At 35.0% G+C, this 72,089-nt stretch overlaps 2 protein-coding genes across 3 annotated transcripts in view; one reads left to right on the top strand and one right to left on the bottom strand.

The window, feature by feature from the left end:
- LOC123535774 (uncharacterized) overlaps positions 1-777 on the top strand; it is a 5,401-nt gene extending 4,624 nt beyond the window's left edge. For both annotated transcript variants that reach the window (XM_053528014.1, XM_053528015.1), the window contains one exon: positions 1-777. This exon is cut by the window's left edge and continues 141 nt beyond it. In XM_053528014.1, the coding sequence (XP_053383989.1) occupies positions 1-167 (167 nt within the window). In that variant the 3' untranslated portion in view covers positions 168-777.
- Positions 778-12,832: 12,055 nt separating this feature from the next.
- On the bottom strand, positions 12,833-39,716 carry LOC123536610 (ethanolamine kinase 1-like). The gene is made up of 9 exons (XM_053528016.1): positions 39,541-39,716; positions 38,108-38,248; positions 32,884-33,005; positions 31,374-31,511; positions 30,461-30,603; positions 27,568-27,651; positions 25,172-25,335; positions 19,960-20,033; positions 12,833-15,224 (listed from the first exon to the last, which is right to left on the bottom strand). Exons 1-9 carry the CDS (start codon positions 39,694-39,696, stop codon positions 15,152-15,154), a joined length of 1,095 nt encoding a protein of 364 aa, XP_053383991.1. The 5' UTR covers positions 39,697-39,716; the 3' UTR covers positions 12,833-15,151.
- Between the last annotated feature and the right edge of the window lie 32,373 nt (positions 39,717-72,089).

Here is a 72,089-nt window from a genome sequence, read left to right as displayed (position 1 = left end):
GTCAGCGCTATGCAAACATTGAAACCAAGATTAGGGAGTTGTGGGACATGTACAAGGCAGACCAGATAAGCACAAGTAAGCTCTTGCAGGACTGTGCCAAGGTGTATGGCCCACAGTGTGAAGTCAGTGGAGAGGAGGAGGAGACAGTCTTAGTGACAAGATTGTGAACTGTATAAAAGTGTTGAAGAAGTGGGGTTGTAAAACTAAGTGTAAAAGTGATAGCATGTAAAAAGTTCTGTGTTTTTTGTCTGTGTTCTGTCTTTGTGAAATTGTATTTATTATGTATTGTCTATGTTTGTTTTATGTGTATTTATGTTAAATATGTTATATAATTTATAAAGATAATAGAATTATACCTTAAAGTGAAATGTCAAGTGCACCCTGTAAAAAATTTATTGAAAGATTGTGAACTGTAAAAAATGTTAAAGAAGTGGCATTGTAAAACTAAGTGATACCATGCAAAACTGTGTTTTTAGTATATGTTCTGTCTTTGTGAAATTGCATTTACCATGTAAATGTCTATGCTTGTTTTATGTGTGTGCATATATATATTTAAAATGTTATAGTGATTTAGTAAAAAGTATCAAGTGCTGAGACTCTGTATGAATATTAAACCAATGTGTTTTAAATTTTTATGTTCAGTTTTGTGAAATTGAATTATTTTTTTTGTGAAACTGAATTAGATTTTTTTAAGTATGTGTATGTATTCTTAATAAGACAGTTCTATGTGAATAATGATGTTATAATTAGTTATTGTAATAAAATTATAAAACAAGATGTTTATTTGTTGGATTATTTGCTGACTGTCACTCACTTTGTATGACTTACAAGGGTCACTTCAACTGTCTGCCATACTTTGACATAAATGCTCAAAACTTTATAAATTTAATGAAAAAAATGTTCTCCTCCCAAAAGTTTATGGCTATTAATATCATAAAGATTAAGAACAGAACAGAAAGAACAATTTATTTTCGACTTGAACCAAATGGTTCCTGGTCCATACATACAATTAATATACACAGTCAAAGTCTATAAGTAAACTATTTACATATACCTATATAATATCATCACAAAATAAAGGACATTGCTCAAAATTAAGTATGTGTGTGTCTATCCTTAGGTGATAATTTTAGGTGTTGATTAAATCACACATTTTTTTTCAATACTGTAAGTGCTAATTAAAGGAATTTATATCTTTATCTCACATTTAATACCAATATTTAAAAAAAAAAACTTATTTTTTTTATTATTATATTCTTATTCTACAATTTTTGAAAAATGCATAAACTCAAGTTGTATCTCAAAATAAATGATGGAAATTATGGACAAGTTTGACAAAAGCAATATTTTTCTTCAAATATCAATATTATATCTGGAAATACATGCTGCAGTTGATTAAAAATTGTTTCCATTCAATCCTAATTGAAAATTTGGTTGATATCCTTAAAGACACTGATTCTGGTATGCCTGGTATGTGGCCTATGGAGATCATAAGGTCTGCGTATTGGCGATAAGGGCCAATACACAAGTCAGGACCATTGGTAGCCTTGCTTCTGTTTTTCATAATAAGCTACTGTATAGCTACTGTGCAGTAAATAAATTGTAGGTGATATTTCTCACCTTTATAGCAAATCAGTTCTCACCTTTATAACGAGTTTAGAAAGCTTGATTGAATTAGGGCTAAATAAACAAAGTAATAAGATACAACAGTGTTTTATCATATTTTTAATAAAGTAAGTTTTTTAACAATTACATCTCATTATTGCTGTTTTTTATTATCAAAAATATAAAAAATGCATTCAGACACATAGCTTTTAGAAGTAATAAATTTTTGTGTATTTTGAACAATGATATAATTTATCTTTATTGCTGGATTTTATTATACATAAAAGAAAGTTAACATTATTTAGACAACACAAGAGGAATTAAGCATTTTTAATATATAACATCCTTCTGTCTATATACCTTCTTTATCTATTAAAAATGCAACTGAACGCTTCTTTAATTTGTAATAAAATCCAGCAATTATCTTTTTTTTTTTTCGTTTTTATTTTGTTACTTTTGTTAAAAAGATCATAATCATTGAATAAACAAACTTGTAATTTCTCTTATTAAGTTTTGAATAATTATTTTATGGTGAGAAATGCTTTGCTATAAGAGTTATAATTTAATTGGCCAGGACATTACTCAACATGACTGAGCAATCAAAATTAGTATCTTATCAATTAAAATAATTTTGTGTACATGCTGAAAAAAAACTAAAAAAACAACAGCATTTCAATTAATAAAATGCAAAACACAGGAAATAACCAATTTACCTGTAGGCAATAAAATTTATGATTCTCTGACAATAATTAGGCTACATGTCAAGTCTACAGGGGTTTTATGGACCCTTATCAGACTGGACCAGACAGGATCTTGTATATTGGGGATTAAAAAGTCTGGTATTTGGGGGGGGTCACTTATATAGGAGATTTTCTTTGCCTTTAAGAAACAAATTATGGGGGGAAACGTCTTAGGGGGGAACTGTCTTGGGGGGGGGGGGGGGGAATGGTCCGGTATTCGGAAGTAGCAGCGTGAAATTTTAAAAACTAACCAGTAAATCAGATAATTAAGTTTATAGCTATCTATTTTATAAGAACATGGTGCTATTTCAACTATTTATTATAAGTATTAATTAATAGTTACTTTTTTATTTATGCTTTGTGGGTATATATAATATTATTAAAATATGTCTTACAATTTTACAGCAGCTATTTAATAGATTACATTATGTTTAATTAACCGATTGCTCTTAATTTTAATGGTAGATGACAGATGCGGGTTTGGTACTGTGTATGACCCTTTCATGCCCTTTTTCTCCATTCTACACCTTTCTTTCGGCGGGACTAGTGTAAGTACTGTTACTCAGGGGACTAGGTTTTGTCATGCACTTGTCACAATAACCCGACTGTCAACTACTAATTTTTATCTGTTTTACTCCTATCTTTTTATGCATGTATCATATGTATGTTTATTCCCGGGGGAGAAAACATGTCAGTAATATATATTTCCTGTAACAGTGCTACTTAACTTACTTTACCACTTTTATGCTTGCTTTAACTGTGTGTTTTTCCCTTACAGCTGCTTTTAGTTTGTTATTACTTTATCATTGTTTGATGTTTAATTGTTATATGAAATACCGACGTAAATAAAGATTCTTGTATCTTGTATCTTGGTGTTAATTAACTCGTAAACTTGTTATATTAGTTCATTATCATGGTACGTTTTCTCGAAGTCACTTACTTATCTTGGATAAGTAGATAAGTGGTGGCAGTTTTGGGATGGAAGTTCACAATTCATGTTACGCTTATTTATCTTGCTTGGAAATGTTTCACGAAAATATAATCAGATAACCAGATAAATATCATACATATTAAGTGGTTATCTAGATAATTAGTACAAAATCTAAAGTAAGTTAGATAACGTGTGACAGTGATATGCCACCAAAATAATTAGTTGAACAGAAAATTAAGTGAACAACTATTTAAGATTTCGCGTTAATTCGACTCGTTATGTATCTGGATCTTATGTTAGCATATTACTGCCATACGTTATTTAACTTACTTTGAAGCGCAGACTATCCTGGCCATGTTATACCTAAAACGGCATATACGTGACTGGACAGATTTTCTGTTTTTGCAACAGGGTAATTACAACCCCGAGGTTCATTCACTGGGTATACCAAGTTTACTCTTTTGTTAGATAGTTAAAGATTCAGTTAAGTTTAAATTTGAAAGGCAAGCCGAATTATTGTTTTCTATTTTTATTTTTAAACTCAATCAATGTTTACACAACTTAAGTTAAAACACCAAACCGTTAAATTTTTGGCAAATGGCCAAAAAAAGCTGGGGTCCTCATGAGAACTCCCCTAAGGGCCATGTGAAAGAAGAGCCGCCTGAAAAACGGTTTGCTGATAAATGTAATAGAATTCTGCCTAAGCCAGTACTAGTGGGCATGAGGGATGTTGTATATTTCATATTATCTCTCATGAATACACCCAGTCAAACCGAGTCAGCTTTTATGTTGCTTGCTTGCATCTATGTTTCCAAAGGATGCTTTCACCGATTTTGTTTATAGAATCTTGGGCAAGCTCGAAAGTAGGTATTAAAGGTGTGGTAAAATTAGGTCACAAGGTAAAATCACAGAAAGTACTCTAGAGGCCACATTATTTTGACATCAACATAAAGCCTGGTCAGAATTTTTGCCTTCTTGTCAGTCTTTATTACAGAAACCCTCATCTAATAACCTGTAGGTGACAAAACACCCCCTCGTTATTGGTCAGCCAGATAAATGTCAAATTTAAAACAGAACTAGGTAAAATAATAGAACAATCTATTTGACATTCAAGAGATCTTCACGAAACCTTCTATGAATAATTGTCTTTATTAAATCTAGGTAAAGTTTGAAACAGGGTCATCTGGGATTAAACCTATTTCACTAGTTCATACAAGAAACGTCTATAATCTAGAGGTCACCCTTTTACTCGAATTACATGAAAACTGGCCAGAATGTTTATCAAATCGAAAGTAGATTATGTAGGGTCAAAATAAGATCACAAGTTCAAGTCATAGAACATTCTGAGCCCGCCCGCTTAGCTCAGTAGGGAGAGCGCAGATCTACGGTTTAATCCCCGGGCAAGCCGTATGTTCTCCGTGACGATTTGATAAAAGACATTGTGTCTGATATCATTCATCCTCCACCTCCACTGATTCACGTGGGGAAGTTGACTTGCGGTGAAAGGTTTGTACTGGTACGAAATCCAGGAACACTGGTTAGGTTAGCTGCCTGCCCTTACATAACTGAAATACTGTTGAAAAACTGCGGCGTTAAACACAAAGCAAAAAAAATGATCAAATTCGGAACTAGGTCATCTGGGGTCAAAAACTAGGTCAGGTGAGCGATACACTTTCTCTCCTTCTTCGAGGTAACTTATCTCGAATTACTTTTGTGTATATGTGGTATTGAGGACCAAGAGTGCTCACTTAAAGTAAAATATGTACAGGTTAACTACTGTATTCAATGATGCCTACTTCGTGGCATTCTGCAACATTGTCTCTAAGGATAGTAGACAGCAGAAAGAGTGTTCCAGAGTCTGCTGGTACATGGAAAGAAGTATTGTAGGTGACAATTTACATTAAACACAGCGTGCTGTTGTAAGCTGTGAGTGTGAATCAGCAAGGGCGACTATAAGCTGATGCATATCATCATTTTGAGCTTGACCGGCTGTGTATACGGGGTTATAGGTCGTCAAAACCTAATGCTTTTAGCATTGATATGACGGTGCTTGTTTGCAAGTACAAGTGACATATCTGGCTCTTCAACTTTGGACTTGTGGCCAGTGCAAGTGAGCTTGAGGGTGTTGTGCACTTATCATCACCTCTTATGAACAGACTCGGTCTACTATTAGTTTGCTTAGTTACATTCTATGCTTCCAAAGGATCTTATACATTTTACAGTTGTGGACAACTGCATGTGTTTCGGTGAATGAATGCTAGGTTGCCAAATTATCTTCAGATGGTGTCAGCATGTTCGTTTCATGAAAGGTTGGGAGTAGCTATAGTATAATAACGCTGATAGTTGGCATCTTCGACCGCCGATAGCCTGAAGCAGCATAACTTGTAAGAAGACTGAAGTGGTTTTCGTTTGTTGTCATATTAACTTGAATTTCTCAGGGGTTATTGACGTCTGCCAAGTGAATTGCCATGTTTTCATGTTAGTGAAAGCATATTGAAAAGCTTTGCTGGATTGTATGCGTCTGTACAGGAGAAAACCATCTGCAAGCAGTCTGTCACCGGAGGTACTATTCAGACTTCTAGTTGATTTAAGTCGGGTCCTTTTCTTCAGACGCACATCATTCTCAAATCAGGGACAAACTTGACGGGAATGTTCTTTAAGAAGCAAGAAATTGAACGCCTCCATGCCCTCAAGTTTAGTTTAAGCGACCTTGACAGTGACCCTACAAAAAGTATAGGTCAGGTTTAGAACAGGATCGTCTTGATTCAAAACTAGATCAATGACAAATCATAGAAAAAACTTGTTACTACTGTAAGGCCACGCACTCCACTTGATCCATACGAAGCCACGTCAGGATGGTTGTCTCAATGAAATGTTGATGAAGTTCGGAGCTAGGGCATCTGGACAAGGTCAGATGAGCGATAAAAGGTCTTCATTGCCCTTTTTAGTTTCAGCGGCCTAGATCACGACCCTATCAGCCCCAGTCTATCTTAAGCTAGGTATTCACATCAGCTTGCTATATACACTAGGTTTGTCAGAATATGTCATTCTAAACCTTAGTTTATATTGGCCAGGAAATGTTTTCTTTTCGTTAGCAATAGTTACCCAAAATACAGTCCAATGCTAGGTACTGATATAAGTTTGCTGTCTGTATTGCATGTGTAATAAGTATATACGTTTTGTCTGGTGTGCTATGAACATAACACAATCAACAGGCAGAATTACACATGTATGCACTTACATTTAGTTTGGTTACCAGTGGTGTGACATGAATTTACACAATCAACAAGCAATGTTACATGCACTTACCTTAAGACTGCTGTGATATAAGCTTTATGTTATATGTTTTATCTATAGTTCAGTATGATATAAGCTTTACACAATCAACCAACAATGTTAGATGTTTTATCTATAGTACAGTGTGATATAAGCTTAACATAATCAACAGATAATGTATAGGCTTTTACCTTTAGTTTGATACGAGCTTTACATTATCAATAGGCAATGTTATGTGCACTTAATCTTTTAGCCCGGTGTTATATGAGCTTTACATAATCAACAGGCTATGTTAAATGCCCTTCCTTTAGTCTTTTGTGATATGAACTTTGCACAATCAACAAGCAATGTTATATGTTTTTGCTTCGAGTCTGGTGTGATATGAGCTTCACACAATTAATCAGCGACATTTTATGCTTTTACCTTTATCCTGGTGTGATATGAGCTTTACACAATCAACAGGAATGTTAAATGTGGTGTGATATGAGCTTTAAACAATCAACGGGCAATGTAATATGCCCTTATTTTAGTCTGATGTGATATGAACTTTACAGAAGAGTTAATTTGGTTCAGTCTCATGTAGTGACCTTTCCCTTTGACACTATGAGAGTCATCTATAGACTAGATATAACGGTTTAAAGAGTGCGATGGTCATAGGCTCCAGAATTCTACAACTATATATCCTAAACTATCAAGATCACAGTAGTTTTAGCATTTGAAGTCCAAAACAACAGACTAACCATAGTCACCAAAATTTGCTATCTATGCACTTTTCAGCTATTGATCATTACCTTCACCTTAACTTTGACCTACTGACCGAAACTAGTATGGGTGATCATTTGACAAGTTTTGCCATCCAATGCATTCTCTAGTTACTGGTCAAAACCCATTTTCAGCTTCAACATCACTGTGGCATTGACCTTTGACCCCCATCCCCTCCCCCAGACTCCCAAAGCTACAAGGGTAGCATTGACACCAATGCTATGATTGCTCTAGGTAGAAGCAGTCTTCAACCACTGATCAGAAACTGTTTTAACTCTCAAAGTTACTGTGAGCTTAAACAATGATAAACTGACCCATAGAACAAGAAGTGCAATGTCTAACCACAAAAAATATCCTAAAAAGTAAAACAGTCCGAGGCCAATGCATTCTCTATATATTGTATGGAAAAAGTTTCCAGTCTAGTGCTCACTGTTACTTTGACCTTTGACATACTGACAAAAGTATTAGGGGTATTCTACTGACCAAATACAATCATTCTATGAAGACTGACCACTGTAGGCCCACGAGTTCTCCAGCTATTGACTGGAAACTTTTGTATCAGGGTGACTTTGACTGTGACTTACTGACCACAAATAATTTGGTGTCATCTTCTGACTACAGGCAATCATCCTATGAAATTTGACTACAGCTGTCCAAAATGGTCCCTAGTTAACATTGGAATCCATATTGTCTACAGACCTATCAACTCTTCTTCAGACAGACAATGAGCAAAACAATATACCCCCTCAACATAATAAACAGCCCTTACAGAAGCAAGCCTCTGTGGCGCACATGCTGCGTATTTGCTGTGTATATGCCGCGAACACAGTAGTACACCAGAGGAGTACATTTTACATACACCGCATGCCGCGTACATGCCGCGTACTATTTCGATGAGTACACAGCATGTACGCAGGAGGTCACTAGTACACTTCAAGTACGCAGCAGAGACTCTGAAAATTTAAGGAGTACACTGCATGTACGCAGGAGGGACTTGTACAAGAAAATAGTACACTGCATGTACACCGCAGATACTTTGAAATTTGTGCAGTACACTTCATATACGCGGGAAAGACTTGTACAATTTCTTTTGGCATTTATACTTAGTTTTTTTTTATAAGTTAAAGTCTGAAGTAAACTTTATATACGCGGGAGGGACTTGTTCATTTTCTTTTGGTGTATACTTTGAATTTTTTAGGTAAAAGTCTGAAGTACACTTCATGCAGGAAGGATTTGTACATTTTTTTTTTTTTTTTTTTGGAAGCAAGAACTTGATTTCCGAGTAACTTTTATCTTAATAGCATAGAATAGTTCAGATTACCGGTATTCTGAACAATGAAAATTTGCCAAACTATTTGCAATGTTCACTTGTGAAGCTTACATCTTAGTGATTTCTGAGCTGCACCTTGCATGCAGTGTAAAAATATATTCTTTTTCATTTTGAATTAATCCTGGAGCTTTCTAACTTGGATAATTGAAAAGCCTTATTTGAACTTCGTTGCATTACATTTTGTAATACTGTTGCATTACATTTTGTAATACATGGAATAATTACCAAGATAATGCCTTAACAGTGCCCGAATGAGAAGAATTAATAGCTCTCACTGTTATTTGAATACTCTTAAGCAAAACACCATTCTATCATGTTTTATAAAGGCTTTAATGCTCATTATGTTAACTCATTAAGGCCTCACCAAATTAAAAAGTTGTTCATCGGATTTGCCGCTCGTATATTTTCAGAACGTTTTTGGGTAATTGCGTCGCCCCATTGGAAAAAATCCAAAATTTTTTGGTGCGCTACTTTTTACAGACATAAAAGTGTATAAATGCTTATATAATTCCAGTCCTAGATTGTTCTCAGATGGATTTTAATCAAAATAAATACATACTACGCACACATCATCTATAATAAATCATAACACTTACATTTAGATGCATTAAAGTTGTTTCCCCTTGATGCAGTTACGCCATTTTCTTCAAATGTTTACCAAATTACATGCTACAAAAATTGATTTATTTCATTGAAAACTGGATGAAGAAAAGCATACTAATTTATTTGATAACATCAATCTACATTATTTTGGTAAGGGTAAATACTTATTGATGCATGTCACTTATCTTTTTTCTGTTTTTTTCTGTCCAAATGATCAGCATTTGCATACGAAAGTTGGTGGGGTAAGGAATTTACATTATCACAGCAGTTTCGCCACAAGAGTACACAGCATGTATGCAGCAGGAGTACACAGCATGTATGCCGCAGGACTTGGGCCAGGAGTACACAGCATGTACGCTGCAGGAGTACACAGCATGTACGCCGCAGGGGTAGTACACCGCAGGCTCATTTGCATGTGAAAAGTGTATGTGCCGCGTACATGCTGCGTACTATTTCCCGCATACTAATTTCCTCCAGCGTACATCCTGTGTACTATGTAGTCCACAGCATGTACGCAGCAAGTAGTACGCGGCAGAGCTCATTTGCATGTCAAAAGTGTACTACAAACGTACTATCGGTGTATGTGCGGTGTATATCCTGCATACTATTTAAAGCCCTTGATTTCAGTACACATCATGTACGCATCATATACGCTGTATGTACACAGCAAGAGTACGCAGCAGGCCTTTTTCTTCTGTAAGGGAGTGTACTTGTAATCAAACATCATAAAGAATTTCTATCACATTCTAAATGAAGTTAAATCAAAAACAAACATATTATATATTTTTCAACTTTAATAGGTTTTATATTAAAATATGTCATTTTATATTTAATATCATTACATTAATTAATAAAACTATCAAAACCCTGAATTTAGAAGATAACAATTAATTCAACAAGGTAATAATATATGTATATCAGGTACATGAGCAAACAAGAGCACCGCCTTGCGGGTGCTGACGCTCATCTGATTTTTTTTGTGTAATAGAAATATTGTCCTACCCATGATTTTCTAAGTCTAAAAAGGGCCATCATTCTTGCAAAAAGCAGGATAGAGTTATGTTTCTTGATGTTCAGTGTCCACTTATGATGGTGAAAAACTGTTGCAAGTTTTAAAGCAATAGCTTTGATAGTTTATGAGAAAAGTTGACTTAAACATAATATTCAACCAAGAAAATGATTTTCTAAGTCCAAAACGGGCAATAATTATTGCAAAAAACAGGATGGAGTTATGCTGCTTGCTGTACAGGGTCAGCTTATGATGGTGAACAAGTGTTGCAAGTTTTAAAGCAATAGCTTTGATAGTTTAAGAGAAAAAGTTGACCTAAACATAAAACTTAACCAAGAAATCTGATATTTTCTAAGTCCAAAAGGGGCCATAAATCTTGCAAAAAGCAGGATGGAGTTATGTTTCTTGCTGTACAGGGTCAACTTATGATGGTGAACAAGTGTTGCAAGTTTTAAAGCAATAGCTTTGATAGTTTAGGATAAAAGCTGACCTAAACATAAAATTTAACCAAGAAAACTGATCTTCTAAGTCCAAAAGGGGCAATAAATCTTGCAAAAAGCAAGATGGAGTTATGTTTCTTGATGTACAGGGTCTGCTTATGATGGTGAACAAGTATTCCAAGTTTCAAAGCAATAGCTTTGATAGTTTAGGAGAAAAGTTGACCTAAACATAAAACTTAACCAAGAAATCTGATATTTTCTAAGTACAAAAGGGGCCATAAATCTTGCAAAATGCAAGATGGAGTTATGTTTCTTGCTATACAGGGTCAGCTTATGATGGTGAACAAGTATTCCAAGTTTCAAAGCAATAGCTTTGATAGTTTAGGAGAAAAGCTGACCTCAACATAAAACTTAACCAGGCAAAGCCGACGCCGACGCCGACAACCGCTCAAGTGATGACAATAACTCATTTTTTTTTCAAAAAATCAGATGAGCTAAAAAATGAAATATGCATTAATATATTTTACTTGAAATGTTGGTAAAAACATCCACAACCATTATAACAGGTATTTCCCCTTTGTTTATGATGGAACATAATTTTGGCAACAAGATCATACCAATTCAGGACTAAAATGTACAGTACAAATATGAATATATAACAGGAATTTAAAGGGATCTGCCTCCAAATTAAAAATTTTCAAAACAGATGAAAAGTTCTGTGGAGTAATATCTATATTATCAAAGATAGTTCTGCAAGTTCAGGTAACATTTGCACTACAAAATAAAATTCAATTAAACTCATGAGTTTTCTAAACTTCAGAATACTAGTATTAAGCAAATAAAAAAAAAAGAGAGGGTCGTGCGCTTCACTTTGGTGGATCGACTTAAAAATGTGGACCTCATGCAAGTTTTCATTATTATAGTCTATGAGTAAATCAAAATGTTTACGAAAGTTTTATGAAAAGAAATTTCTCTATAATGTAAATTTTAATGAAAATATAACAAGTGTAAATCAATGTATCGCTTCTATATGGTCAAATAAAAGTTTAGTACTTTCATGTGTCAACAGTTTTGTTACATATTTATCTTTAGAAAGAAAGTAGTGCTGCCATATTTATAAAGTACACACAGGATGGCATTTATATATATAGGAGGATTTTCCTGTCTTATGCCACGTCCTGGCTTTATTCTACATTATCCAGATAACTGATTACACTACTACTGGTTACATCATGACATACTGTTCTTGAAAAGTGCAAAAGTACCCAAGTTGATATTTCGTAAGTATTATATAATGTACAACTAAGTTTCAGATTTATAACATTAAATTAATATTGCATGATTGACACCACAAAAATTCTCTATATTTATAGAACACACATGCTTTTACAAATACACACTGCATGGAACTGACTAAATCACGTTGGTTATACTTTTTATTCACAATTTAAAGTGCTTCTCTAAGTATCATAAACATCAGAATAAATCTTAAGGTGTGGAATTTTAAAGCATTTGTAATTACTTTCTTGGAAAATGATCACTTATAGCCGAACCAGACATGCATGTGGCTTCAATACAATGTAACTCATATGGCCTAAACCAACGTTTAACTAAGAAATACAAATTCTTTCGTAAAAAGGGCCATACTTTTAACAGAAAGAAAGAGAAAGCTATAGTTCTTGGCCTAACTGATCAACAATTATAATGAATAAAAGTTCTATAGGTTCTACAGTCTTTCAAGAAATGCAGACATTAACAAAAATTTCTACAAATTTAAAAAGAGTACCAAAGAGGACTTCTGACAAAATGTAAAGGACAGTTATATGGATGATTTTGCTTTTTCCTTTCTAATTTTCCCATTTTATCATATCAAATCTTGCTAAGCTTGCCACTATATAATTGTATGTGAAGTTGCCAAACCTTATAACTAATTCTCCAATCAAAAATCTCATTAAACTTTAATCAGTTCGCTTTATTCATGGTATAAGTGATCCACTTTAAGTGAATTACAATAGCATAGGGAAGTCGCATGTGACATTTTAATGCAATCGTCAGTGCCTCTAAATTGGGATAACGGGCCATTTTAGTAGCCCAGAGGTGACTAGGGAGCCATTTATAAGCAAGGGGCCATGGCCCTTTGTTTTTTTGCCAGAAATGAGTCACAGGGCCTCAGGGGAGGTAAAAATTGTGTTTTCAAGAAATGGCCCATTACACAATGTGTCCAAAACTAGGGGGCCATTTTGGTTGATCAGCAGATTATTGGGGGCCATTCTTGACCCTTGTTGGCCCCTTAAAAATGGCTCTTTGGCTGTTGGCCTACTAACGGAAAGTAGTGGACCGTCCTGGATAATCTTAACAAGGCATACATCAGTCTGGTTAGCAAAATTGTAAAAGTTAAACACCCAACATCAAAGTAAGAAAAAATATTCTTCTAACTAACACTTACCCGGCTTTTCTAAAATGACTGGTCCATCATTCAATTTGGGCAGTACCACTTATTATTCAAGGGGGTGTTCACTGAAAATTTACTGACTGAATAGCGAACAGTGCAGACCATGATCAGACTGCATGGATGTGCAGGCTGATCTTGGTCCACACTGGTCGCAAAGGCAGAATCACTTGCCACCAGCAGGCTAAAGGTTAAACAGGTCAATGTTGTTTCTGCAGCATCTAAAATGATTCAATTTTTTCCTCTACTTTTCCAGCTGTATAAACCTTGAAGGAGATGCTGAACACATAAAATAACAGATGAAATGATGGACTTATGCGCAGATAGAAAATAAATACCATTCTATTACAAAAATTAAACAAATCAAATTTATCAAAATCATTGCAAAAAGCATCACAGTTTCTGACTCGCATGGGTATATCAAGAACACACAATAACAAAAAATGAAGTGGTCCCACAATATGACAAAATACATTTCCTGTATACCAAACTAATTTTACCAGTATTTCAATCTTTCAAAATTTCAATCTCTGATTATCTACCACACTGAGTATGTAATAAACTGGTTTTACAGGCAAAGACTTTTTAATATCAGATCTATGATTCACCTTTTCACATTAATTTTCTTTTTAAACATATCTGTAATACAATACCGTGGTATGAAATATTTCATTGACAAACCTTATACAAGTTAAAAACAATTATGAAAAACAGCTTAAAACAACACTCAAAGTTTAAAGCAACAAAAACAAGAGGTTGTTAAGGTTCATATAGGATTTCATTCTTTATTTTGAGATGGTAGAACCCTGAAAATATTACACAATTCAACCATGTACATTCCAAATGTTTTTATACAACCTAAATCTAAAGTATAAAACATGTAGACTGGCACTAACCATTTTCAAAGAATTAAACCCATGAATTAGAGATCAGTTGATATAGGTTGCTGAATTCTGTACCAATAATGACTTGTTCCCATTAAAGTTGTACCAAATATCATTTCAGTGACTTTATCAATGCCCAACTGTATAAATGCAACATGAAAATAAAACAAGAGGGTCATGATGACCCTGGATCGCTCACCTGAGTAATATGAGCTACATGTTTCAAATGTCAAACTGATGCTAAAATATTAAGGAAGTAGGTCAGTAGGTCAAATTTATGGTCACTGAAAGTCAGTTTTAAGATCAGTATGCAAAACTGTACATGTCATTCAAATTTCAAGACTGTATCTTAAAAAACAAGAAAGTAGGTCAGTAGGTCATATTCATGGTCACTGAAAGTCAGTTTTGAGATCAGTGTGCTAAACTGTACATGTCATCCAAATTTCAAGGCTGTATCTTAAAAACAAAAAAGTAGGTCAGTAGGTCACATTCCACATGACCCAGATTCAAACTTTATCTAAAGATCATCAAGGTTCATTCTGACCAAGTTTCATAAAGATACAGTCGTAAATGTGGCCTCTAGAGTGTTAACAAGCTTTCCTTTGATTTGACCTGATGACCTACTTTTTGACCCACCTGACCCAGATTTAAACTTGGCCTAAAGATCATCAAGATTAACATTCTGACCAAGAGTCATAGAGATATTGTCATAAATGTGGCCTCTAGAGTGTTAACAAGCTTTTCCTTTGATTTGACCTGGTGACCTAGATTTTGACCCCAGATGACCCAATACTGAACTCGTCCTAGATTTTATTGAAGGTAACATTCTGACCAAGTTTTATTAAGATTGGGCCAAAATTCTGACCTCTAGAGTGTTAACAGTCAAATTGTTGATGACGGACGACAGACACAGGGCGATCACAAAAGCTCACCTCGAGCACCTCTTGCTCAGGTGAGCTAAAAAGCGAATCTTACATATGGTCATACCATTATATTCATTTTCAGTATACTGTATGCCCTAATTCTACAAAATCAAAAACATTATGGAACCCGTCACAGACACTGATTGATATAAAATTACCCATCCTAAATTTAATGATAAAAAGCTACTGTATGCAAGCATTAAGATGGAAGTTTCAATGCAAGAAATTCATCTCTCCTGGCAAAATATTCATCCAGTTTTTGCTGAGCATATCTGAAAAAGAGAAGCAAGAAATATGTTACGTTTTTAAAAAGATTACAACTGTCATGTTCTATACACAGACAGAATTATTCATGTTGCTTTTGTTTTGCAATGAAATTTATACATAGCCTGGATACTCATCCTGGTTGTTAAGAATATGCAACCTGTTGTATCATTGGACATAGTGCTGAGTTACATTTATGCCTTTTTTTAGATTCATGACTTGCGCTATTTGTTGATACCAACATAAAGAAAACAATTGCAAATATAACAACTGTAAATAACAAGAGGACCATGATGGTCCTGAATCGCTCACCTCTTCCCACATGACCCAGTTTTGAGTATGATGTCGTTTTATCTATTATTTGACATAGTGACCTAGTTTTTGAGCTCATGTGACCCAGTTTTGAACTTGACCTAGATATTATCAAGATGAACATTCTGACCAATTTTCATGAAGATCCATTGAAAAATATGGTCTCTAGAGAGGTCACAAGGTTTTTCTATTTTTAGACCTACTGACCTAGTTTTTGATCGTAGTTGACCCAGTTTCAAACCTGACCTATATATCATCAAGATAAACATTCAGACCAACTTTCATACAGATCCCATGAAAAATAAGGCCTTTATAGAGGTCACAAGGTTTTTCTATTATTTGACCTACTGACCTTGTTTTTGATGGCACGTGACCCACTTTTGAACTTGACCTAGATATCATCAAGATGAACATTCTGACCAACTTTCATACAGATCCCATGAAAAATATGGCCTCCAGAGAGGTCACAAGGTTTTTCTATTATTTGACCTACTGACCTAGTTTTTGAAAGCAAGTGACCCACTTTCAAATTTGACCTAGATATCATCAAGGTGAACATTCTGACCAACTTTCATACAGATCCCGTGAAAAATATGGCCTTTAGAGAGGTCACAAGGTTTTTCTATTATTTGACCTACTGACCTAGTTTTTGATGGCACGTGACCCACTTTTGAACTTGACCTATATATCATCAAGCTGAACATTCAGATCAACTTTCATACAGATCCCATGAAAAATATGGCCTCCAGAGAGGTCACAAGGTTTTTCTATTATTTGACCTACTGACCTAGTTTTTGAAAGCACGTGACCCAATTTCGAACTTGACCTAGATATCATCAAGGTGAACATTCTGACCAATTTTCATAAAGATCTCATGAAATATATGGCTTCTAGAGAGGTCACAAGGTTTTTCTATTTTTAGACCTACTGACCTAGTTTTTGACCGCACGTGACCCAGTTTCAAACTTGACCTAGATATCATCAAGATGAACATTCTGACCAACTTTCATACAGATCCCATGAAAAATATGGCCTTTAGAGAGGTCACAAGGTTTTTCCATTATTTGACCTACTGACCTAGTTTTTGAAAACACGTGACCCAGTTTCGAACTTGACCTAAATATCATTAAGGTGAACGTTCTGACCAATTTTCATGAAGATCTTGTGAAATATATGGCCTCTAGAGAGGTCACAAGGTTTTTCTATTTTTAGACCTACTGACCTAGTTTTTAATGGCATGTGACCCAGTTTCAAACTTGACCTAGATATCATCAAGGTGAACATTCTGACTAATTTTCATGAAGATCTTGTGAAATATATGGCCTCTAGAGAGGTCACAAGGTTTTTCTATTTTTAGACCTACTGACCTAGTTTTTGAAGGCACGTGACCCAGTTTCGAACTTGATCTAGATATCATCAAGATGAACATTCTGACCAACTTTCATAAAGATCCCACAAAAAATGTGACCTCTAGAGTGGTCACAAGCAAAAGTTTACGGACGGACGCACGGACGGACGACGGACGCTGCGTGATCACAAAATCTCACCTTGTCACTATGTGACAGGTGAGCTAAAAATAGGGAAAGTAAAATGAAGTGGTTTTCATGTGTGTTTGTATTATCTGCATTGCTTGTTTAAAAACAAGGAGCTGCGTGGCATCCTTGTTGATACAAAGCAACCTATGTCCAAAACAAGGTCAAGGTCAAACTGAGGTCAGGTGATGTTTGAAGATGAGGAATGGTCACAGGTTACATCTGTATTAGTATCAATTCATTCTTGTAAGCGGTATTGATGCTAGACGAAACGGTCCCATTTGGTTAACCAAGAGATGGCCCATATAAAGCAACCTAAGTCCAAAATGAGGTCAAGGTCAAGGTCAAACTGAGGTCAGGTGATGTTTGAAGATGAGGAATGGTCACAGGTTACATCTGTATTAGTATCAATTCATTCTTGTAAGCGGTATTAATGCTAGATGAAAAGGTCCCATTTGGTTAACCAAGAGATGGCCCATATAAAGCAATCCAAGTCCAAAATGAGGTCAAGGTCAAACTGAGGTCAGGTGATGTCTGAAGATGAGGAATGGTCACAGGTTACATCTGCATTAGTATCAAGTCATTCTAGTAAGGGGTATTGATGCTAGACGAAACGGTCCTGTTTGGTTAACCAAGAGATGGCCCATATAAAGCAATCCAAGTCCAAAATGAGGTCAAGGTCAAACTGAGGTCAGGTGATGTCTGAAGATGAGGAATGGTCACAGGTTACATCTGCATTAGTATCAAGTCATTCTAGTAAGGGGTATTGATGCTAGACGAAAAGGTCCCATTTGGTTAACCAAGAGATGGCCCATATAAAGCAATCCAAGTCCAAAATGAGGTCAAGGTCAAACTGAGGTCAGGTGATGTCTGAAGATGAGGAATGGTCACAGGTTACATCTGCATTAGTATCAAGTCATTCTAGTAAGGGGTATTGATGCTAGACGAAACGGTCCTGTTTGGTTAACCTCGTACGGACGAATGAACGAACGAACGGACGGACAGGACAATCACTATATGCCTATACCTTTAGTCTGGTGTGATATTAATTTTACACAATCAACAGGTAGAATTACACATGTATGCACTTACATTTAGTTTGGTCACAGAAGTGTGACATGAACTTTGCACAATCAACAAGCAATGTTACAGGCTTTTACTTTTAGTCTGGTTTGAAATGAGCTTTACATGATCAACAGACAATGTTATATGCTTTTACCTTTAGTCTGGTGTGATATGATCTTTATATAATCAACAGGCAATGTTACATGATGCTTTTACCCTTATTCTGATGTGATATGAGCTTTACATAATCAACAGACAATGTTATATGCTTTTACCTTTAGTCTGGTGTGATATGATCTTTATATAATCAACAGGCAATGTTACATGATGCTTTTACCCTTATTCTGATGTGATATGAGCTTTACATAATCAAGAGACAATGTTCTATGCTTTCACCTTTAGTCTGGTGTTGATCTTTACATAATCAACAGGCAATGTTCTATGCCCTTCTTTTAGTCTGGTGTGATATGAACTCTACAAATCCAACAAGCAGTGTATTGTGCCTTCCCTTTTGCTGTAACAATGTCAACTGCCTTACCATTACACTTGTCTGATATGGTTTTTACAGCCAACAACCAATTCTAGATACACTTACCATTAGTCTAATGCGATATGAACTTTACATAATCGGCAACAAAACATTTATTAGAACAGTTTGCAATGCCTTTAGTGACAAACAAATTAATTTCCAAACTCAGCATCTATGTATATGGAACAAAATGTAATATAATATCACGATCTTGATTACACATGGGGATGTAAGGATAAAGTCACACAAGCAAAGAAATTTGAGCCTGATTTACAAATACTGCTAAAAATGAACGGCAAATCTTGATCAATAACATTTTGTATGTCATGAATTTTTTTTTGTATTACTTGAACCATGTTAGAACACTGGGCTTACTTATATTTGAACTTGTCCTATATTACATGACAACATTCTGCCTTTAACATTGCACTGTGGAATTCTCTATATCTCAACTCAGGGCTTTTCATCCTTATATAACAGAGGCTGATATTCAGCCACTTCCCAATTGAAAATAAGGTCATTTTTTCCCAACTGTGGCAGAGGAACTTCCAAAAATGTAAAAAAAAAAAATAATTCTTATTTGTTTTTATTTTGGCAATTACATTTCATAAATAGGAAGCAATGAGCTCATTTATGGTTAGGAAACCACCAAATTGTGTCCTCTTTTACATACTACTTTTGCAGAAGGAAAAAAAAAGACCCTGTTTCAATAAAATGCTCTTTTCCCAAAATGAGCTATTATCGCGTATGAATTTCCCAATTTGAAAGGCAAGGGCCTTTTCCCAATTTCCTGATGAAAAGCCCTGCAACTGTATATTACTGCACTTTTTGACATTAGAAAACAACTTTATCTTTTAACTTGTCTACATCAAACATTCCCTATACTGAACTGTGCTCTGACTACTTTTAAAACATTCTTTCAACTGTGCTCTGACATTATGTTTATATATTCTCTATATTTGATCTGTGCTCTGACATTATGTTCAAACATTCTCTTTATTTGAACTGTGCTGTGACATTCTATATTTGAACTGTGCTTTGAAAATACCATCAAATATTCTCCATATCTGAACTCCGGACATGTTATTTCTGAAACCCTGTGAACTGTGCTCTGACGTTACACTACAACATTCTCTCCACTGTGCACTGACATAACAACAGTCTCTATATCTGCACTGTGCTCTGACTTTTCAACAAAACATACTTCACATATGAATCATGCTCTGACAATGAGGTGAAGTATTATATTACAACATTTACTATATTTGAGCTTTTCTTCCTTATACAAACAAAAAATGTACTTACTCCAGAAATCCAAAATCTATTGCTGAATGTTTAGCCTGGACTAGACCCCATAATCCCCAAAACATGTGTGCAACCTGCAAAATATTCATATAATTTTACTCAATAAGTATTTCAAGTGTATGCATTTTAATGTGTAGATATAAATCAAGGAATGTGTTAGCCAAGCACATAACACTGAAGTGGCATATCTGATACAGGAAAAAACTAGAACTGTCACAGGAGTGACTCATACCCCCACCATACGGTCTTGTCACAGAAGAATGGCAACCATAAGGAATCTTAAAAATACTTTGGAGTACTTCATCCTGGGCTTCCACATAGAAGTAATACTAGTATAATACTAGTATAGTAATACTAGTAAATATATTAAATCTCTAATATTAGAGATACACTAAAAGTGAATACAAAAAAATGTCTTACCGACCCATGTTACCACGGGAAAATGTTTTTACTTTTTACATAGGACTTATAATAAAAAAGTTAGAAAAATACCTAAAATATTGAAAATCTAAAAATAGGATTTCTAAAAATAGACTAATTCCTGGAATTTAATACATCAAAATTAACCTTAAATTCTAAGTAAAAAGGGGCATAATTCATGAAAAATTGGTGTCAGAGTTATGCACCTTGTGTCACATGATGTGGGTGATGAGGTGGAACATCTATTTTAAGTTTGAATCAAATCCATTTTGTAATAATTGAGATATAGTGAAAACACATCAAAATCAACCTTAAATTTAAAGTAAAAGGGGACATAATTCATAAAAAATTTATGTCAGAGTTACGCACCTTATGTCACATCATCTGGGTGATGAGGTGAAACAACTATTTTAAGTTTGAATCAAATCCATTTAGTAATAACTGAGATACAGTGAAAATACAACAAAATTAACTTTAAATTCTAAGTAAAAGGGGACATAATTCATGAAAACTTGGTGTCAGAGTTATGCACCTTGTGTTACATGATGTGGGCACATGATGTGGGTGATGAGGTGGAACATCTATTTTAAGTTTGAATCAAATCCATTCAGTAGTAACTGAGATAAAGTGAAAATACATCAAAATCAACCTTAAATTCTAAGTAAAAAGGGGCATAATTCATAAAAAAATGGTGTCAGAGTTATGCACCTTATGTCACATAATGTGGGTGATGAGGTGGAACATCTATTTTAAGTTCGAATCAAATCCATTTAGTAACTAGAAAATGCTTTTGTAAAAAAGCGCATGTCTCCCCCAATGCAAAGTCCTATAGGCAAGAAGTCAATAGCGGTCAGGAGCGAAAGTCAAAGAGACACTGATGGTTGGCTGCAATAGGGATCATCTACTTGGCATGTCCAGTCAACCCGCTAAATTTCAACACTCGTGGCCTAGTGGTTCTCAAGTCACTGTTCAGGCTCCTGTGACCTTGACCTTTGATCAAGTGACCTCAAAATAAAAAGGGGTCATCTACTCTGCATGTCCAATCATCCTATTAAGTTTCAACATTGTAGGTCAAGTGGTTCTCAAGTTATTTCAAAAAAATGATTTTACATGAACAGGCCACTGTGACCTTGACCTTTGATAGACTGACCCCAAAATCAATAGGGGTCATCTACTCTGCATGTTCAATCATCCTATGAAGTTTCAACATTCTGGGTCAAGTGGTTCTCAAGTTATTGATCGGAACTAGTTATCAATGTTCAGGCCCCTGTGACCTTGACTTTTAATGGAGTGACCCCAAAAACAATAAGGGTCATTTACTCTGCATGAACAATCATCATATGAAGTTTCAACATTCTGGGTCGAGAGGTTCTCAAGTTATTGATCGGAAATGGTTTTCCATGTTCAGGCCCCTGTGGGCTTGACCTTTAACAGAGTGACCCTAAAATCGTTAGGGTTCATCTACTCTGCATGACCAATCATCCTATGAAGTTTCATCATTCTGGGTCAAGTGGTTCTCAAGTAACTGACCGGAAATGGTTTTCAATGTTCGGGCCCCTGTGACCTTGACCTTTCACAGAGTGACTCCAAAATCGTTAGGGGTCATATACTCTTTATGACCAATCATCCTATTAAGTTTCAACATTCTGGGTCAAGTGGTTCTCAAGTTACTGATCGGAAATGGTTTTCCATGTTCAGGCCCCTGTGACCTTGACCTTTGATGGAGTGACCCCAAAATCAATAGGGGTCATCTACTCTTCATGACCAATCATCCTATGAAGTTTCAACAGTCTGGGTCAAGTGGTTCTCTGGTTATTGATCGGAAATGGTTTTCAATGTTCAGGCCCCTGTGACCTTGACCTTTGACGGAGTGACCCCAAAATCAATAGGGGTCATCTACTCTTCATGATCAATCATCCTATGAAGTTTCAACGTTCTGGGTCAAGTGGATCTCTAGTTATTGATCGGAAATGGTTTTTAATGTTCAGGCCCCTGTGACCTTGACCTTTGAAGGAGTGACCCCAAAATCAATAGGGGTCATCTACTCTTCATGGCCAATCATCCTATATGAAGTTTCAACATTCTGGGTCAAGTGGTTCTCTAGTTATTGATCGGAAATGGTTTTTAATGTTCAGGCCCCTGTGTCCTTGAACTTTGACGGAGTGACCCCAAAATCAATAGGGGTCATCTACTCTTCATGGCCAATCATCCTATGAAGTTTCAACATTCTGGGTCAAGTGGTTCTCTAGTTATTGATCGGAAATGGTTTTTAATGTTCAGGCCCCTGTGACCTTGACCTTTGACGGAGTGACCCCAAAATCAATAGGGGTCATCTACTCTTCATGGCCAATCATCCTAATAAGTTTCAACATTCTGGGTCAACTGGTTCTCTAGTTATTGATCGGAAATGGTTTTTAATGTTCAGGCCCCTGTGACCTTGACCTTTGACGGAGTGACCCCAAAAACAATAGGGATCGTCTACTCCAGCAGCCCTACAACCCTATGAAGCTTGAAGGTTCTAGGTCAAATGGTTCTCCAGTTATTGCTTGGAAATGAAGTGTGACGTACGGACGGACGGACGGACAGGGCAAAAACAATATGTCTCCTGGGGAGACATAATAACTGAGATATAGTGAAAATACAACAAAATTAACCTTAAATTCTAAGTAAAAGGGGACATAATTCATGAAAACTTGGTGTCAAGAGTTACGCACCTTGTGTCACATGATGTGGGTGATAAGGTGGAGCATGTATTTTAAGTTTGAATCAAATCCATTTGGTAATAACTGAGATCATAGATTTCGGGACGCGACGGGACGAGACGCGACGGGACGGGACGCGACAAAACTTACTCCTATATACCCCCCTCAAACATGTTTGGTGGGGGTATAATTAAAACTGAGTTTGGTTGTATTTTTAAATATTATGCAATGTCTCTCTCCAATTTGGCTACCAATATTTTTGTCTGGTAGACCAATAAATTTGGTTTGTTGGCAATATATCATTAAAATGGTACATGACAATGATATGTACATGTATGCTTCACACTGATCACTTACGAGGTATGACGACAGTCAGCTCAATTAACAATCCCCTAACCTTTCTTTCCTGTAAAGCTACCTAAATACAAAGTTCCATTGCAATATCTCATTCTTTATTACAGCTACTGAGCGGAAAGTGTTCTCCTTTTTTAGTAACAGTGGCCCAAAATACAATCCAAAGCTAGTTCTTCATAATACGCTTGCTCTGACCTGGACCCTATGGCATATAAATGTTGTTGTTTTTTTTGCTACAAAAAAGTATTAGGTGCTCAGTGGGTTTGAACCATGACCCCTCCGTTCCACAGCTCAAAGGTAGCTTAGGCCCAATGCTCTAGACCACTGTGCCACTGTGGAAATTTCTAGGTTTGCACATTAAATCATTTATACTGACTTTGAATTTGACCACATATGCAATCCTAGCCTTGGTTTTTCTATATGCTACATGCAAAGTCTAATTTCAGTCCATCAATTGAAACTTAAGTTATTGAGCAAAAACTAGTTTGTTTTTTTGCTGATTTTTGTAACAGTGACTTTGATTCCACCGACTCAAAATTCATTCCAATCCTTTGGACTTACTATCAGCTACATATAAGCCAAGTTTCATGTCAATATCTCAACCAGAAACAAAGTTATTGTACAGACACCAAATTCTGATGATGATTCCAGCATTTTTTTTTTTATTTTATTTTATTTTTAGGAACTGTGACCTTGACCCAATGACATTAAAATGACTTTTAAATAAAAAAAGAAAAAAAGTAAGGTGATCAGTGGGATTTGAACCGTGACCCATCTGTTCCACAGCACAAAATGTGACTTTGGCCCAATGCTCCAGACCTCTGTGCCACGGTGGAATTTTCTAAGTATGCAAATTAAATCAGTTATCCTGACCTTGAACCTGACCTCATATATAATCAGATCCTTGTTTTTTTTATATACATCTATGTTCTTACATGCCAAGTTTGAAGCTGCCCATCCGCCAAATGACATTGCCAATTTAATAACCATGCAGGTTTTTAACTTTGAAAAACCTGGTTATAAATGTTTTAAATCCCTTTATGAAATGAAGTGATAAAAACTGGACTCTTAAAAACTGCAGATCCCATAGTGTGATCCACCTATGCTAATAATTCATCCAGTATCCTTGGTTCAGAGGAGCTAAAGATTGACCAAATCAGATCTTCTTTTCCTTTACACACATCTTTATTTCATGTCTGACCATCTTTAAAATAAGGAGTTTTGTTACAGTAATATCTATGTACTCACTCATGACTGACTGTATACTATAAAAACATCAAATAGCAATAACTTTGGTCAAGATAGTCAGTACCTTGAAGTTATGATAATGAAAGCATGTATCAACTTCATTCAGTTGTGATTTGTAGTTACCGAGTGACTTGCCTGAGTGACTTACCAACAACAAACATAATCCAAAAGAAGCATATGCCATTGAAATGAAACTTGTGCGCTTTTATCTTGGTATTATTATGGGCAAGGCATTAGTGAAATTTCATTTAGCTGTGATAAGAAATAATGCATATGGCTTGCCAAAAATTGTTAACAAGGTGTCTACATCTGTTGCTGATGACAGTGGTATAACCATGGCTTCACTGATTTTGTCGCAGCAAGCTAATGTAAGAGAAACGAGGGTTACACTTATGCCTGAACATGGACTTATTGGTCACTGTATGGTTTTTGCCAAAATGTGGGGTCCTTATCAGATAGATTTAACCTCAAAGATTCAAAACCATTACCAGTGCAAATTTGTTTGCCTTAACATAACAGATCTCAACATCCCTTTCCGAGACTGTGTCTGGATTTTCCTTTCTATGTTTGGCACACTGTTGTAGATAGTACCGTAACCATTCCATTTGGTATTCTTTATCTGGATATCGTGCAAAATCTAAATCATCTACACCTGAAAAAATGGCATAAAAAGATATATTGTGAAGTAATTTATATTCACTGGAAATAACTGCATTAATCCTTAAAATTAAATCAGCAAATAAACTTTCTTTCTTTTACCTGTATCCTGATTGTTTCGTTGGCTTTAACGCCACAACAACATATTTATTATAGGTCATAAAGCCACATTCCAGCTTTGACTGTGGAGGAAGACCCCAGGTGCCCTTCCTACATTATTTTATCATTGGCATGCACCTGAGTAGAACTACAGACCTTTTGTAAGCCACTAGATGGCTTGTTCACATGAATTCATCGCCAAGTGAAGTAATGACCTTAAACTCTTGGCCAAAGAAGCACCTTATATCCTGACTGGAAAGCCATTTCAGACGTATGAAATTCTATGCAAACAGAATTGAATAATCTCTAATAAGTTTCAAATGAAATTATCTTTACTATATTTCTTTCAAAATGAAATAAGGCAATTGGAACTACTTTGACAGAAAAGGAGAATAGCCTGACTGGCACTAGATATGAACAAGAGCACTGCCTGAGGGTGCTATCGCTGGTCTGCAAGTGCTGTGCAATATGTATGAAAAGAGTTATAGTTCTTGGCCTTCTTATTCAAAGCTAAGTATTCAAGAAAAGTGAACTTAAACAAATATCAACCAAAAAATACTGATTTTCAAAGTACAAAAGGGCCATAATTCTGGCAAAATGCAGGTTAGAGATATGCTTCTTGGTCCACTTACTCGTCTAATGATGATAAACATGTCTGATAAGTAAGTGTGCAATGTTTCAAAGCTGTAGCTCTTATAATTTTTGGGAAGAAGTGGACCTAAACAAAAATTTTAACCAAGAAAATCAAATTTTCTAAGAACAAAAAGGGCCATAATTCTGATAAAATGCAAATCAGAGTTATAGTTTTTGGCCTACATAGTTACCTAATAATGATAAGCAAGTGTGCAAAGGTTCAAAGTTGTAACTCTCACAGTTTTTGAGAAAAGGTGGAACTAAACAAAAAATTTAACCGATGCCGAAGCCGTTGCTGACAATCAAATGACGACAATACCTAGCACACATTTTTTCAAAAATCAGATGTGCTAAAAATCTTTTGGAGCCAAGGGCTGCTTGCTTTAGATTTCAAATTGTATCACATTAGATAGATGTACAAATATGTTTGACAGCTAAAACTGATACAGATACTGAATGACTAGTCTGCATAATGAAATGGATAATATTAAATAATGTCATTTTTATTTGTTCTGTATCTTTGTGTTTGTTTTATGGGGCCGATACTTAAATTATCCTGTATAACTGAAGTAAGGTTGAAATGTTGTAATAAACTCACAAGTAAACAACAACTTCCCCACATGAGTCAGTGGTGGCAGATGAATGATTTTATTGTCTTTAGTTATTCATAACATAGAAGATACACCACATCAAACATTCCATTTCACCTGACTGGATGTTATGTGCTCTGTCTTATAATTTAACTAACCACACAGACTTCATTTGTCAACACTGATACTGAACACTTCTGCACATTTAACATCTGAATGAAATGTTTAACAACAGAATTGAACTTAGTTTAACCATTAACATGCTAAATTTCTATAATGAACTTGTCCACCATTCAATTTGGACCAGTACCATTAACTGTTAAAAGGGGTGGATACCAAAAAGATACTGACTGAATGGCAACAGTGCCGATCATGATCAGACTGCATGGATGTGCAGGCTGATCATGATCTACACTGGCCGCAAAGGCCAATCTGACTAAAGTACATCTCCTATTACGCTACGCATAGGATCTGAAAACGACCTATTCATTGCCTCGTTCTGACGGTCCTTTCACTAGCCAATCAGAGCCTAGCTTACAACATCTTGCAAATCTACCTGTAGCATTGACTTTTGATATTTAAAATTCTTATGTCGTAATGTATCAGATAGCCGCTTAGCTCAGTCGGTAGGCCACTTGCTTTGTAAGCCAGGGGTCCCGGGTTCGAGTCCTAGAATAACTGCATATTTTTCTTACTCTTTGACAATCGAACAAGTCGTCTGATTGGATAACATAAAAATAGCAATAATGGAAATCCAAAATATACAGAAGACGTATGTGAATGGGTCGTTCTCAGATCTTCGTTTAGAAGATCAAGTACTTCAGTCAGATTGCCGCAAAGGCAGAATCAATCATGTCCAGCATGATAAGGGTTAAGAAACTATTTTTTTTATTCCTGTTACCTACCTGCATATTCACAGAAATGATTTCCTAGTTCAAAATGTTCGTAGTTGTACATGGCATACTCGTGGTCAATGAAATATACACAACCTGAAAATTTAAAAGGAAGAAAAATGCATGGTTTTTATAAAATCTCACACAACTTTTAAATTCTACAAATCTTAAAATTTTGCCTTACTCATTAGACTCTTTTCCAGTATATAATATGTATACAACAGAAGCTCTGTCACATATCTCATCGCTACATATCTCCTGCAAGCACTAGGGTTGGGTATCACAACATACATTAATACGACTGTAAAACCAAGAAATTTTGGTCACTACAGTTGGATATATATATCAATGCTTTTCAGATCTAAGTTTACTAAACTATGTCTCACTTAAACAGGAACATTATCTACATTAAATTAAATTGATGTTTTTCAGCTCCAGCAAAAAAAGATCTCCACACTCAGTGTCAACAAAGTATGAAAGAAACTACATAAACAGAAGACTATGTTTCATCAGAATCGCTGATGAATAAACTATTTAAAGTTATAAGCTGAGACATCAAGTGTTTCCAGTGGAGCGGTAAGCAAATAAACTAAAATACAGTCAAAGCAATTGTCTTTGCAGGGGGCAAATAAATCAGTCTTTATAAAAGTCAAAGAAAAAGAATACAATAATCTGTCACTGGTTGTAGATGCAGATCAGAATATACAGTTCAAGTCTAACAGTTTTGACAGTAATGAGGCTCTTCCAAGTTACTGCCAATATAGTTACCCAAGAGCTAGATATTCCCATCTGCATCTACAACCAGTGGCAAATTATTTTCTTGCATACCATGTTTTACAAATAAAGAATAAATAAAGCAAAACAGTCTTTTCTTTTCAGCACTCTTTCTTACAACAGCATATTGATATGAAGTGCCGGAAGCTAACATCCATAAACAGAATGATGTCATGCTGCTTCAATGACACACAAAAATAAAGTCCTGGTTGTAGCGTAACTATAATATGTTTTTTCTGTAAAATAACTTATTTTGAATCCAAAAATATACTACAAGGAACAAACAGCAACCAACACATGAATCGTTAGTTGTCATAAACAGCATGTGAGTCATCTGGCATGGGCGAACCAAATGGGTTTTGCTTGTATGAGTAAAATTAGTGGAAACCACTGTCCGGTTTGCGAGCAGTTGAAAGTTTTTCTAATGACAAGTTTCTTTTTCAAGATGACTGGAATGTAACTGCATAAACTGAGCAATCAGAAGCTACAATCAAGTAAAAATGATGTATTTGTAATTGAACGATATGTGTACTGTGAAGTCATGATCATCTGTCGTGGACTTATCTTTATGGATTTTGTGACTGTATGAATCTGTGAAATCCATTGAATAAATACAGTTGGAACTATTTTTTATCTCAACACTGAAATTGATGAGATTATGTTGCCATGAACTACATGTAGACATTTGGTCCAAACAATGGAATTATATGCCAATGAAACCAAAAGGTTTTACAGTATCAGCATTTCAATTACACTGGAACAAGCTGTCACCATGGCTACAATTTTCATTCAATTAAGAGATTTTTGTGCTATTCATAATGATTCATTCAAACATGAATGTATATGTGGAAACATGTGTTCCCTTTATGTTGGACTGGTTTTGATCATTATTTCTGGTTAAAACATTCTTACTACATTTCCTTTGTATATGTATTTTTCATCTTTTTTTTTTTGAATTCCATCTTACTTATATTCTGACTGAATGTGACTATACTATTTGTGTTTTACAGTCAAGTTGAAACAAGTCAGGTCATTATAGAGCTTCCTGTTTTATATGGGGGTAGAACCATTAACATTTGATCCGCACCATGGGAAAACCAACATAGTGGGTTTGCGACCAGCATGGATCAAGACCAGCCTGCGCATCCGCGCAGTCTGGTCAGGATCCATGCTGTTCGCTTTTAAAGCCTGTTGGAACTGGAAAACTGTTAGCGAACAGCATGGATCCTGACCAGACTGCGCGGATGCGCAGACTGGTCTGGATCCATGCTGGTCGCAAACCCACTATGTTGGTTTTCCCATGGCACGGCTCATTTAATATGCCCTGGGATTTATACCAACCTTTTTCAAAACATATCCAAAGACTTGCAATCCGAAACTGTTACTGTCTGACAGAGACTTTTGGTAGTTCACAGTACAATCAAAAATAAACTGGACAATATCTAATTAGTCACTTCTTTTAGCTTATACATTTAGATGAAGAATGTGAAATAGAAAGAAATTAGGTAAAATAACAAAGCTGACTCAGTTGTTGATTTATATATAAATCATCATTGAGAACATTTACTCTGTCATTAGTTGATGTTTCATAAAATCCCTGTTGATTGTTGCACTGTAGTTATTGTAAGGACAAACCTTTGAAAAATGGAGATTTATCCATACTCATTTATCTATCCCTGTCTGGCCATTGTAAAACAGTAAATAGTCTTCAGATTTTAGGCATTGTCCAAACAGCTGAATGCAATATCATATTATAAAAGTCTCGACCTTTTAGGTCCTTATGCATATTTAGTAAAATTCCAAAGAAAAGGTGCACTACTTCACATACTAAATAACGTTCCCACAAAGTTTCAGTACTATCTCAAATAATTTTGGAGATATGAGCATCACAAATTTTGTCTGATTAACAGATGTCCAGACTTAAGCAAATCTAGGTCTGCCCCTAAAAGTGAGTGATGAGCACCAGGGTAGAAATAACAACCTTCCATGGGACACCTGGATAGCATCCTCACATGACAGAAATTTATCCTTCAAGATGGGTTTGAACCGACAGTGGTGAGGGCAAATAAGTCAAAGTCATAGATGCCCTTAATGCCCTAAATACTCATACCAAGCACAAACATAAACTCACCTTTTTCTTCATTATAGATAATGTTTTTGAGCAACAGGTCATTATGGCAGAACACAACAGGTGAATTCAGCGCCTCAAGATGTACACGAAGTTCATCTAATTCTTTCCGTAACACATCTTTTGGCTTTATCTTTGCAAGATACCTGGAGAAAACATATCACATAATTATGTGATAAACTCATAAAGCATAATAATGATGCACAAAGATTAAATATACAATGTACTAACCATAAGTGACCATGAGAGACATTCCAGGAACTCACACTGAGGAATGATATGAAAAAAAACTACAAATGATTTAAGAATGGAGAAAATATGACTTAAGCATGACCTGAGATCCTATGACAGAGGCTTTACCCAAGAAACTATGAATATGGCATAAGATTAAGGTACAATCTGGTATCCCATGACTGAGGCATAACCTGAGAAATGGCACACAATCAGTATTCAAATTGTTTTCTCATAGCTCGATTTCCTGCCCTTAGAAAATTGTGAAATTTTGCTTATAAAGATATGCCTGTCACAGGTGGATTCATACCTTAGGGCTCAAACACAACTTGAAAATAATGGGGAATTACCAAATTGTTCTGAAATACAGATAATAAACATGTCACTAGACCATGAATATTTTATAACATTGATGTACCTGTACTGGAATCTTGTATATCTAGCATGTTCATTTAGAGATCAGATGTGTGAATAAAAAACATCCAAAGGTGTCAATCTGAGTTGAACAATTATCAGCCCACAGAATGACTGCTACATAGAGAAAAAATGCTTTACAATACTTCAACTTGTCTCAAGCAAAATGTCCACAAGACCTAAACTTTGATGTTACATTGTAACCAAATTCTTTTCGATATTTCTGTAGATAAGCTCTGGATCCTTAAAATAAAAAAAGTGTAATACATACTGTTTATTCCTTTCTGGGTCATTAAAACCTTCAGGGGATAATTCCAAAAATTTGTAAATTTTCTCCCAGAGTCCTGTTTTCACCTCCCTACCCTCAGGTCTAACTGCATGAACTTCTATCATTTCTTCGGCTATTAACCTGTTGAATCAGAAGAACATTTTACCTCGAGAGAGACAAGAGGTATGCAAATGAAATTGTGGCATTTAAATTATTTGTTTAAAATATCAGAGAATATTTAAAATCAAACATTTTCTTAGATTTCCAAGTCTTGCATTGATATTTTTAAATGCTATTTTTCTTAACACCTTTTAAGTTAAAATTCTATCAAATTTGACAGTAATACTTCAGATAAAAGATTCAGTTTAAAACATTTAAAAAAAAATTCTACCATTTTTTTAATTTGTCATATCTCTAAATCTGTTTATATTTCAAGGATCATTATGGCATGTCAGAAAAGCATACATGTACAAGCTAAATGCTAGTGGAATTTGAGAATACATGTAGCTAGTGGGCTTGGAATGTACAAGCTAATTTCAGCTAGTCAATAATATACCAAGCAAATGTCTTCAAAGCTTGAATAGTTTGTTCTGCAGGTATACATTTTTCTGCATGAAAGGAATGTTATCATTTATGTTTATAAATGATATTTCATTGTTCAACAAAACTCTGATATAATGCATGATTGCAGCCTGCATCAAGTAAACATGGAAGGATCTGACTTTAGCTTGTATTAAAGTGGATAAAAATGGCACTAGCTATTTTAAGCTAATAGATTTTTTTTTTGTGACTGGCTACTTACAGAGATTAATCAGTAGGTTTTGGCCAGTAAAATAATAATAAAGTAATTAAATATTATTGTTTAACATTAGCCGGTATCTTTTCATTTTAGCTAGTGAACAAGAAGGGCACTAGCTACTTTTAGCTAGTAGAAAATGTTGCTAAATTTGACCCCTGTGTGCATAACCAATTTGAAACTGGTATTCAAATATTACAGACAAGAACTGAAGAGAATATGAATTCAATTTAATTAGAAATTGTTTAATTTTCTTAAATTTTCACTTCAGCACACGGATTATTAAATAATTGATATACATTGTTGTAATTTCAAAATTCACAAGAAAAAAATATATCTGAGAAAACCACTCAGATATATTTAAAAAATATATAGCTTTACAACCTCCTTGCTGCCATTCTTTTTTTACAGGAAACTGAATGTTTTGAAGGTAGACAGGTACCAAAGGTACATTTCTGTGAAATCATATCAAAAACGAACGAGTAGTTTCTGAGAAGATTTAAAGTTTTTCCTTTCGTTTGCCATGCCAATCAGAATTGTGCATGGATGACCTAGATCTGAATTAACATTTCTGTGGAGTTTGGTTAAAATTGGCACAGTGGTTTAGAAGGAGATGTTCTTTAAAGAAATCGTGTAAGATGATGGATGGAAAACAGACATACAAGTATACTAAAAGCACAACATCAGCAGTACTAATAATTAACCAATATGACATACTTTCTAATTCTTTCATCTCTGACTGTATTCTCATCAAGGGTGACACCCTGTGCAAAACCATAGGCCAAACCATTGTTAAAGGCAGCATATAGGGGTTGACTTTTACCTGCTGCACTCAGAATCTACATGGAAAATAAAATTGTGTTTTTTCCTATATAAACGACTACAAAAGATTCGTAACACTAACAGAGGTTACTGACTGATGTAAACAGATTCATAATGCTAACACTGGCTACTTACCAATGTAAACAGATTGATATCACTAACAGAGGCTACTGACTGATGTAAACAGATTCGTAACACTAACACTGGCTACTGACTGATGTAAACAGATTCGTAACACTAACACTGGCTACTGACTGATGTAAACAGATTCGTAACACTATCAGAGGCTACTGACTGATGTAAACAGATTCGTAACACTAACACTGGCTACTGACTGATGTAAACAGATTCGTAACACTAACACTGGCTACTAACTGATGTAAACAGATTCGTAACACTATCAGAGGCTACTGACTAATGTCAACAGATTCATAACACTAACACTGGCTACTGACTGATGTAAACAGATTCGTAACACTAACACTGGCTACTGACTGATGTAAACCGGTTGCATAACACTATCAGAGGCTACTGACTGATGTCAACAGATTTGTAACACTAACATTAGCTATTGACTGATGTAAACAGACTGTAACACTAACATTAGCTACTGACTGATGTAAACAGATTCATAACAATAACGCTGTCTAATGACTGATGTAAACAGATTCGTAACACTAACATTAGCTACTGACTGATGTAAACAGATTCATAACACTAACACTGGCTACTTACAGACAGATGTAAACAGATTCGTAACACTATCAGAGGCTACTGAATGATGTAAACAGATTTGTAACATTTACGAGGGGTGTTCAATAAATACCCGGAAAAGTGCTCTCATTTCTTTATTTCTAGTCTCATTTTGCTAAAATTGAAAATATGACGGATATGAAGATACTGAATGCAAATACTTAAATTACAGATTTCAGAACATGCACAATATTTATTTGTCGTCTCCTAGGCAACGCCATCACCTCAAAAGCGGCCCAACGTCATTAAGATGCTGTCATATCACACTCAATTAATCAATACTACTGTGATTACCATTGATTCAATGTTTATTACCATTAAATGCATTTTACACCTTCCTAAGAATAAATAAATACTGTTCATATGATGTTCCTGTCGTATTGAAGAAATTGGACACTGAACTGATGCCCTATCAAGGAGCTCTTTAATTTATTAAATGTGACTGAACGTTATTTTTCATGTCTGTAACACAAGTCGTCAGCAATATTCTCCTGACTACTTCAAAACGTCACGTCTCACTAAAAAAAATTGTTTTCTTCAGCGCATTGTCCCTTAAAAAACAAAGAAAAATATCAAACAGGAAATGCCACGCACCAAAAACGTAGCCTCCTCAAAACGAAACCCCCAACCTTTTTCAGCATAGCATTTGTCTCTTTTCCTTGATTTTCGATTCAAAACACAAAATGTTATTTCACATCTCTGTTCAACACTGATTTTCAAGCGACGACCAACTCAATATGCCTGCCAAATATTTAAATGATGTAACATTTATAATTTGACGTTATTGGCGTAACGCTTACTTTTCTTATCAATATTCACCCAATTTAAGAAAAGGTAGCTTGAAAAATAGGCAAGTGGCAAGTAATGTTTTAGCGCATGTAAAATAGAAAAAGAGACAAAATTGGGTCGGATGACGTCACATGTCGTTGCCATGGGGACTCGCATTTACTTATTATTTATCCAAAGACAATCTAATTTTGACATATTAACTCAGTATTCCCTAGTCTACATTTTGTAGCATTTTCATTTATTTTTGAGGATACATGAAGAATTGAGAGCACTTTTCCGGGTATTTATTGAACGCCCCTCGTACAGAGGCTACTGACTGAGGTAAACACATTCATAACACTAACATTGGCTACTGACTAATGTAAACAGATTCATAACACTAACACTGGCTACTTACAGACAGATGTAAACAGATTCGTAACACTATCAGAGGTTACTGCCTGATGTAAACAGATTCATAACACTAACATTAGCTACTGACTGATGTAAACAGATTCATGACACTAACACTGGCTACTGACTGATGTAAACAGATATTCATAACACTAATGCTGGCTACTGACTGATGTAAACAGATTCATAACACTAACATTGGCTACTGACTGATGTAAACAGATTCATAACACTAACGCTGGCTACTGACTGATGTAAACAGATTCACAACACTAACTACTGACTGATGTAAACAGATTCACAACACTAACACTTGCCACTGACTGATGTAAACAGATTCACAACACTAACACTTGCCACTGACTGATGTAAACAGATTCACAACACTAACATTAGCGACTGACTGATGTAAACAGATTCACAACACTAACATTAGCTACTGACTGATGTAAACAGATTCATAACACTAACATTGGCTACTGACTGATGTAAACAGATTCATAACACTAACATTGGCTACTGACTGATGTAAACAGATTCATAACACTAACATTGGCTACTGACTGATGTAAACAGATTCATAACACTAACATTGGCTACTGACTGATGTAAACAGATTCATAACACTAACATTAGCTACTGACTGATGTAAACAGATTCATAACACTATCAGATGCTACTGACTGATGTAAACAGATTCATAACACTAACATTAGCTACTGACTGATGTAAACAGATTCATAACACTATCAGAGGCTACTGACTGATGTAAACAGATTCATAACACTAACATTAGCTACTGACTGATGTAAACAGATTCATAACACTAACATTGGCTACTGACTGATGTAAACAGATTCATAACACTAACGCTGGCTACTGACTGATGTAAACAGATTCACAACACTAACTACTGACTGATGTAAACAGATTCACAACACTAACACTTGCCACTGACTGATGTAAACAGATTCACAACACTAACACTTGCCACTGACTGATGTAAACAGATTCATAACACTAACATTAGCTACTGACTGATGTAAACAGATTCATAACACTATCAGAGGCTACTGACTGATGTAAACTGATTCATAACGCTAACTACTGACTGATGTAAACAGATTCACAACACTAACACTTGCCACTGACTGATGTAAACAGATTCACAACACTAACACTGGCTACTGAAAGACCCATAACACAAAAAACAGTCTACTGGCTATAGACAAAAGAATCATAACACTTTTATGGACTACTTACTGTAGGTAAAAGATTTATAACTCTTACACCGTCTACTGGATGTAAACAAAATTCTGAAAGTACTTAACAAACTAGATGTCAGCTTAAGCAAAAAGTATGCTGAAGATAATAGATAATTAAATATAAATCATTTGATGCTAGTACTCTTTAATCTATTTGTATACAAACATCATATAATATTATAATCCAAGGATATCCAAATATAAATAAGAAGATAGAATTTGAAAAAGTGCCGCACAGCAAAATATATAGTTGCTCACCTAATTTTGACTTTTTGACCTTGAATATACATACAACACACTGCATCATGATTACAGCAGTGCCCCTACCCTGCTAAATTTCTACAGTGAACATTTCCATCTTTCAATTTGGACAGTACCATTAACTGTTAAAAGGGGTGCTTACCAAAAAGATAACGACCGAATGGCAAACAGTGTAGATCATGATCAGACTGCATGGATGTGCAGGCAGATCATGATCTGCACTGGTCGCAAAGGCAGAATGAATCGTGCCCAGCATGATAAGGGTTTGACTGGTAGTTCTAGCAGTCAAGCAGAACCAAATGAAAACTTTTTAAAAAGGCTCATGCAAGGAAGCTCCTAACATACCACGAGGATCATGAGAACTTGTTCTAAGGACTTTCTTCACTTCGCTCTGGTAACCCAGCAAAATGCCCAAGCAGAACCCATTGAACAAACTTAAGAAAGGCCCATACAAAGAGCCAAAGACTAAGTTTGGTGATGATCTATCAAGCGGCTCATAAGGAGACATTGTTTAAAAGATTTTCTATCTGTAGGTGAGCCTTAAAAGGGGCCAAGCAAAACCATCTGAACAAATTTAGAGGAGACAATCCAAGGATGCTGTAAACTTAGTTTGCTTGAAATCCATCAAATTGTTGATGATATAAGAAGCTGTTCTGGTGGCTCCTAAAATGGCAAGCACAACCTATTGAACAAAAGTGAGAAGGGACCATCCAAGGATGCTACAGTTGAAGATCAATCAAGTAGTTCATAAAAAGCAAATATTTGAAGCTTTTTCTACCGTTAACTATGGGGGCCCCTAAATGGGTTCAAGTACACCAATTTGAACAAAACTCAGAGAAAGGACCTTACAAGAACGCTAAAGACCGAGTTCGGTGATGTAGGAATTCATAAAGTAATTAAAAGAATGTTTCTATTTTTAGAAAGGTGCCAAGCTGCATGATTTCAATAAATCTGAGATAGGTCCATATAAGGTTTCTACAGACCAAGTTTGGTGAAGATCCATGAAGCAGGTAATGGGAAGAAATCATTAACAGGCTTTTCTATTTTTATTTCTGTTTGCCTTCTGTTTTCTATTTTTACCTCTAGCAGCTCCTAAAAGAGGCTTAACTGAACAGTCAACCATTTGAACAAAATTCAGAAAAAAACTTACATGGATGCTACAGACCAAGTTTGGTGATGATTCACCATGATGTTCGAGAGGAGTTTAAATAATTTTTTCTATTTTTAGCTCTGGCAGTCCTTAAAATGGGTCAGCCGTCAAGTGGAACAATTTGAACTGAACTGAAAAAAAACCCCCTTACAAGAAGTTGTTTTACGTTTTTCTATTTTTAGTTCCTGTAGCTCCTAAATGGATTTGAAAAAAAAAAAATTGAGAGGGGACCCTGCTAAGATACTACAGACCAAGTTTGGTATAATTCTGGCAAGTAGTTTCAAAGAAGATAATGAAGCTGAAATGTTTAGACAGACACCAGACAATCTGCCTATACTAATAGCTCACCCTGAAACTTCAGTTCAGGTGAGGTAAAAATGTGTCATCACTTATCTTAAAAGCTACAACGTTAATAAACGAGATAAGGTTTCAAACGCTATAATGAAAAATTCATAGACAATAAATAATTGTAGTTTCTCATAGCATTTAAGATTTTGCCACAGCTTACCTGTATATTTTGTTTTTCAAGATCTCTGTCTATCATAAGTTCTGTACCACTACCATAAATCCTCATAAGAACAACATCATCTTTAAAATGTCCGTCCTGATAGTAACCATACAACTGGTTAGATATACCTCCAGTGAAAACCTGTAACAGAAGAAAACTTACATTAACCCTTACCCTGCTAAATATCTAAAATGGACCGGTCCATCATTCAATTTGGGCCATACCACTTATTATTCAAAGGGGTGTTCACTGAAAAATTACTGACTGAATAGCGAACAGTGCAGACCATGATCAGACTGCATGGATGTGCAGGCTGATCTTGGTCTGCACTGGTCGCAAAGGCAGAATCACTTGCAGCCAGCAGGCTAAGGGTTAATCAATACAATTCAACTACTTCAAATGTGATGGAAGGTTGAAGCCTTTGTATTATTTTATGTTTTCCAGTGAATTATAGAGTTTTTCAGTGAAATAAAAGGGATAATCCACAGTTTTGAAACAGTAGATTTTCATTTTTATTTTTCACTGTTTTTGCCGAACTAGTTCCTGACGTCATTTGTGTTATGCTTTCTGCTGACCTTTCCCGTGATTTTCAACATTTTATATAAATAACGCAAGAAAAGTAGAGTTTTACATATACAATAAAAAGAAAATTTGTTTGTGTCAGTGGAATATCAATTTTATTTCACTTGTGAACACCAAAAAAGTCATTTTCACTCATGGCTATGCCACTCCTGAAAATATCAGTTTTTGAAGCTTATTTGTGAAATTTTCTACGGCCACACTCCCTGGTTTTTGTCATGTGACTCTTACTTAGCCAGGTATTGATCTAGTTCGGGCACTGATCCAATTAGCCACTTTCCAGGGAGCTCGGAAAAGGCTAGACATACTTACTGTCACTGAGTGGCTGCTTCTTAAATTTCTGACATTTGCAGCCAGTCACAAATTGATATAAAACAAACTAACAAACTGTATGCATCGGTTTAGTTCGACTAGGAGAAGGCATGACAGACGACCTTGCAACTGGCATAAATAGAATTATGCAGGATGTAAATTTTTTAAAGCCGAGGAGCAATGTCAATTTTCCAGGATATTGAATTTTACGAATCTGGTTAGTGCCACATTGATGATTGAAATTTGAATATCGTGTGTTGCCCTCAAACAATCATCGTGACGCGACGCATGACATTGCAATGACACACGACATTTTAACATTTGAATGTCTCATTGTTATGCTAGGTTTTGGCAAAAAATATTGCAGTAAAAATTGAGTGCCATTGTTCATTGTCGAGTGTAATGTTGTGTGAAACCTAACGCGACAATGAAACATTCAAATGTTAAAATGTTGTGTGTCGTTGTTCATTGTTGTTCGTCGCGTTGCCCGACATTCAATGTGGCACTAACTGGATTCCGTAGAATTTATATCCAACACTGACCTTAGATTTCAATGATTTTGCCTCTTCATTATCAAACCATATTGGTCTCACAGATTTTAATACACTTAAAACTTCTTCACAGCAGTTATTTTCTTGTATTTTCACAGGATTGATGGTAATATCTAGTTTTATCGGCGTTTTTGCCATTGCTGTCATTTGACACTTTCTGCCCTCAGCGTAAATTAACGGGAAACACTACTTTCTATATTTTTGTCGGCCATAGTCCAGGCTTTGCACCACTAAAATTATGACTCTAATATACTGACTAGAGGTTAGGGTTAGGTCGACTATGGCCACAGTGGTTCGTTTGCCCTATGGAAAATAGCCTTACCCTAAATTAACATGGACACCGTTTTGCACCGTGTAAAAGGTAATAGACCACCAAATCAAACGACTGGTTGCATTAGGTATGAAGGTATTAAATGCATCCGCTACTATTTTCTATATAAAATTAACAACTTATAACATATTTTTATCAAGATTTCTAGCCTTTCACTTCCTGCGAGACTACCCTTGTCTTGAAGGTCTGTCTTTAGGCAATCGAAATATACCCAAAAAATATGGGGTTGACCATAATGCAGTGAAACCATGGTCACGTGACTGAGACACGTGATGAAAACGTTAATATTGCGTAGGTAGACATCAGGAAATACCTACTTTCACTTTCATTTTACAAGGCAGCTTCCAATCAACTTTTGAAGCATATAACGTAGCTTAAAATCATCTGCGGACATTCCTTTTTACAATCAAGCATAAATAAAGCTTATATCTGGCATGAAAATGGCCTTTACTAGGCGGGAAAATTGCACTATATATTGATATGGACTACATTCGAGTGGACCACGGAGGCATATCCGGCTAATTGCCCCCTTCATGCCTATAAGAAATACCAAAGTTTTCAAAATCGTTCTGTTGCAGTCAATTATTGTACGTTAGTCAATTGTCAACAATTTTGCCAACTTTCAGTTTGAAAGAATGGCTACTGTTGGAATTATGCCCCATTCAGACAGACAGTCCACACATGCAAAAAACGTGTCAATGGGCATAGATAATGCCAATTTTTCATTAAATATAGTATCATACGGCCTTACTTATCTTATTTCTATTATTCGTTTGCAAGAAACAGCTGGAAGTACACGAAAAATAATCGATTTCTGTCATTCTTACCTATAATGGTGTCGCTGATGCAAAGCTGAGATGTGGGGAAGCACCTTAAAAATCAGAATTTTGCCTACTTTCCGAAAAAATCTCAGATTTGCCCAAATATGCAAATAATATGCCATGTTAGTCTTGAAATGGTGCTTATTGCTCAATTCTGATCAGAAAGTACCAGTTTTACATCGGTTAAAGCAATTTTCACGAAGTGCGAATTTTTCATTTTAGGTATGAAGGTATTAAATGCATCCGCTACTATTTTCTATATAAAATTAACAACTTATAACATATTTTTATCAAGATTTCTAGCCTTTCACTTCCTGCGAGACTACCCTTGTCTTGAAGGTCTGTCTTTAGGCAATCAAAATATACCCAAAAAATATGGGGTTGACCATAATGCAGTGAAACCATGGTCACGTGACTGAGACACGTGATGAAAACGTTAATATTGCGTAGGTAGACATCAGGAAATACCTACTTTCACTTTCATTTTACAAGGCAGCTTCCAATCAACTTTTGAAGCATATAACGTAGCTTAAAATCATCTGCGGACATTCCTTTTTACAATCAAGCATAAATAAAGCTTATATCTGGCATGAAAATGGCCTTTACTAGGCGGGAAAATTGCACTATATATTGATATGGACTACATTCGAGTGGACCACGGAGGCATATCCGGCTAATTGCCCCCTTCATGCCTATAAAGGCAGGAGGACACAAAATCATATTATGGCTAAACACCACTAAATCCAGCTGTTCTTTATTTCATATAAAATCCACTCACTTCATAACGGTGTTTCGACATTTTCTAGCATTTCAGATTTTCAGAGACTTAGATCTATATCCCCATAAAGAACTAGATCGCTACTTTAGAAAAACAAAAAGAAAAGGGGGTGTTAACTTTTATATAAGAAAACTACAGTTCGTTAAATACAACCCGCTGAATTTACTACTTTTCGCTTCTTTCAATTTCTCTTTTCGTGACATTAAATTCTTACGCTGCCATTTTTATCTAGCATGCGATAGGAACATGCCGATTTCATTAGAATGCAAAGTGATACATACTGAAACGCGGTAGGGTAAAAGTAAGCACGTTGCTGCCGAGAAAATGCACTAGGAAAGGAAAAAAGATTAGTACTATTTATATTTGGACTACTTGTGATAGACCTGCGGAGGCTTACATTCTATTTGGTAGTGATCAGCCTTATTAGTTGCCGGTAGAAACCGGCGACTATATTTGATACGCTTTAGGATTCTGCAGCTGGTAGGGGAAGTTATTAAAACTTGACAATGAAAAAATGATATTGTAACTAAAAGAAAAACAAGGCAGTTAATGAAAGGCTTTTATAAAGGAATTAGGAGCTGAAAATTTCATAAGATTTTTATTATTTCAAAAGATAGCTTTTTAGGAAAATATGAAAAATGTATAAAGAACTTATCCCTATACTCCGTATCAATAGCCCTATTATGTGATCTGAAACAGATAAACATTCTCACTACGCCTTTACAATAGGTCTACAACCATGTCAGATTAATACTTAAACTAGGGCTGGGACGATTTCAAAGTTTTGAAACTGGTTAATCATTTAATTGTTTGAAATCGAATCGAACCAGTTAATCGGCTGCCATATTGAAAATGCTGATTCTTTCCTGACAACCGTATCAGGGTACTTCCAGCGGCTGACTTAATTAGAAACTTACCGACTTTATCGTTTGCACGCAGTATGACAATAAGTAAGTCATATTTTGGTGTATTTTATTTTAAATATAACACGACAAGCAAATCCGAGACTATTGATTATGTTCAGTTGATGTGTTTTAGCGGAAATATACTGTGGATCTATGTGCTGGTCAAAGAAATGTATAAAGATAAAGTACGACTTGTGATATTTATTGTTTGAGAGCGATTATCGGTTTTGCAAAATTGAAACCGGTATCACCTAGTAATCGAACCAGATCCGATTAACCGAGTAATCGTCCCAGTCCTAACTTAAACCACAGTTAATCTATTTCTTCTCACTCGCTAATAAATAAACAATTAGACCCTCAACTTACACAGAATAGTCTTTACAACATGCTACAGATAATTTCAGGAATGGCCTCTAGTAGTTCTTTAGATTGGAGTAAACATTAATATTGCGGATTACATAAAAGAAAGAGGAAATAAAACAGGGTCTTTGTATTGAAAGTTATGTACACGATGCGTTTGTTTGTAAAACAGACAATAAATTTCTTCTAAAAGCAAAATGATGTCGAAGTCAGAGGAAAAAATGAATTACCACATACATTGTCTAAAAGAATCAAACGTTCTTGACGGACAATACAGCTGTAAAAAAATGTGTACTTTCATTTAAACTTTTGTGCGTTATTTATTCTATCTATCTATCTATCTATCTATCTATTTATCTATTTATACTGCAGCGCTCCTCTCTGCGAGTATTATGTGCAACTGCGCGCCTGTACAAGAAGTTAAAATTAGATTGGATAGGAGGATAAAAGTAATACACGGTGTGTATTGCAGTATAAATACAGTTGATAGTGTTAAAAACAAGAGGATTTACAGATAAAAGCAGTTTAAAAACAGGTCTATCATGTTAAGCATTGTGTACAAGTTTGGTCACACCCTGTTTAAACTGATTCAGGGTGGGAGCTTGCACAAGTTGTACTGGAGTGGCACAGCAACCAAACCATTCACTATCTTGTAGAACATAAGGAGGCGTGAATCAGATCTCCTATCTTCAAGGGTACGCCATCTCAGCTGACATAGCATGTTTGTGACACTGCTGTAAGGGGAGTAGTCATGATTTACCCATCGCGCTGCCCTCCGCTGAATCATTTCGATCTGGCGGATGTTTTGTTGGGTGTAAGGGTTCCAAACACAGCTAGCATATTCTAGCTGTGGCCTGACTACTTCTCGAACTTTTGGGTTCTTGCATGGGATGTTTCGTTTAATGAAGTTTAGTGTTCGGGTAGCTTTGGACGTGACTAAATTGATGTGTTTATTCCAATTTAGATCTGAGGATATAGTGATCCCAAGGTACTGTTTCCAAGACTTGGCCATGGAGTGTATACTTTGATTTAAAAGGGATTTTTGACCTTGTTATGTTCATAACAGTGCATTTTGAGGGATTGAACTCCATGTCCCACTTACCTTCCCATATCTGTAACCTATTTAAGTCTTGCTGGAGGATGTTTTCTTGGGCAGAACTATTTACAGTTAAGTAGACAGCAGTGTCATCGGCGAAAAACCGAACCTGTGAAATTAGATTTTCAGGCAGGTCATTAATGTAGAGTAAGAATAGAAGGGGGCCTAGGACGGAGCCCTTTGGGACTCCGGACGTTACTGGAACTTCTTCTGATGTTTCACCATTCACAAGGACAGACTGGCGCCTGTCAATCAAAAAAGACTTGACCCATTGCAACGTGGTGCACTGAACGCCATGTTGATGAAGTTTATACAGAAGTTTCAGATGGTTAACCTTGTCAAATGCTTTAGAGAAGTCCAGAAGGATCAGGTCCGTCTGGTGGCCTTGAATTAAGTTTCGGGATAGATCTTCTACAAGTTCGAGTAACTGCGTTTCGCATGACCTTTTCTCTCTGAACCCATGCTGTAGGTCATAGAGGACATTGTTAACCTGGAAGTGCTTAGTAATATTTGAGGCTATGATGTGTTCCAGTAACTTACAAAGGATGCAAGTTAGGGATATAGGCCGGTAATTTGCAGGATTGCTTTTGTCACCCTTCTTAAATAAAGGAGTGACATTGGCCTTGGTCCAGTCAGCTGGGATAGTACCCGTGTCAAGGGACCTTTGAAAGAGCTTAGTGACTAGTGGTGAGATTTGTTCACTAAGATTTTTAAGAAGGATCGGCTTTAGACTAACGGGACCACATGCTTTATCTATTTTTAGGGACGAAAGGAGTTTCTGAACACCATTTATGCCTATAGTGACCTTTGGCATTTTGGGATAATTCAAGATAATACTAGTTAATCTTTGCAATGTGTACATGTGGTATGTATATAAACACACTGGCTGGGAAACTCTTTTTACCTGTTTCGGATCACGTGATAAACTTTGTCGATATGGAGTACTAGTATATGTTTATCATTAAATTTCGTGATTTTTTTTACCTTATTGTAAATTCAGCTCTCCGGCGATTTGATGCCCTGCATCAAAATCTTACTTGTCTTTCCTTGTGACAACTTCAGGTCCGGTTAGTGCCACATTGATGATTGAATGTCCAGTGCTCTCCCCAATGTGAGATTCTGTTCTGCTCGACTTGATCCACTTACTTGAAAATGTTGGTGTTACATTGTGGGACCAGTTGTCACAGCCAGATCAAACTAAAATAATCATTGACAGCTCTCTGTCAGGATTTAAAAAATCAGGGACTCAAGGCTACATAAGTTAGAAAAAGTAGAATTCCAATGCAAAAGCCTCCTGTTTAACCTACATAGCGAGCGTTATAGGTATTTGACTGTATTCAAGACAAGAAATATCTTTAAAAAAAGATAGTCGGCGTGATGTAACTGAAGCACAAGTTATATATGGGCAGAAACCTGTATTTTAAATTTTTTTGGCAATGTTGAAAGGGGCCTCTGTGAAGTTTTGTACAAATGAGGACAGTAGTTCTGAAGAAGACTGTGTTTAGAAATTGTGGAGGGACACAAGACGGACACCAAACAATCACAAAAGCTCACTTTGAGCCTTTGGTGCTTAAAAGATGGTGACAGTAAGCAAACAAAATTGAAATACGTTCTATACTTTATTTCTGGAATTGTTGGAAGCAACATGAACCCTTACCCTGCTTCAGCTTATTTTCAAATTTGTCTATCATTCAGAATATGTACAGTACTGTTATCACTGGAAAGATTATTTAAAATTTAGAGTCTAAAATTTAACAGTATCGGACATGTTGTTGCAGGTTAGTAATGATTTGCACTGGTTAGAAATTGTTGCTGTAATGCAGGGTAAGAGTTAATGACTGTATAAAACAAATAACCTTTTCGTAAAAACAAAACTTAAGGAAAGGAAACTTAACAAAACAGAAATAACTTAACAAGAATAATTAACAAAACAGAAATATGTCCGGATGAGCAGATGAATATTTGGTTACGCACACCTGTTCAAATGGTACGCATACAACCCGATGGTGCTGTACTTATAGAGGTTATAGATGACGAACGCGTTGTCATTTCACTCAGTGTCACACATGACTCAGAGTGAAGCATTTTCAGTCTTTCCTCCAATCTGCGCCACTCTTACTAAATCTCTCATTATGGCTGAAAATACCGAGAATACCTTACAAAGCAATCCGATTGGTACATTATTCAGGCGGTATATATAGGTCATACGAGGTCATAAAATCGTGCTTAATACGGCACGCCGAAAAACAGAAAATAATAATAAGCACAAAACGGCAGCAGCCAAGAAAACTAATGTTAAGTTTCCATTTCACAAAAAGGAGCAGTGTAAAAACGCTCAAAACAAACTTTGACACAGACCGAGAAGACTCTGGAATACGAATACATGTACATTGCAATCTTTAATATGAAATGAGGTTAGTACATTGCGGTTCGTGGCGATATAGGCTGCCGTGAGAAAAATATTGAGGAATATAGAGACATATACCACATTGCAGATTTAACTGAGTTATCGAAGTTTCCCATGTATCTCTTTCCGGGCGTGTGGCTGGAAAAAGTTATGACGTGATATAAAGATAATCGCAGTTACAAAAAAATGCATAGCCGTGAGAAATCGATACTGTCATTCCAACTCATGTTTTGTGAAAAAAAATCAAATTGGTATTACAAAGTCATTAGAAATCTGATCGACTATAACTTTTATATTTGTAAACTGCAGATTTTAAGCTTTCAAATTATTAATAGATAATTGTCAAATTTAAAGTAATCAGGAAAAAAAAAAAAAAAAAAAAAAAAAAAAAAAAACAGGGATGGCCGTATTTTCCCACATATGGAATATGAAGGCGACAACGGGAAAAAATCAGCAATTTTCAAATCGGTATTAACAAGTCATCTGCAGTCAGATTCTACAAATCTTTACATATTTGTAATCTGCGTAAGCTTTCAAACTACATATATATCGTAGCAAAATAGAAAGTAATCAGGAAAAAAGTAGGGATGGTCGTATTCTATCACTTTCATAAACTGCATAACTTCAGCTTTACAGTGATGTATATATTATCGTTACATGTAAAGAAATGAAGAAATAAATAATTAATAGAAAATAAGAAAGACAGAAAATGCATGACTGCTGAATAATTACAGGTGACAACGTCCTCCAAAACGATGTTTTAGTGGTAATATTGATATATTTAGTGAATATAATAATGATTACAGCAGATAAAAGCCTTTTTTTTTATTAAAAAAAAAAGGTGAAATCTATTATGCTTACCCTAATTTTCACTTAATGGCTAAATAACGATATCAAGTCAACAAATTTCTGTTTCATAGTTCAGCATGTTCGATTAAGAATAAAAATAGTTTAATAATCTATCACTTCTACCATCAAGTAACATATTCATGTATCTTTATATTTCTTGTGTCAGTTCAGGCTAATGTGATGACACTGTAATCAGAATGTGATATCCATCGAAAAAAATCAGTTAATTATTGCAGTCGAGAGAATGCATAAAGAGCTTGGAAACGTAAAATATATTTAGATAATTTCGATTTTTCAATCATATTATATGAAAGCAATTAATGTAAAGAATAAATACTTCACCCTAAACATGAATATACTTTAAGACACTTCAAGAAGAAACCGCAAACAATATTTCCTCCGTATGTTATTGTTCCAGCAGACTTTATGGCCAATAATGTCATCATCGATTGACGCATACACTATATTTATTTTTGTGTGTGTAAATTTATAGTACTACAACCTTAATCGTTAGTCCTTCAACTAAAAAGGATTTGGTTACTAATCACATCACTGAAGTTTATACTTTCGAATTTCGAATTAATGTTCAGCAAGGTTCGATTTTTCGATATGTTTGTTAGTTTGTTTTATTGGGTTTAACGTCTGCATGCTGTGGGTTTCGTTTTGGGGAGGCTGCGTTTTTGGTACGGGACATTCCCTGTTTGATATTTGTCTTTGCTTTTTAACGTCGCACCGACACTGTTATAGGTCATATGGCAACTTTTCCTCTTTGATGGTTAAGGGAGACCCCACCTGCCCCTACGTGCATTATTTTATCACAGGCGAGCACCTGGGTAGAACCACAGGCTTTCCGCAAGCCAGCTTGATGGCTTCCTCACGTAAAGAATTTAGTGTCCCAGGTGCGGCTTGAACCCACATCAGTGAGTAGCAAGTGATTTGAAGTCAGTGACCTTAACCACTTGGCTACGGAGGCCCCCTTTTTTCATATGTATTGGATTCCTAAATTGCATCAGATTATAAAAGTTCATTTTATTGCTTTCAGGGTTAATTTTGTTTGTCTACATATCATGTTCAAGGTCCATGTTTTTTCCATGGCACACATGTATATAGTGGACAAATTTTTGTTAAAGTTTGTCACCCAAGGCTGTATTTAATACAATTAAAATAGTAGTAGATAATCTGAGGTCATTTCTTAACAACTGCACAATTTTTATAGTGTTGCTTCGAATGTTTATTTACCCAACCCACTTTTTCCCAGTTTGAGAGTGTACCACTCTCCCAATATTAATCAGAGTGTAGTGATATACTGTCATTTTAATGTTTATTTAGTTTACAATACCTACTGAAAATAACACCTGAATATTACAACTAATAAAAAATGTTTTAGCTTTTTGGTAAAGTTCGTCCATTGAAAATCCGTAAATTTGATCAGGCCACTTTGTGGCTCTGTGATGAAAAAAGTATTCAATACAATTTAAAATGCAACATGTTGTATGAATGTCCACTGCATAGTGATTTTATCATGAAAGTTTCAGGTAAAAAGTTTGAACCATTTTTAAAAAGATAACGGAAAGTTTGTTCCTGGCTGGTCACATGTCAGATTACCTCACCAACTTTAAATGTGAATATCTATAAAAGTAAGTCAAAACTGGTAACAGTAACACTTGTTAATGAAACTTAATACATGTATGTATATTGTCATAAAATATAAATAAAATAAAAAAACATTTTGCGCAGACACCTAACTGTGACCCCCACCCCACCCCTTTCTTTCATTCTTGATATTGATTTAAAGCAGATTTTGGTAATTTGTATTCGCTTATTGTCGATTATATTTCTTGTAACTTTCGGAAATAATCGTATTTCAAATTCAACTCGGTAAGACTATTCAAATATAATACATAACAAGAGGATATAGTGACATTTAAAAATGTATTGTAAATAATGTGGGTGGGGTACAAATAAAACTGGTACAATGGATTAAATACATTTTTTCTTAAAAGTGTAAATATAAATATTCAAAACGCCAAATAAGCTTGTTTCGTGGCATGCTGTCTGATATTATAAGCCTTTCTATTGATTGGTGAGGTCTATCAGACTTCTCCATAGTGTTGGCTTTCAAACTAGGAGGATTCAGACTAATCTACTAATTTTACGGAGTTAGATTCCACTATCTAGCGCATATTACGATGAGCCAGTCTAAAATGGGCCAATGCGCTTGCGCACAAGTAAGTTTTGAAATCCTCTAAGACGAAAATAATTGTTCGTTTAAAATAAAGAAATATAGTATAATACTATTGTTACAAATGTTGGAAACGGTTCAGTTATTAACAAAATAAATACATGTATATAGATATATATTTACTATTCTTTGTTCGCAGTATTCAAAGATATGCATATGAATTAATCACATTAAAATGTATTTCGTTCAATTAAAAATGATTTTATTGTTTAACTAGCGGGTTCGTTTGCCCCGTTCGGAAGATCTGCGAGAATGAGAAGAGTTTTCCGATCGAGCTTCGATAGTCGGAGATGTTAATCACGTGATCAAAACAAGGTGGCATTTCGAGATATAAACTTTACAAACTGAGTACTAAACTAGAACACATTTTTTTTTCAAATAGCACATTAACAATAGGATAATATAGATTAATCGTGTTATGTCGGAAAATAGCTTGGCTGATGTTTACATGTTTGTTATAACCGACGCTAAATAAAGATTATCTTATCTTAATAAAAAATCTCTGAAAAAAAAATACATTAGAAATAAAGAATGATATATTTTTTTCACTTCCGGCAAACGTCCGTTCGATTGGAATTTTCTTCTAAGCTTTTCTAAAGCTTCTCGGAAGCTATTCTCTTGGGCGCAAATGAACGCGGCAGTTGACAAATAAGCCTGTCAGGCGAGGTTCTCGCAAAAATTGTAACATGCTCATTTGGTAGCTTTCACCAGGGCCATGTTCAGTGTACAATTATTGCAGTGGTAGCTTTTGAACATTTTTAAATGAAATTCAGTAACTAGGAAATGCTTGGGCCTACAGTCATATTGGCGGAAATTGATCATAACCTGAAGATGACTTATTGATTTTGAGGTCATTAGGTCATGGTGACAGTGACTATGACCCCTGATAGGTCACAGTGACCTGCAACAGGGAAACCAGAGACATAGATAACAATTGTTATATTGTTATCTATGTCCCACAGACAAAGATAACAATTGTTATCTATGTCTCTGATATAACTTAAAAAGGAGCAACACTGGACCTCTCCTAGGTTTCTTTTTTAAAAGAAGCCTACTTGTTACTTCACACGTTACATAGCAGTATAATTTTCATAATCGGTCGCCATATTGATTACGTCATTTCCGGATCCAGTCGCGATCGCCTGAAGAGATACATATATATTGTTTTTGTCTTTGACCAAGGAATAATTTGATATATGTGGCTATATTTCTCAATTATTTTCGAGCGGGATTACAAACAACAGTGCAACCTTATCTTAATTTTGAACTGGACTCTATTTAATTGCGGTATGGTCGCCGCCATATTTTAAAGTCGGCGTAATTTCATAAAGCATTTCTTTCTATGAAAATATTATTTCTTTAGAAAAAATTGCTTGAAAAAAAATGAAAATAAGTTCCAGATATATTGACGCACGGAGTATACAAATGCTTTTTTGGCTTGGCCAACTTGATCGGACGTGAGGTAAAATAGGTGGGACATCTTCAGTATTTTCCATACTATCGTTCAATTATCTACATAAAGATGAACCATGTTTCGATTCATCTGAGTTTGTACCTACTTTTCTGTTTAAGAAGAATATCTAAGGGTTCGTCTGACGAACTTCCATAAAGACAAATGGCGCCTGAAGTAACGAAGAGACGTAACAAAGACTATCCGAACTTATAGCGCCAATACATTAGTACATCCCATAAAATGGCCCTGTATCCATCTACTATATTGCTTCTCTTACCATGTCAACAATGGTATGGTCATGGTACAAGAGATGATCATATTCATTAATTGGCTGTATACAAATGTATTGTTCCTTCGATTATGATTGATTTGTTACAATGTTACATATATCAACCTGTAGGATTGAGTAGGAAGCTGACAGCTTTTTTAGAAACTCTCTCCTTATCCCGTTTTAATTTTGGTATCTGCATGCGTCTAAGACATAGGGTCTATCCCATTTAGCTTTTGATACCTGAATGCGTCTATCAGATAGGGGCCATCCCATTCAGCTTTTGATACCCGAATGCGTCTAGGGCATAGGGGATATCCCATTTAACTTTTGATACCTAAATACGTCTAGGACATAGGGCTATCCAATTTAGCTTTTGATATCTGAATGCGTCTAGAACAGAAGGGCTGTCCCATTTAGCTTTTGATACCTCAATTCGTCTAGGATAGAGAAGTTATCCTGTTTTAATTTTGGTATCTGCATGCGTCTAGGACATAGGGGCTATCCCATTTAGCTTTTGATACCGGAATGCGTCTAGGATAGAGAAGTTATCCCGTTTTAATTTTGGTATCTGCATGCGTCTAGGACAAAGGGGCTATATCCCATTTAGCTTTTGATGCCTCAATTCGTCTAGGATAGAGAAGTTATCCCGTTTTAATTTTGGTATCTGCATGCGTCTAGGACAAAGGGGCTATCCCATTTAGCTTTTGATACCTCAATTCGTCTAGGATAGAGAAGTTATCCCGTTTTAATTTTGGTATCTGCATGCGTCTAGGACATAGGGGCTATCCCATTTAGCTTTTGCATGACATCTGAATGCGTCTAGGACATAGGGGCTATCCCATGTAGCTTTTGATACCTGGATGTGTCTAGGACATAGGGGCTATCCCATTTAGTTTTTGATACCTGGATGCGTCTAGGACATAGGTGGTTATCCCATTTAGCTTTAGATACATGAATATGTGTAGGACATAGAGGCTATCCTATTTAGCTTTTGATACCTGAATGCGTCTAGGATAGAAGGGCTATCCCATTTTAATTTTAGAATCTGCATGCGTCCAGGATATAATTAAGGGCTATCTAGTGGCATGTGCCATTTCGTCGCAAGAACAGTTTTTGTCCTTTCCCATACGAAGAGTCTAGCGTCTGTGTTCATGTCTCCACAGCATTACAGTGACAAAAATCTGTCTATCTGTCTTTTGGTTCCATTATACTGTCACTAAAACACGCGGAGTCAGTAAAAGATGAGTTTTGCAAAAGTATTGACAGTGAGTGAGACGCCACAGTGAGAAGATTAGACTGAAAACAGTTAAGTTTGTTATATGGACATATATATCATTGCGTTATTTAATATTTTTGAAATGTCAATATCATTTTTAATAACAATCTACACAATTTCAAAAATGATTAAAAAAATGAAGGGTTAACTATACTTAGTTCCACAGTTAAATAGATCCCTAAGAGTTTAATGAAAAATTTAAAAGTATTTTAGACAGAAAATTGGAATTTTCTTTGAGGATACTTTAATATTCATATTGTAAACATATCGCAAAAATTTCATTGACATTCTTGAGAAATGAAGTAATAGTTAGCTGTAGAAGTACGTATATTTTACTTTGTAAATGTGTATTTTTTATTGGCGATGAAGTATATAAGATCTATATGACAGAAGTATTTTACAATTGTATGAACAAAGATACAGAGACGAAAACAGATGAGTCCGACGAAACATGTATATTATTTGACCTGAATTGTGCGATGGAGACGTACTTTGGGATGAATATGATGCGATGCAACATTATTAACAAGACCTCCTTAATCAATGTCAAGTTTTATTTGATACAGCTTTTATTGCCTCTTTAGAATAAATCTCACATCGTTCAAAACAATGTAACGAGGTTCTTCATGAATTCTCTAGAGGAACAAGAATTGTCTCATGAAACAGTGAACCATTTAAGGATTAGATAAAGTTATAGAAAAATAAAAACCAGAAACATGGAGAAAACATTGTCGACTGATCTTTTTTTCGATGAAAATCCTACGTAACAGTACCGTGAATTTATGGATTATAAATTAATTGTGTTTCTCTTGTTGCTATGCCTTCTGCATAATTATAAGGTGCATGACTGTTTATATGTTTCTTTATGCATACTAACATTTGCTGTGTTTTCTATATCATGCCAGCTACCACTGTGTATGTATGTATGTATGTATGTATGTATGTATGTGTGTGTGTTCGGGTTTAACGCCTTTTTCAACTTTTTTTCAGTCATACAAACTTGCAGCAGTGAGCACAATAAGTGCACCATAAGCCTTTATTTTATACCTATATTTCTAAAATGTCCTGACATTGCACCTTACACAGGTTTGTATAGGGAGGGGAGGAGGAATATACCCTCTCCCTTACCTTCCTACCCCTATCTTCCAAAGGTTGAGCAGCATTGGAGTTTCAACTAGTAATGTCTGCACTGAGGTCGTTATGTGCCGCGGTCTCTTCCTGTGTCAAGATTAATGCTATCCGGGTACTAACAATTAAACCCAAACTGAATTTCATACTTGTATTTATTATTTCTATATTAACCTGGGGAGACTCCTCTTTTGGTAATGGGTAGCCCCGTCCTGTATCTACACTCACTCGGCGCTACACGCCATGACGAGTGCGTGTTCGTTTGAACATATGATCCCTTAAAAAATCTTGAACCGGCCCTGGGTGTCTGTAGTCTTGCAGTATGATAAAATACCAAATTTACATTCATACTATTAATGTTCAACTGAAACGGCTTTAAAATTAATGCAATATATCTTTGGCGTCCTGTTCGTGTTAACATTGAAACGACCAGGAACTTGTTTGAAATATTTTTAAAGAGTATAGCTGCAAAGAATATTCTGAACGTCGGCGATTTGTACCTCCGACTTCAAACTGTCTCAAACGGTTGATTTAATACGAGTTGCAAACTGGATTGTCAGCAGTGTAACGACTTCTTCAGAAACGACAAAACCGAAAAGTGAATTGTTAAGATGAAAACTGAACTCATGCTAATTCTAAAACTGTAATTAGAGTCCATTCGGTAAGAAAAGATATACCTGTCAATGGAAAAGTAGTTTTTATCAAGAACACATCCATATCCTCTTCAATTTATTATCCCCTCGAGCCTTTACATCTTTATGTCTGCTTTAACAAGAGAATATCGGAAGCTGTTGATGAAATATTACAAAATTAATTCAGCAACATCTGCAAACACGTCTATAACTGGCTTTAACATTTGGAAATAAATGATGTTCAGCTTCACAAATACTCAAAGAACCCTATTGTTTCTCTACTCAGTGAACAATGACTTTAATTGCCATTTTTTATGATATTGTGAATTTAATATACTTTTATGGCTACACCCACTCCATCTTATAAGCACTGTAACTATAATAAGTTAAAGTGAGAATTCTTTGTCAAGATGTTCTTAAGGAACTTTATAACAGTAACGTAGTCAAGTGTCACTAGGCCAACAATGTTGAAATTGTTGTGTCTTGTCGCTATAAAATAGATAAAATGTATTAATAGAAATGGGATATTTCATGTACTAGTATATATATTTAACATACATTAAATCAAAATTTCAAAATGTAAACTGCCTGAAGATATATGTATTGAAAGCGCTTGCAGTGAAGAATTAAAATAATTGTAAAACACAGAAGTCTGCTGCTGTTTATTCCTTACAAATTGAACTTTTATAACACAAGTCAAGACATAGCAAAATTATTCGTCATGAAATCTGTGACATTTAAGGAAAAGGCATTAGGAGTACTTTGCTATTTACATAACCTGTACAATGATAATCACTTATTTAAGGCTTAATAACTTTGTATTGTAAAAAATAAGTTATATAGTAAACAAACGTATCAATTGTTGAAATTATAACCTACTGGTGGTGGCAAATAAAATATATATTGTTCTGAAAACCTTCACACTTTGCTCTAAATTTCTTAGTGTTACCGGCATTCCAAATCGTGGTATATTGTTTACTAAAAACCATAGTTTGGGCCCGTGCGATAGGATAAAAGATTAATGGCGACATAAACCAATCTGCTCCATAATGTCTGAAGTTAATTCTAAGCAATGTCGCCAAGTTCATTCTAAGCAATGTCGCTAGTCTGAATAATTCTGCGACTGGGCCGAGTTACGACGTCATCAAAATGGCGGCCACCCAGCCAGCATTCTATATCGGCCCGATATCAAACCGACGTCGTTGTCTATAACGGCCGATATCGGCTTCAATATCGGCTGCAAACAGGAATGATGTCGGCCCGACGTCGGCAGATGATATCGGGCCAACATCATAATGACATCGGTCTGACATTGGCAAACGATATTTGGCCAACATCAAAATGATATCCGCCCGATATTGGCAGATCATATCGTTGCCGCGAAATAGTGTGACACGCAGTGCTTCCTCAAAGTTTTCTACAATTACACTTTATGAATTCTCAGAGTGATTTACTTGAGAACAGATGTGTATGATGATATAACATTTTTCACAACTATATACTACATGTTTTATACAGTTACGTAAGTTTTCTGTATATTCTTAACACTATTAAAATTGTTCAATTACAATTTTAAACATATTTATATTTTCATTTTTTTTTGTAAATATAAATATTTCTACGGCGGCATTCTTCATAAAATAAAAATGCATCTTAATTATTACCTCCCTTTATTACAATAAAATTTTGATAAATACCGTCCACAAATTTTGTTTGGAACCTAGTTTGATTAATTCTGGCATACATCTTATTTGCTTAGTAAGTTAGCACACATAAACAATTAAGATATACACATAAGATTACTTTTTCACGTTTATCAATAACATTTTGAAAAATACAGCTATATTAGAGAATCCAATATCAGCCCGATGTTAATCCGACTTAAAAAATAAATACACTGATTGATGTAGATCTACCGATTTCAGTATTTTGCGGCAGTTCAACGGTCCGATTTTGGCGATATATGATCATATTGTGTCGATTCGCCGTAAAACCTAACTCACTCACTCACAACGGCCCGACGTCGGCCCTACATCGGCACATTTTGCCGACATTCCGACATTATACCTATATCGGGCCGATATAGTCATGCTGGCTGGGCATATTTAAAATTGATTCTGTCATCGTCTTCAAATGATTGATCAAAATTGTCTGTTTTTGAAGCTAAAAGTGAGACTTTTATAGTTTAAATCGTACATATGTACATACTTATCTCGCATTATGTTATTATGAATAAAAGAACGTCATTTATACAATATTAAAGATATACTATGCCCAAATTTCTTATCTGAATATATGAACAATTATTGTAATTATGTATTAACTGTGTACTAGAAATATTAAAAATGTCCTTATCAAACATGCTGCATCATCTTTAGATTTATATGAAATATAGAAACCCGTTGATATCTAATAATAATAAACATATATTATTGAAAACAATATCTATTAAACAAATTAAAACACCATCACCTCGCCGGGACTTTAACACACGACCCTTTAAAAATGTATAGTAATAGTATACTGTAATCTAATTCTACATGTGGACTATTTCACGAATTTTTCTGAGTGTGTGAATTCTTTTATCTCGTGCGAACTCTTGTTTTCTATTTATTTCAAATGAACACAATTATAGAATAAATTAAATTGGTGTGTCCGTAAAATATACATACTATCCAGTGAAAACGGACATGATGTCTATGGAGCATTTACAAACGTTTCAGAAACATTTCAGCACTGCTGTATGAAACACATCAATAAATTTGTTTCTGACAATTTATCAAAATAATTAACCTCTTTCTAAATGTCTTCTCTGTATTCTTGTTTTAATACCTGCACGATGTATCAAAATGTCTGGTCACAACGACAGTAATCCTCAGCAGCACAACTTTGCATGTCATGTACGGTGGCTGAATGTTTCTAGCGCTCATACAATAATCTTTTCTACTATCCGAGAATACATTTAACATGATGATCCTGATGCCTCTGACATAGACTAACGTTACATTTTGGAAAGAGTTGCGGTAAGTAACACAATGTGTCGCGTTAAAATCAGATACGAAACGATTGTTGTTGCTAGCAGTACAGTCAAATGTGACTGAAAATAAACAAACCCTAGAAGCTACGCTGATCCTTTTAGGGAAACGCCTGTTTGTTTTCTGTCAAGAAAGGCAATTGAAAATATTAGTTGTTCAAAGAGGCTACTGCTCTGTTGAAATTTATTAATGCAAATAATAATAATAATGCAAAACATGTCACTAAGCGGTTACTTAACGGAGAACCTATTAGTAACCGCTGTAGTATTTCATTTTGTTTCAGAATGTACTATGTATTCTGACTTAGGAAAACACTATATACCGACTTACTATGGGAGACGTCCAAATATGTTAATGGTCATTAGAACTATTTGATACAGATATTTTTTTTTTAGAAAAACTTTTGAAAATATGCAAATAAGGCTTTTGAAATTAGATCTGAAAGTCTTTACAGTGAATGATGTAATAAAATCTGAAAGAAGATTCTTTGGAAGCATAGAGTGCAACCAAGCAAAATAATAGCAGACTCGGTTCATGAGAAGTAGTGAAATGTGCAACACACCTCACGCCCCCAAGCACCAGCTTAACGGAACTCTATTACCCATGAACATTGAGTGGACTCCATGATCCCAAAGGACTATTCATCTGTATTAACTATGAGTTTTTAAGTATTATTATTCATGTTCATGGGTTTGATATTACATTTGTTCATACATTTATATAATATCCATGAGTTGGTCTTGTATTTCGATTTCGGCAAGACCAAAGCATATGGGTATTATAAATTGGCTGTATAAATATAAAACTGTAGTTATTGCATATAGTAGTCGCAACTTGACCGCGAAGGTTGACCTTAGGCTGATTATTCATATCGATTATTTCATTGTAGAAATCAAGGGTTCTTAGGGTAGCCGTGTATATTTATATGGAATTAGTTTGTATACAGTGCAGTATCAAAGTATATTTACTTACATTTTATCAGTTAAAACTTTCCGATACACTAATTTATATTTACGCAAATTTTTGTGTCCTTTTTCTCGTGCAGCTCGTGTTTTACGTACACTCCTTTTCAATAATAGGTTGTGCCTTATCATGTGTTATAATACAAAGGTCAACCATCGGGGTCAAGTTGCGTCCACTATACATTATTTAACTGTTTGACAATATGTGTTATTTTGCTGAGTCTTATCTTGTCTATCGAAGAGAATTGTATAGAATAAATATAATCATTAGTAATACTACCCGATAAATTATATATTATTTGATATCTAATTCCACTGACAAAAATCATTTTAGCAGTCATTGTCTGCAGCTATTGTCAGCCATTGTCATTGTCAAAGTTCTATTTATATATAACTGAAAGTGCATCATAATTCGTATTGATATATAAGTAATTATAAGTAATATTTACCCGGTATTTCGAAATGTAAACTATTTGTATGAAATTTCATCATCACAAGTCAATGTCAATAGCAAGTGTCATTGTCAGAGATTGTTTATTATATTGCTTTGTCATGGATATTAATGGCATAATATGATATAATATAGAGTAGTTTTTATTTGTCAAATTTTATGTGAAGAATTGTGTTATATATACCGCCATATTATGTATCACTATGTCCTCTTGGGTCTAAGACCTTCTGGAATTGATATGAATAAACTTGTAAACTACATTGTTTGACAAATACAAAATAGCCACACGAATTTCAGAAAAAAAGTTATAGTTTTTAGACGGAAAGATCAACGTAAAAGAACTTTCCTCTACAGCTAAATTCTTTCGGGAAAATTTATAATCAGCCCTGCTACTTACAGGATCAGTAACAGTTCCTGCTGATAATCAACATAATTTTGGGAAGTCCGTTTTTTATATTGGTTGATTCTGGTTTTTTTATCGGACAGCGAGAGTGACAATTTGAACAAGTCATAGACAGTCGCGTTCAAAACTCCTCACAGAATCTCAATTCGCCCCCTTGGATCAAAAATGTACCAAGTGCTGATAATCAAAGAAGGTCATGGTACCCTTTTGCTCCAAGGGGGCATTATGTGCTCGATCCTTATATCAACACAAACGTCCATAAACCTACTGCAGCTAATCGTGGTCTTTACAAGTTGCAGTCGGTGTATTATATATTCAACATTAAGACGTACAATAAATATTTCTTACACGGGTTATATATTTTGGCCCATCAGAATCAGATAGCTAATAATAAAATACAGCAACCGTTCTCTAATTATGGGCTCTGTATTCCAAGTAACTTTGTGAATGGTCGCCATACGTTCGTTGCCATCGACAAATGTGATTTCAAGGAAGACACGAGATATGTGATAGCAAGAATTATGTCACAGAAATGTTATGAAAATTCTCCAAAAATGTTATAAAATCTTGTTTGCCAGTTGTTGACCATTGATTATATTATCCTAGAACTTTGAAGAGTTAAATCAGAAGCCAGACAATGGATATGTTTCGTCTCCCAGCCGTGATACACATCACGAAAAGTTTCTTTCTCGCAAATTACTTGCCATAGAGTGGGCTAAATTGCCGACATTTACTAAAATGATTGCAACAATGGAAACTATGGACTAAGGAAAGAGTATCGTTCAAAGATTCCAGCATTGTTCAATAAAGTATTTAGGTCCTATGGAAACTATACAACAGACACGGAACATTATAAGAAAGGTAGGGGTTTCTTTGCATGGATGTTAATCATTACATTTAATTAAGCAATCATTATGCAGTTCAACGTGACACGCATGATGTGCCAGCAAACTGGTACAGAATAATGTTCATGTGTAGCAGAGAATGAGCTTTGTTCAATTACAGGCTACATGAATATCGACATTGACATTGGCATGTATAGATCACTTTGAGGTAGCACATATGAAAAACTATAACACTTTTGGAATATGACGATATTTGTATACACTTGTACTTATAGCATATGCGAAACAAATATCTTCAACAAGAAACTTATCTGTTGAAATAAAGTGGGAGGGGTTAGATATATTTTGACTATTTCACATCATTTGATAGTTTATATACTTCAATGTTGTTATTACATTGCCAATTAATGTTCCAGGATGGAAAATAAAAAATGATAGTATGTAATTTTGCTGTGTAACATAAGTAAATTTTAAGATACGCAAAGTTATATTTTCAAACCTGACGTCATAGATCGGTCCAGTTTTGTGACTTTCAGACATTGTCTAACAGTTTGGTATATGTCACTATTAATCTTTATTTTCCGATCGCACGTGGTTTCTGTTCTGCATACACTAGTACTAGTGCACTTCTCTGAGCCTAGGGTTCACTGGTTCCTGGCTTATAATACTGGTGCAGAATGAGGAGGGCAAAGGTAGTTTTACTACTGGATATTTATCCTTGTTTTTCCCCTTAAATGCCAAAGTCAAGACTGTGATTGGTCCATTACTTTATAACGTGACAGCTACCCTACCCTATCCTACATTTTTTCCAGAAAATTAAAGGTCTCAACGAGATTGTAATGTTTGTTTACATACTCAGTTGAAAAATATAGTACGTGCAAGACGTCACAAGACATACGTCCATTTGTTCTCGAGAACTTTACGTCTGAAAAACGTAAGTTGTGGCGCGACCTGGAAGTTTTTGCGATTTAAACAACTGTCATTAACTGTAGATTTTGTCGTTTTAGAGATCCATCTAAATAACTTCCAAGTTATTCACCACTGGATCAGAAAGACAGAAATAACAAAACTGTAAATATATCATGTCAAATAAGGTTTGAGACATTTCCAAAGATGTATGCACCTACTTCACACACAGTCATGGTGGAAACATACCAAAATAGAAACTGCAATGTCACAATTAATTCTTTAAGTTGCTGCTCAAAATGTCAGACGCTTTTTAGTTACTTTTATTAAAATGAATTTTGTTTACAAACAATAAAGAAATAGGTTTTTGTGGAAAACGTATTTTCAGAGAATATGAAAGCTTTGTGTACGTGTGTACGATAGTGTCTCATTACGTTAAGAGAATTAGAGTTAGAATTAGAAAAAAACAACAACAAAAAAAAAAAAAAAAAAAAAAAAAAAAAAAAAACAAAAAAAAACTGCTATAATGTACATGTCTCAAAGTTATGAGTATTTCCACACGAACATTATTCTAATATTAGTGTCCGGCAAAATAGTGCGGAAATGTTCCTTTAATAGCACATTGCAGAAACAAAAATAACTAAAAACTAAATAATTTTATTACATTTTGGAGTCATGGTTCTTCCTAAACTGAATAAGTATGACTGATGAACAACCCTCCTTCATCGTCTTTGATCTCAGTTTTTATAGCCTGTTATACTGTTCACTTGTTTTTGTAGAACATTTTACTTTTCGTTTTAATCACCAATGTATCTCGCATCTTATTGTGCTATAGCACCAGCAGTCATCATAATGCCAGAAGGGAAAAATTAACAAATGATGAATGAGGTAGCAAAATAAAGTTTTTTTTTATAGAAAGTAGAAAAATCCAGCAGAAAGTTTATGTATATGCATGCCTTCACGTATAGACTAATAATATCTGTCATGTGTTTACGAATCGGATAGAAATATCCGTCCCGAAGGCACCTGCGCATTGGGCGGTAATGAGACTTGCCGAATAAAGAATAAATGTTCTTGCACAACGGACTGCCGTTTCCGGTGATTTTACCCATGCCGACAAAACCCATCTGGCACCCCCCATTCCAGATGACTCTCGTGCTGTTAATGACAACTAGTGGTTCATGCACTGATAATGTATTGTTTATGTAAAAATACGAAAAAGCAGGTACCTTGATAGTTTCTCTCTGTTCCTTATAGCATATTTCTCGATTAAAAATACGTTAGTTCACCATAAGAACATAACGTTACGCTACAAACGATAAAACTTAAGTGGAACTTTGTTATTGTGCGTAACGCAAAACATCATGACGTCTCTTCTGCTTACGGACGTTGATTTCCCGCGCTCTACTATAAGAAAGAGTGCTACAAAGAAAATATTTCTACCTGTTATTTGTAAAATACGGTATGCAAGAAAAATAATCTGCCAGAATAAAATGCTAACATGTAGACGATATGCAAGAAAAAATATCAGTCATGTGCTTACAAACCTCATTACCGCCCAATGCGCAGGTGCCCTCGGGACGGATATTTCTATCCGATTCGTAAACACATGACAGATACTATTATCCCTTCATATAAAAAGAAAATGTTTTGTAACAGTTTGTCCTACATCCGTTATCAAAATACCATAATTTTCACGTTGTAACGACTTGATTGCAGTAGTGCCAATAGTCTTGTGACGTCAACGCATGCCCAAATTAAATACTATTTCATCTGAAGGATAAAATATTGCATTGATTGATCTTTTTGAACAATATGACAATTTAATTTTTTCTTCTTTCGTAGAATAGAAGGATCACTTTTTATTTGTTTTTCATTTGGTAAAAATGATAATCATCGAATAACTTTAATAATTTCAAGGGAAACTTCATGTTCATGCAACTGACACATACCACAATGTAAATATTCTAAATGGTAAACGTTTTTAAGTTATAAAAATACCAAAGAATAAGCAAATGTAGGTATGTGCACATGACGAGACATAATAACAAAATGTATGCTTGTTATTGTACAGATATAAAGACTTTATAGAGACTAAATTTAGAGAGATACTGGGTTAGTATGTGTAAACCTAAAATGCTTTGGTGAACTACTACCATTATGTGTATATAATACATTGTGAAACTCGCTTCCGTTATAAATTATGACTGTCTAAAAAAAATTGTTATCATTTTCCGTGTTTTGGTGGATAGACTGTGTGAAAAGAAATCTTTTCTTTGTAGAATTTTGGATAACATTACGAGGGTTGTCCCAGAAATTCGTAGACTTTTATTATTATTTCAAAAATTAGCGACGCATAAAATAATTATTTTAACTGATGTTATTTCATTGTATACTCTACATGACTGTAGAGTTTAAAATTAAATATCTTTCATATTATATGACTATTTTTTTTTTAAATAATGGACAGTCATCAGTGCTAATCGGCGCACGCTCAATTTTCTCACTACAAAAAGAAGTGGTTTCCTTTTAAATTCGTGTAACTTACCCGATATACATCTCACAGGATTAAAATTTACATCGTCGTTAACGGCAATGTGTGGCGCGTAATTATCTTTCATTTTAAGTCTTTGACGTCACTAACATTAAAACAATGACGTAATTTTGAAAGTAATGATTGCACACCAACATAAAACATTAATACTTTCTGCGACGCAAACTTATCTGACGTCGCCATTTCTGAAATGGCATGCGACCATTATTTTAAAATATCTGGTAATCAGCACCTTTCGATTGAATTGAGAAGTCAAAGGAACAATGATTTGTTTGTATGTATCCCTTAATTATTATACATTTTAGGGTTTTTTTCTGGAATAAAATATCCCAAAAAGGTTTGAGATTTATTTTATACAAGTACTATTTCCTGTTTCATGTGTAAATAATCCTTCTGTAAGATGGAAGTATTTATCATATTCTACATATATATAAAATCAAATAAAGCAGATGCAGTGGTCCTGTGAGTTATAATTGTCCGTAAGTACAGACCTGGCACTCTTTTTTTATTTATTTATAAAACAATATTTTCTGGCGTTCTCATATTTTATGCGATATTTGTGTCCTGAAAATATCTACATTAGTTAAAATAATGGATACAGTTAACCAATGGCACAGTTAACATAATTATTTAAAAATCTCTTTTTGAGTCTTTTGGCTGAATTTTGTTCTTTAATAAGCATGATAAGTGCATCAGTTATCGATATTATACTCTATGATTATAATTATTTTCAAGACACCTCTTTCCATTCACATTCATTAGATGTAGATAATTATAGATATTGAAAATTCCGCAGAGGACTTTGTCCTACACTCAATATACAGATATTAGAAAGAAGAACCTTGGTAATACACAATGGCCCACTATTCAGAAAAATAATAATAATTCAATGTCTTCGAAAAATGCTAAGCTGCTTCTTAAGATAGCTAAGTTTATTAAAGAAGCCTCACAATATAGAGTCAATACACTTAAAAATGATACCACATAATATACACTACCGCTAAGATCTAAGGAATTAATGGAAAAAAATTAAGAAAAATAATTGTCATGTTTTTTTTATGGAAGAGGTAATTAAGTATTAAGATTTATCACACCGCTAATATGTAAGGAATTAATTGCATAAATTGTTTTTACTCAAAAATTGATATTTCAAACAAAATAAGAAGTGAAGTTTAACTTACGTCATATCTTTTATAATACTCATAATGGATACTCCTAACCAACCACTAAATTTCAAATTTCCAAAACGCACTTTTGGAATAAAAAATCCTGAACAGTGCTCATTCAATGTTCAGTGCTTGGCTTCACTATGATGAGGTACGTATTCTCTGATTTCACATGTTTTCATCATGAAAAACCATCGATGGCAACAGTTTGCAGATTTTTAAAAATATGTAAGTCCAGTTGAATTTAGTAGTGCAATCAACACTGTTTAATTACTTCTTTATTTCATACCATAATAAAAAATGAAATGACGGGAAAAAAAACTTACTTTTTAATTGACGACTGGAAACAGAACATTGTATTTATATTCATGTTATTCTGTGATAATAACAACTTTTCATAAAACTTTGACCCAAAACCATGATCATCAGATAGGAATCTGCTAACTACGAATTTGAGTGCTCATACTAACGCCAAATACAAGGAAAGTAATTTCAAATGACTCTTTTTAAGGAATTGAAACAATTGTCCCGTCCAATAGGAAAAATATTAATTCTAATACGAAAAAGATATGGAGATTTTTGGACTGTAGCTTTCGGGTGTTGCTTTATAATTAAGAAACTCTGAGTGCATTTTAAATCGCACAGTACAAAATACTACAATACTGGTTTCTATTGTTTCATCGAGTGATAGAAAGAAAAGCTTTTAATTGGTTAAAACTTTATAGACGTGAAATAAAATGGGGTTATTATAATGGTAGCTGGATCTGGGATGTTGTATTCTACTCTAGTAGATTTCTAGACTCTTTCACGCGTTTATACTATCTATTAACGACTGTTACAACCGAAGAACTATGACGTGCCAGGTATAAAATTAGTGAAAGATAGCAATCGCTGATTGGCTGAGTGTATATATCGATGTAAACATCACGCGGAGCTTCCTTTTATTTTAGATCCTTTTTAGCTCGACTTTTCGAAGAAAAAGTTAAGCTATTGCACTCGCCCCGGCGTCGGCGTTGGCGTGGCCGTTGGTTAAAGTTTTTGATAAAGTCAAATATCTCTGTTACTATCAAAGCTATTGACTTGTAACTTAAAATAGTTATTTACTATCAAAGTCTACACCAGGAGAAACAATCCCCATAACTCTGATTTGAATTTTGACAGAATAATGCCCCTTTTTAACTTAGAATTTTTGGTTAAAGTTTTTGATAAAGTCAAATTTCTCTGTTACTATCAAAGCTTTTGACTTGAAACTTAAAATAGTTATTTACTATCAAAGTCTACACCAGGAGAAACAATCCCCATAACTCTGATTTGAATTTTGACAGAATTGTGCCCCTTTTTAACTTAGAATTTTTGGTTAAAATTTTTGATAAAGTCAATTTTCTCTGTTACTATTAAAGCTTTTGAGTTGAAACTCAAAATAGATATTTACTATCAAAGTCTACACCAGGAGACACAATTCCCATTACTCTTTTTTGAATTTTGACAGAATTATGCCACTTTTTAACTTAGAATTTTTGGTTAAAGTTTTTGATAAAGTCAAAAATCTCTGTTACTCTCAAAGCTTTTGACTTGAAACTTATTTACCATCAAAGTCTACACCAGGAGAAACAATCCCCGTAACTCTGATTTGAATTTTGACAGAATTATGCCCCTTTTTAACTTCGATTTTTTGTTAAATTTTTTTATAAAGTCAAATATCTTTGTTACTATTAAAGCTTTTGACTTGAAACTCAAAGTAGTTATTTACTATCAAAGTCTACACCAGGAGACACAATTCCCATAACTCTGGTTTAAATTTTGACAGAGTTATGTCCCTTTTTAACTTGGATTTTTTTTTAACTGGCAAAGCTCTTAATTCAGAATCAAGCACTGAGAAAAGTCGAGCGCGCTGTCTTACGGACAGCTCTTGTTTTGTCGGCTGTTACAGTAGATCTATATACCTTATTTATTTCATTATGCGATGGAATTTACAAAAACATAAGAGTTTTCTGTAAAACCAAATATGCATTGTTTTGCATTAATAAAGAAACAAACAGACAGTACAGTTTCATATTTAGAAACATTTTGAAAACTAATTGATGGAGATACATTAGTAATTTTACCCTCTAGATATGGAAAGTCTTTAATTTATGAAGTTTTGCAGATTTCAATTTAATAGTTATACTTAATTACAATGCTATTACAAGTTAAAGCATAGCAAAAGTTCCTTCTAGGGCACATCTATATAAATACATAATGATCATCTTGTAAAATTAGGTATTTACGCTAGTTATTATTTAACATAAATTGTTAAATCCAACAACAAATTAAATCTGTTATCGCTTTCAGTTGAGTAAATACGGCAAAAAGACATTGACCCGTCAATCCATTACGATTCGATGCGTGAATTTGTTGCGCATGATTAGAGGGTCGCAATGGGGTTTGTTTTCAGATATTAACCATGCATTTGAAGGTAACGATAATATTTAGTTGTTTACATGTAAATTAGATAATATATATGTCTATCTGTTTATACATATGTTATGTTCTTCAAAAATGGAGGAAATAAAAGAATCAATCAACCATCCTCGGGTTTAGTAATATGTAATCCACGGATGGGTTCAGTCAGAGAGTCGCCTCAATTAGGAAAGAATAGTTTTAACGTCAGAGGTTATTTCTAAGGTCACGGAGATTGACTGGCCAGCTTGTAATGACAACAGCTTTCGATATCAATAGCTCAGTCAAGTGTGAATGTTCCTTCTCAAGAGAAGGAACAATCAATACTCGATACCTGCGTAGATCTAGATAGAGAATGATTTATAGTAAGTTAGCAGATCTATACTTATTTTACACCTATGAACAATAGACGACTGGAATTATTTGCGCTTATCAGTTGTGTATTGTTTAAACATTCATAGTTGTAGGTTCAACATGTTATGTTTGATTGACTGATACGCAAGTTAAATTCTTTGCCTTTGGGGATTAAAACAATTTTCTATGAGCATTCAATATCAATGTTTCATTTAGGCTAAATTTCTCTTAGGGAAAGCCAGACCATTTTTAGATTAGCATTCGCGCGGTGGATCATGGTATTGATACAGAAATCTGTATGCTTGTAATTGGCTTGCTACTGACTCTGTATTGCTAGACAGATCAGTGGAACAGACTAGTGGATTTCGAGGTGCGCAAAATCTACCAGAGCCGAATACAACATTTCCAGATCTAGCTACTGTTATAAAGACCCTTCTATTACATACCTCCACCTTTTTGTTTGTTGTTAAAATAGAACTTAGAGGGTTGTGTGTGTATGTGTATGCGTGCGTGTGTGTGTGTTCTATTTATAGAGCTGTATAAGGTCATGAATATTTATTAATGAAAGTAGTCTGGCAACATGCACAATACAGGATTTACAGAACAATACGAATTTGTTTTCTGCTTGTTCTTATTTATTGTGAAATACAAGCCATAACTTGATATAATTTGGATAAAGATACGTAACAGCGTGATTTACCTTCATTTTATATATGGATGTAAAATATTCTTGTCTCCATGCTAGAACTGAGATGATTTAACCGTCACATTCATCTCCACAGCATCTCGCACAAAATTTCAGTGACTTCTTTATTGGAAACCATCAGAAACAATATAACATCGCAAATTCACTCTTTATCTGATTTAGATGACATAGAAACTGAATACACAGGTGTCAATTATGTTGAGTTTACTCAAACCTCAGAAGACGAAGTGAAATCAATTATTAAACAAGAGGGCCAAGATTGCCCTAGGTCGCTCACCTGAGAAACACACCATAACAGTGTAAACATGTTTGACCTAGTGATTTCATAGAAACAAATATTTTGACCAATTTTCATTAAGATTGGACCAAAAATGTAGTCTCTTATGTGTAAACAAGTATTTTCTACCATTTGACCTAGTGACCTAGATTTTGAGCAAAGATGACCTACATTCAAACTTGACCTAGATTTGATCAAGGGAATCATTCTGACCAAATCTCATGAACCTCAATTGAAAAACACAGCCTCTATCACATACAAAACATTTTCTTTGATTTGTCCTAGCGACCTAGTTTTTTACCCCAGATGACTAATATTCCAATTTGACCTTAATTTCATCATGGCTATCATTCTGACCAAATTTCATGAAAATCAATTGAAAAATACAGTCTCTATCGCATACACAAGGTTTTTCTTTGATTTGACCGAGTGACCTGCTAGTACTTTTTGACCACAAATGACCCATATTCTAACTTGACCTAGAATTCATCAAGGCAATCATTCTGACTAAATTTTATGAATATCCAGTGTAAAGTGCAGCCCCTATTGCGTACACAAGGGTGTTCTTTAATTTGACTGGGTGACCTAGTTTTGGTGTTCTTTAATTTGACTGGGTGACCTAGTTTTTGAATCTAGATGACCCATATTAAAACTTGACCTAGATTTTATCAAGACAAACATTCTAATCAAATTTCATGAAGATCCAGTATAAAATACAGCCCCTATTGCATACGCAAGGTTTTTCTTTGATTTGACCTAGTGACCTAGTTTTTAACCCCAGATTACCCATATTAGAACTTGACCTAGATTTTATCAAGACAATCATTCTGACTAAAATTCATAAAGATCTTTTGAAAAATAACAGCCTCTATTGCATATACAATGTTTTTTCTTTGATTTGACCTAGTGACCTAGTTTTTGAACCCAGATGACCCATTTTCAAATTTGGCCTAGATTTCATCAAGGTAATTATTCTGACAAAATTTTATGAAGATCAGTAGAAAAATACAGCCTCTATCGCATAACAAGGTTTTTCTTTGATTTGACCTAGTTTTTTACTCCAGATAACCCGTATTTGAACTCGACCTAGATTTTATCAAGGCAATCATTCTGACCTAAACTCATGAAGATCAGTTGAAAAATACAGCCTCTATCGCATACACAAGCTAAATGTTGACAGACGACAGACAACAGACAGACGACGGACGCCGGACATCGAGCGATCACAAAAACTCACCTGAGCATTGCTCAGGTGAGCTAAAAATCAGCGAACAAATCTTGTGAACTAGATCCTATCCCACCGTGGTTATTAAAAAAATGTCTTTGCGAACTAACACCAGTGATAACAAAAATTATAAATGCATCTCTAGATGCTGCGTATGTGCCCAAAGCATTCAAGCATTCACGTATAAGACCTCTTCTAAAAAAGCCAAGCCTAGATTCTAACGTCCTAAAAAGCTATAGACCTGTGTCAAACCTGTCGTTTCTGTCTAAAATCTTAGAAAAAGTGGTAGATGTTCGAATCGAAAATCATCTGAGGAACAATGAACTGCATGAAGTCAATCAAACTGCTTATAAGAAATTCCACTCACACATGAAAAAAAGCTACCAGTATGTTAAAGTTTTAAATGTTGGCTTTCAACAAGATAACGATCGTGCTGTCACATGGTCCTTGTTGCCCTGTTGAGAAAACCAGTTAGTGAGGTATATGCATGTATAATGTAGTAGGAAATACATCAGTTTTGTACAGAAGTCTGAAGGTGGCATGCCAAAATATGTTTACATAAAATGTGAATGACTATTCAAAATGGCGTCTAAAGCATTACCATTGGTCAATTAGTTAAGTGTACATGCTCACAGGATAGTATGCCATACACACATCTTAGAAACATACCTTCAAACATGACATCTCAAAGATTTTGTACATTTGTGAAAAAATATTCAAAACACATAAATCATGTGAGATCACAAGTTATAGGTTCTTAAAAAATACTTACAACTCAAAAGGAAAAATCAATTATACATAGTTATGTGTGAATGAACTTTTCATGTTTGTGTAACTTCTTTATGATGACAAATATATAAACAATGGTTAACATAAACAAACAGTACATGAATCTGCAATTTGATGGAAAATTTAGAATTGAAACAAGGAGCTGCGTTCAATAAACGCTTGATGCCCCCGGTGGCATCCTTGCCGATACAAAGTAACCTAAGTCCAAAACGAGGTCAAGTTCAAGGTCAAGGTCAAAGGTGATGTCTGAAGATGAGAAATGGTCACAGGTTATATCTGCATTAGTATCAAGTCATTTTAGTAAGGGGTATTGATGTTAGATGAAACGGTCCCATTTGGTTAACCAAGAGATGGCCCATACAAAGCAACCTAAGTTCAAAACGAGGTCAAGGTCAAACTGAGATCAGGTGATGTCTGAAGATGAGGAATGGTCACAGGCTACATCTGCATTAGTATCAAGTCATTCTAGTAAGGGGTATTGATGCTAGATGAAACGGTCCCATTTGGTTAACCTCGTATGGACGGACGAACCAATGAACGGACAAACAGACGGACAGGACAATCACTATATGCCTCCCGCATCAGTAGATGCCGGGGGCATAAAAATTGTCAATCACGTTTCACATAGTTCATACAGACTTGATAGCAAGAAAAGATTGAAGCATGTCTGAATCAATATCTAGACTGTTTCCTGAAAAAAATGGGGAGGTTTTCAGTGTATTAGCCTATACTAAACATAAATACAGAGAAAATATCATGTTTGTAATAAATATAGGGACAATATCATCTGCTTATTATAAACATAGGGACAGTATCATCTGTTTATCATAAACATAGGGAAAATATCATCTGTTTATCATAAACATCGGGAAAATATCATCCATTTAAATGTTCCCATATACCCGGTTCCTATAACCACACATCTGATTGCAAAATGAACAACTACAAGTTATTGCACAGTAAATATCAACAAACAACGTTTTCTTCAACAAACAAAATGTGAGCAAAGTGCATGTATAAGACTTGTGTTCTATGATTTGTCAGAAAATTATGTTGTTAAGCATGAGAACAGTTCAAACAACCTCTAAACTGGAGACCAGTCTTTGAATGCAACCACGCGATTGGTCTATTTCAAAACTATACTTAGAAATAACCAATCAAATTCCAAGTTTTCAGACTGATCTCCAAACACAGTTCTATAACCTTTAACCCTGATTTAAGAGTATTAGGCATAATGATTTCACATATTCCTATGTAAATGACTGGATGATGCTAGTGATCATTTACAAATTCTAGGCAGGTTTAGATTTCATATTCATGTAGAAGCAGTGTAACTAAAAATACAAACATCATGCCACTACTTATTTTAGACATATCTGTAGTTAATCAGTCAAAATTCAAAATCTGAAGAAAACAAGGAGCTGCGTTCAATAAACGCTTGATGCCCCCGGTGGCATCCTTGTCGATACAAAGCAACCTAAGTCCAAAACGAGGTCAAGGTCAGACTGAGGTCAGGTGATGTCTGAAGATGAGGAATGGTCACAGGTTACATCTGTATTAGTATCATTTCATTCTTGTAAGCGGTATTGATGCTAGACGAAATGGTCCCATTTGGTTAACCAAGAGATGGCCCATATAAAGCAACCTAAGTCCAAAATGAGGTCAAGGTCAAGGTCAAACTGAGGTCAGGTGATGTCTGAAGATGAGGAATGGTCACAGGTTATATCTGTATTAGTATCAATTCATTCTTGTAAGCGGTATTGATGCTAGACGAAACGGTCCCATTTGGTTAACCAAGAGATGGCCCTTATTAAGCAACCTAAGTCCAAAATGAGGTCAAGGTCAAACTGACGTCAGGTGATGTCTGAAGACGAGGAAT

This window comes from Mercenaria mercenaria, chromosome 17, assembly GCF_021730395.1.
Source record: "Mercenaria mercenaria strain notata chromosome 17, MADL_Memer_1, whole genome shotgun sequence".
NCBI classification, from domain to species: Eukaryota; Metazoa; Mollusca; class Bivalvia; order Venerida; family Veneridae; genus Mercenaria; species Mercenaria mercenaria.
This window is presented reverse-complemented; position numbering and strand designations above follow the sequence as displayed.

Excerpts from the sequence above, each read along its gene's own strand:
- LOC123536610 (XM_053528016.1), bottom strand. The coding sequence starts at position 39,696 with ATGACAGCAATGGCAAAAACGCCGATAAAACTAGATATTACCATCAAT. Across the intron at positions 27,652-30,460 it reads TATCTATAATGAAGAAAAAG|GTTGTGTATATTTCATTGAC; the intron begins GTGAGTTTATGT and ends TTAAATTTTCAG. Across the intron at positions 15,225-19,959 it reads ATAGATTTTGGATTTCTGGA|ATATGCTCAGCAAAAACTGG; the intron begins GTAAGTACATTT and ends TCTCTTTTTCAG.